Raw genomic sequence first — 71,527 nt, forward strand, 5'->3', positions numbered from 1 at the left:
ATCACGACTTTATATATGTTTTGTACAGAAGAGAAAATGATAATGGAGCCGAAGACGTTAGCGGGTGAAACAAAAGTTTGCGATTATTATCATTTTAATACATATGATAAAAAAGGTAAAGTATAATTCTCTTACATTTGATCATATGAAATGATCGATATTATCTTAAAGAGTGTTATTGAAGGACCGTTACGTTTAAAAAGATAATAAATAAACTACATGAAGTCAATCTTAGTGATATAGAGGAACACTTAAATCCTTATTGTATGTATATAAGCATGTGTTGTGGACATTCATACCTAAATGTAGAAAGACAAACTTGTATGCTTACTTTACGTGTGGGGAAAATGTATCTATATCATGCGACGGGCATGAACATGTCATAAACAGGTTAGTGCCAATCTGTTTTGTTAAACATGTTGGTGAGTCGATATGTTTAATTAAGCTAAGATAAGCTAGAACACAACCTTTTTAGACTGATTATATATAACAGCCCAAAACCTGATTATTTTAGTTTTGTGTACGTCTTGACGCGCGTGTCAGAAATTGTTACCCTTATAAAAAAACCAAAACATTAATAAGGCGAGGTTGGGTAAAAAGATTAATCATAATGCTTACACGGGTTTGCAGTAGGTATGTTATCATCACCCCAAGGCCCAGTGGTAAAGACAAAATCTCTTAAACACCCAAAGGTTCTGGGTTCGAGTCACACGGACTACAAAGAAATTTGCCTTTCAAAAACATCTGTCTTTAGCACAACTATAAAACTGATTTCAAGCAAAAGTTTTCCCTAAAGATCATAAATATTGATGCTAGGTATACGCAACATGTATAGAACATGATTTTATAAACAAGTATATAAAACACAACTTTACAATCAAATATAGGAATGACATTACCAAAACTCGTCACTTTGTAGCCTTAGTTGCCTCATAAAACCGGCAACTTGGAAACCATAACTGTCACATACAGCCGACGACTTCCACGACTTTTGTTATCCGGACCATAAACCATACAGATAAAATACTAAAAACAACATTTATTTATATTACATATCATAATCAAATCAGCCCTGAAATAAAATAATCATATTATAATTTACATAGCTCCTTTTAACACTTTTGACTAAAATACAAAAACAGTACTTCAAAAAAGACTAAAATGCCCTCATTTGTAGTGCACATGAGGTGATTTAGTTGAAAAAGTTAATATTCGTCAGTGCAAAGGTCTAACAACGAGACACTTTACCATTTAAAGGACAATAAGCGAAAGTGAACTTTTTGAAGGACCCGTCTCATAAATTGACTATGTTTAAACTTTAAAGGACAAAAAATTGTAATCCGTCCATATACAAATCTTTGTTTATAGTAGCCACTCTGGTATAGAAGTTGTTTGCCTGGGGGGGGGGGTCTACCACTGGGTTGGTTCATATTGTACTGTGCCGGTTGGTAATAAGGTGTTTGATACGTGGGCCCGGGCTGCGAAGCATATTTGTGAGTGCTCGAGTTTCTATCACCACCTTGTAAACCAAGACCCGGGCTGTGAAGGTGCTCGATTTTCCACCACCACCTTGTAAACCAAGATCCGATATTTGTCTTTGAACGTCGTCAATCATCTCACGACATTGTATGCTCCGGGTCCTCACAAATTCACTAGACTGTTGTTTTATATTTGTGATCGCTTCCTGATGAATGATGTTTATGAATTATTATATATTTCGTCTTACGGGAATGACTAATTCATCGGTAAAAATAGTTTGATCACCTGAAGTGTAACATAAAACTTTAATCCTTCGTTAATGCGCTCTTTGATTTCTCGGTACTTTGGTTATAGCAGCCTCAATCTAGTTACAGTATTTCTCACAAGAAGCTGCAGACCAAAAGTACTACCATGTTAAAAAAAAAAACAAAACAAAACAAAAAAAAACTTATTTTACACAAAAAAAGTTTCTCAACCTAATTTTAGTATATTAAAGTCCCTGAAATTGTCTAAAATGCACGTACTTGAAAAAATGATTGTTTTCTTGCGGTACACTTTGTGCAAAAATGTTTTAAGGCATAACAAGACATTTTCTGTTAAAATTCGCAAGTACGTGCATTCTAGACAAGTTTATAAGCTCTAATATACATATACCAAAATTAGGTTGAGAACGTTTCCGTGTGTTTTTATAAAGTTTAGGGGCTTTAATGTTTAACATACTAAATTCGGTAACGATATTTTGGGCAAAACTAGTAAGTATGTCGTGTTTTTATGGTATTAACTAGTTTGGGCAAAACAAGGACCTTTAAGTTGAATATGTGACACCCGTGTTTTATCAAAGTGCTGTCTGAGAGGTGTGACAGTTAGTGCAGCTGCAGCTGCAGCTTCTTCATAGTAAAGGTCCGCCTACCATTATAAAAAAATGTATAAAATAAATGTAGCGTTGTTCAAAACTCGGTTCAAAGCTTGCTCGAAATCAACATGGTTTCATAAAATAAAATAAAAACCACAACTTAATTATACACATATGTATATTTTTATTTAATCTCGATTTACATAATGTATACATATGTACATTATCATTTATCTTAATTGTACATATGTGTATAAAGAATAACTTGTATAAAATTAAAAAAATACGTATTATATATATATATATATGTATAATTTTGCTAAATCAATATTTTTTTTATTTTTTTTATGAAACCGGTTGAAAAATAATTTTTTTTGGTTTTTTTTACTTTTTTTATTTTCGCGTTCTTTTTTTGTTTTATATTTTTTTTAAAGAATTTTTTTTGGACCAAAATGGTTCTCAAAAATCTCAATTTCAAAAGAATTCCCACATGATCCTAATCCTATACACACACACACATATTTGTTTTATATATATCAATATGTGTAATAAACACAAAACTTTGAAAATAAACGAGTTAGATTGAGCTTTTGACAAACCGAGCTAAAGCTCAACATTTCAGCTCGTTAAGATAAATAAAGCAAGGTAGACAGTAATGTAAATATTGTTTCCATCTTCATATGGTGTTAAGCAATCTAGTGCATGTTATAGACATCAATAATTGCTTACAAGCATAACTGTGATGATATACAACTATACATGACAAAGAGATGTAGAAACAAAGAGAGATTTCATTAATCAAATGTGTATTACAATGTGGTACAATAAGATATGTATATATTATGAGCAGATAACTTAGAGAAAAAAAACATAATCTATATTATCTATTGATAACCATAATAATATATATTTATAACACCCCCCGTGGTTATCAACTTAAGATGCTTGGAGATGCTGCCTCAACAAAAACCTTGCCTGAAAAACCAGTATGATAAAACCATAGTTAAGGGAAAGATAGTGCAACGCGTATTGTCTTTCTAGTTTATATATCCGTTAAAACTGTAAATATCGACATTCTATGAAAGGTACCCCTGATTTATATATCCGTTAAAACTAATCTCAACAATCAAAATCCAAAATCAATGAACTTAAATCCTTCTTATCTCTCCTACTAAAATTAGACTTTGTATTTTAACCCGACCCGGATAATTTATATCAAGTCACATTGGGCCGGGCCGGGCCGGGCCAGACTAGAAAGTTGAAACACGGATTTAAAAGTCCACACGGCTTTCTTGTATAATAAATAATAATATTAAATAATAACAGGAAGCTTCCAGATATACATAAAACGTGGGTGAAGCTTACGAAGAACAAATTGAATCTGCCTTTATAAACCTCAATTCGTCTGATCCAAAGTTTCCAACTTTCTTCTTCAAAATTCTTTCACGGTACGTCAATTTCAATCTTTTTATGTTTTCCCTCTTTTTGGATCATAATTTATGCATCTAGAGTTTGTTATTTATTAATTTGTTCGCGTTAACTAATTAGGGGTTTGTTAATTAGACAAAAAAAATGATGTGTTCTTGATTTTAGGACTTGATTTGATGTGTGTGTTGGTCAATTTGTGTTTTGGGGTTTGATTTGATGTGGGTGTTGGTCAATTTGGGTTTTTAGGGTTTGATTTGATGTGGGTTTTGTTAATTGGATGTGGGTGTTGGTGAATTTGGGTTTTAGGGTTTGAATTTTGTAAAAGATGATTGGGTTTGTTTTGTTATTTGAATCTAAGGGTTGTAATAAGTGATTAGGGTTTTATTTGGTGTATTTGTTAATGGGTCAAGGTTTATTGGATATGTTTTTTGATGGATCTAGTTATAAATTTTTTTTTTATTTTTTAAAAGAGGGCAATATTTTTTTTATATTTATTTGGGATTTAATTTTATGTTTAATTTGGATTTAGGGTTTGTCTTTGTGTTGGTATTACATCTGTTTAAAGTAAAGATTTGTACTTTTAACTGCTCAGAGGGATGGGCATTTTTTTTTCATGTATCGGTATGTACTGGTACTTGTTTTTCATGTTTTTGGTATCGGTTCTATATGGTTTTGGTATTCTTTTTGGTATTTTCATTGTGGTACCGAAGCAAAAAAATTGGTACGGTATTTGGTATATAGTTTCGCTTGTTTTTTGTATGGGTATTTTTCAGAATACTACTGGTACTGTAATGATCTCATTCCTAATTGTTGTACTAGGTGTTATTCACTTTTTTAGTTTTGTCTTAGCAATATTAAGTTTTTTCAGTTCTTGTAGCATATTTTATTATTAATTATTGTAGACTAAAAGTGATGAAATTTTTGCAGATTCTTCATAGATTTGACATTTACAAGTTTGGGATTTTGCGTTCACAAGTAATCTCAAACTTTGGTTTTACGGCTGTTCATATAAGGTAAGAGTCCCAAACCAATACTTGTTATTCTGTTATATAACTTTGCATATTCTTGAAGTGGACTTGTCGCATGTTTAAAATTTTTATCGACTTTTATAAAGATTGGATTTTTATGATGAAGTAACTAACATTGTATCATATTCTCTTTTTGAGATGCACTTCTGGTCATCATCATACCAAAATGCAGATATTGAGTTGGTTTTTACATCTGAATGGACGGCAAGTCGTTTATCCAGCTGGTCGAGGAGAAAAAGAAGCGCGTGTTGGCAAAACAAGAAGCCCCTTTGAAATGGCAGCAGAAACTCGAAGCTGCCATTGAAGCCAATGAAAAGAAACAGAAAAAGCATAAGCGAAGATCCGTGTTGTACGATAGCGACAGTGAAAGCGATAGCAGCCGGGAAGTCAAAAAGTCAAAGAGGAAGAGTCATAAGAAACATAGGAAAGAAAAGAGGCCGAAACGTAGAACGAAGAGGAGATCGTCGAGTGATGAGAGTGAGAGTTCGGATGAAAGTGAAGTTGAGAGACGGAGACACTCGAGGCATCATAGGCATCATGATAGGCGAGCGAGGTCTCGGGATTTGGATTATTCGAGTGAGGAATCTGATGATGAAAGGATGAGAAAGAGAAGGCATTCGAGGCATCATCATCGTCACCATCATCATCATAAACGTCATAGACGTTCAGACTCGAGTGATTCAGATGATTCTAGCTTTGAAGACGGTGTTGAAAGGCATAAGCATCATCGTAGGTCTCGTAGCCATGACTCTGATAACAAAGAACATCGTCACCGTGATCATTATAATGATGAGCAACCGAATGGATCTGAGCTGAATGGAGGTCTTCCTGATGAACCTGAAGAGGGTCAGATTGTTTAGGTCTAATATTGCCATTGTTTGAAACTTTGAAATGCACTTGTTCTATCACTTACTTGCTTTTACCTATGTGAACTGATCTTTTGTTGGCAATTTGTTCTTGTAACTTACTGACCGCGAATTGATTATCAGTTTCTTACTTTCTGTATGTTATGATGTATTGAGCTTGAATCTTTTATGTTGATAAGTTGGTAAAAAAAGGTGTTTTGACAACATTGAAGCACATTGGTGGCATACCAACTGTTGTTGACTCGTTCTTGATTGCGTGCTTTAGTTGGTGCGCATGATGTGGCTTCAGTTCATTGATTGAATAGACGGCTTCAAGCATTCAATGTGCTTCAGGCATGGCGTGTCCGCTTTGGAATTAAAACACATCAACGTTGAAACTCAAGGTCAGTGTAACTTGAGACCTTTGGTCACACTGTTGAATGGGTATTCGGATAGGAATGATAAGTGTGTACTGATAAATATAAAATTGTTCGTATGGTTAAATATTTCAACCTGATACAATTCTCACCCCTCAACGTGAACTAGTTTTTACTTTTTACCATCCAACTTGAGGTCATCATCGTAGAACCGGTTGACTTCGGGTGCATAAAATTGTTTAGCTCTAGCAAAAGCTGCCTGCTCAACACATGTACACATTCATAGTCGATTGTACATCACATATGACCAACTTTAAGACATGTTTATGTGTATTCGTTAAGACTTTGGTATCACCTTTTGAAATCGAATACAATCTCCCATTGAATTGGCCATTATATATACGACTAACTTACCCTTAAGCTTTTACGTTATTTTATAAAACCAACTGAAAATAATGTGGTGGAAAGAGAAGTGACCCGAGCAATTTATTAGTCACATGCCGGATGATTTGGATGGCTCAACATGATAAGATTTTTAATTTTAATAATAAACCATTCTCGCCTTCTCGGTAGGCAATTTGGTAGACATTAAGACAACTAACTTCGTCTCTTGGTTTAAGCATATGAGTAAACATGTGGGCTTGAAGTGGGAAAAATGATGCGCATGTTTAATTTCGTTAATTTTCCGATTTAATCGGTTGTAAAAGCCTTTTTGCTTTATCATATTTCATTTCCTTGTATGTTTTAGACCTCTTGCGACTTACAAGTGTTTTTTTACCTTATAATATTGAGCGTTTAAAAAAAACTGAAAGTAACAAATTTTTAACGAACATTTTGTTAACTTAAAATATAAACTACATGTAATCCACTACTTGAGGCCTAGTGGTATGAAGGCTTGGGTTATTCAGTGGAGACCTTCGTTCGATCTTACTTGTCACTTTTGGTGAATATGATAGTGAATGATTTGAGCTAGGCTTTACGGGATTGTTAGCTCGAATCTCGAGCCCACACTGGCTTTTATCCCACCGTGTGTTACGCAAGAGAGTTCTACACTTGTTGTGCAACAACGATTGTCAAGTGACAATGAAACAATACAAATAAAATAAGTGCAGTGGCTTAACATAAGAAGTTGTCATTCCAAAATATTAAGTGAACAAATGATCATACCATTCATACGTTGCAATTTATGACACAAATTATAAAATTAAGAAAGAATATTAATGAAAATGATGATTACACAAATTTATGTAATCTTTAAACATTAACTCGTACAAGTTAAGTATTAAATATTATCATCCCAAATATCAAAATTAATAAAAGAAAGAAGTCAATGAGCTGGTGGTGGAGTAGTAAGGAGGAGACTTGATGTTTCATGTGACTCGGGTTCGATTTTGTCATCGTCATTTAGTTTCAGTAGCAGTAATGATGATAAGAGACTATGCGAGTAGGTGACGTTCACTAGATGGATCCTCATCACATTTTGATGCCTTTGAGCGAGTGTTCACATGTGTTGGCCTTAGACCATCTGTAGTTGGTTAATATTAGCAACATTTTGGAGTCGAAACGCGGGGAATACCGCCCTGACCTGGAGTTTTTGGCGGCGTTTCGAAGCAAGCGTTTTGTACATAACATGAGGTTGGCTCGAATTTTGAGGGTCCTGTGAGAGTGAGGTAGAAAGGGGGGGGGGGGGGGAGAAAGAGATGTTTTTGGACCTTTTCCTACTACACCCACACTTTACAAGATGTCCAAAAGTTGACTAGGCGTCACATGACACAAAATGTCCGAAGATGTCTAATTTTAACTACGCATAGTCTTAGGTAGAGGTGGGCAAATAAACCGGTTAATCGACATGAAAATCAAATTGAAACCGAACCGCTTTGAAACTGGTTATATAGAAACCGGTTTGAAACCGATTGAAACCTTAGGTTCGGAATCGGTTTGTAATTATATCCACCAAAACCGGTTCTAAACCGGTTAACCGAACCGAAACCGGACATAAACTGGTCAAAACCCGAACCGAAACCGATCATAAACCGGTTTTGACTTTTATTGACAAAACCGAACTGATTTCAACTTAAACCGGTTTTAAGTTTTAAATCAGTTTATACACCCATAGTCTTAGGTGTAGGGTTTTCCTAAATTAAAAAAATAAATGTATCCGCTGGTCCTATAAAAAACAAGAGAAAAATTAATGACCCAAATAATAAAATAATAAAACAAGAGAAATAATAAGAAAGAACAATATAAAAATTGAATGTGATTTAACGGACGAGCACTTACTTTACAAGTGAGAGATAGAAGTTTCAAACCTCAATATCACTAATTTATTTGACAGGTATGAGGGATGACCCTAACTTGTCAGAGTTTGAGTCATGATCTCACCCGGTTTTACCGACCTCTTGCTGTCGTGCCGTTTGACGGGTGTGAGAATCGGGTTTTATCCGGGAAATCCCTCAATAGGTGGACCACTTAAGGGCTCTATCCGTCCGGATTCATGACCGGCTTGGGCTACCTTTAGCCAGTGAGGACCGTGTACTAAGTACCCGACATTAATTAGTTGCTCGTTAAAAAAATAAAAATAAGAAAGAACATTAATGAAAATGATCTTTTCACTCACACAAAACGCCACAATATAAACGCACACCACCACCCCACTCACACTCCATCCGACTGAGTCAACTCAGTTTCCTCAAAACCCTAATCCCATTTCATTTCATCTCTCTCATTTCCTCCGTCATGGCTTCACGGCGGCTCGCCGCCACCCTCCTCCGCTCATCCCTACACCGATCCCGATCACCCATCCCACGCGCCACCAGATCCGCACGTGCCTTAACCCAACCAAACCCTAACTACTACTTCACCCGTACGGTCAACCACTCCACCTCCGCCGCCGCATCAAAACCACCGCCGACCACATCCGGCGTAGGATCTGCTGCAGCCGGAAAGATAACCGATGAGTTTACTGGAGCTGGTGCGATTGGACAGGTGTGCCAGGTGATTGGTGCGGTGGTGGATGTGAGGTTTAGTGAAGGTCTGCCGCCGATACTGACGGCTTTAGAGGTGTTGGATAACTCGATAAGGCTGGTGCTTGAAGTGGCTCAGCATTTGGGTGAGAATATGGTTAGGACCATTGCTATGGATGGAACTGAAGGATTAGTTAGAGGTCAACGCGTTCTCAACACCGGGTCTCCGATCACTGTAAGTTTTATTTCGGTTCGATTCATTCGGATTATTTGATTCGATTAATAAGAAATGATTTAAATGATCTAGATTCATCTGTTATGGAATTTGGCTAGTCGGTCAACATCGGTCAAAGTGGTTGAAATCGGGCAAAAATTGTCTTAAGCTGGACCTAATAGGTCAATTTTAGGTCAAAATTGGATAAGAAATGGTCAAAGTTAGATATAGATTTGGGCCAGAATGGGTAAAAATGTAAAATCGAATTGAATTTGAGGCCGTGGTTGCGCGTATGAGATGAACGGAAATGAAATTGAAGAAAGAAAAGGATATTTTAAATTAGGGAATATCTCATAGAATAGTAACCAACTTTTAAAAGTGTTCCTGTTAGGTCACTCATGCATATTTTTCTCAAATTGGGACACTAAATCTTCAAATCGAGTCTCACTGATTTTTGTGTGCGTCAAGAAAGAAATGGAGGATAAGTTGTGGGAGTCGGAATTTGCAATGTATGTAGTTATATTTAAAAAAAAATAAAAAACGTTAATTTTTTTTAAAATTCATAAATAAAAAATAAAATCCATGTCGCCACTCATCGTCAACATAGAAAAATAGATACAAAGATTTCTTATTGAAACAAAAAAGAAAAACGCTAAAAAAACATGTTAAAACCTTTAATTTAATAAAATATGAAAATTGAGTGACTTAATTGGAACAGTTTTTAAAGTTGAGTGACTTAATTGGAACACTTTTGAAACTTGGTTACTATTCTATGAAGTTGCTTTAAATTAAGGGTACAAATAATTGTGAATTTACATTAAGCCACTTGAAGTTTTATGAATTTGTTTTATTAAAGTTTGGGTATCTTACAATGAACCCCCTCCAAAAGTACTAGTTTATATATAAAAGTAAGGCTGTAAATGAACCGAACGAACACGGACAAGGCCTTGTTCGTGTTTGTTTGTTAAGGAAATAATGTGTTCACGAACGCAAACGAACATAAATAAAATTGGCTGGTTGAGCCTAGTGATTGAGACCGATGTATTCATCAATGTGAATAATGAAAGCCTGCAAAAGAAACGAACAGATGTTCATGTTCGTTCAATTAACTTTAAACAAGCACAGACACTTAATCGAACAAATGATTATGTTCACGTTCGTTTATTTAAAAAATGAACGTTTGTGTTTGTTTATGTTCGTTTGTTTAAAATCTAAACGAACATATATGAACAAATATAAAATATTTAAATAGATAACCCATCCAAATAATATTTAATTATTTTCTATTAATACATAAACAAAAATAAACAGACATAAACGAACATAAATAAACAAATGTTCATGAACATAAATTAACGAAACATGTGTTCATGTTCGTTTGTTTAATTAAACGAACACAAGTTTTTTGTTCATATTCATTCGTTTATTAAATAAACGAACATAAACAAACTTCCGCCGAACGGTTCACGAATAGTTCACTGACGTTCGGTTTGTTTACAGGCAGGCCTATATAAAAGATATAAACTTAACTATATATATAAAGAAATTGTAAAAATATACATAAAAAGTTGGATCCGACTAATCCCAGTCGGTACCCTACTGCCCGACTAGCACCTAACGATTTTACAACCATGATTATTGTTAGCGTTCTTGAATCGGTTGCTGTATAATGACTATAGTTAAGTTGATAACAAATAGCTGTCAATGGTGACAGGGTACTTGTATGCTACGTAGCGATAGTAGTGAAATAATTCATTATGGCATGTTTAGTGATATAAAGAAACGCGAAACCCGTGATCAAGTTCATACTTCATAAAACAAACACCAAACCTTGAATTGAGGTCCTTATTGGTGGGGAAAAGGCCTAAAAATGCTATTTATATTTTAAGTAAATGCTGATGGGACACTGTTTTCACTCTTTGTGGTCGCTAAACCTGTGGCATTTCTACATAGCGTGCTATAGCGACCACCGTAATTCCCATTGACAACTATGGTGTATTCATTTGTTTTTTTAAACGCTTTTTAACATAAGGTAAACTGTTTAACTGTACCATGCAAAGTTTCTTGAACCTGATTTGGACCTTTTCTTTCTGATAGGTACCTGTGGGTAGGGCAACTCTTGGCCGTATTATTAATGTGATTGGAGAGCCTATCGATCACAGAGGTGAAATCAGTAAGTTCTCTATTTTACATTGCATAACATGCTGTTTTATATCAGTTTGGGATTGTATCTCAACATATCTGTTCTCTTTTGACAGAAACCGACCACTACTTGCCAATTCATAGAGAAGCTCCTGCTTTCGTTGAGCAAGCAACAGAGCAACAGATCCTTGTCACTGGAATCAAGGTAGAGCCATCATTTGAAATGCTTAACTTTTAAACATTTTTTGTAATATGTGATTAGTATTTGAATCGTATTTCTGGATTTATAGGTTGTTGATCTTCTAGCTCCGTATCAAAGGGGAGGAAAGATTGGTTTGTTTGGTGGTGCTGGTGTAGGAAAAACTGTGCTTATTATGGAACTTATCAACAATGTTGCTAAAGCCCATGGTTAGTAGATGAAATATTATAGTTTTAAGCTTTTAATTTGATTAACATGCATATGAAGTTAATTTTTTTGTTTTTTGATAGGTGGTTTCTCTGTTTTTGCTGGTGTTGGTGAGCGTACCCGAGAGGGTAATGATTTATACAGGGAAATGATGGAAAGTGGTGTCATTAAGCTAGGTGATAAGCAGGTTTGTATATCAAAGTTTAATTTTTTATGAGATTTGCTTTCACATCTTTTCATTTTATATACTGTAAAAATGATGTTTTTACTTTTATGTTTGTAGAGTGAGAGCAAGTGTGCGCTTGTGTACGGTCAAATGAACGAGCCCCCAGGTGCTCGTGCTCGTGTTGGATTGACTGGTTTGACTGTGGCTGAACACTTCAGAGATGCTGAAGGACAGGATGTGCTTCTTTTCATTGACAACATTTTCCGTTTCACCCAGGTAGTAAATTTTTTTTACTTTTGTGAAAGTTTACAAATTTACTGGTTACCGAGTGTGAGGTTAAGAGGTATGTGTTATGTTTTTAATTTGCAGGCTAACTCTGAGGTGTCTGCTTTACTTGGTCGTATTCCATCTGCTGTCGGTTACCAACCAACTTTGGCTACTGATCTTGGAGGGCTTCAAGAACGTATCACCACAACTAAAAAGGGTTCGATTACATCCGTTCAAGCTATTTATGTGCCTGCTGATGATTTGACGGATCCTGCTCCCGCCACAACTTTTGCTCACTTGGATGCCACAACTGTGCTTTCCCGACAGGTAATCCATTTTTATCATTGGGTTGAATCTAGAAGTCAGATTTTTGGCTCAAACTGAATTAAAATCCGAAAATTCAATTTTTTTAGATTTTGCAAACTATTTGATATTTACAAGGTGTTTGCTTTCGGTTTTGACATTTGGGCACAAATTTTTTTGGGCCAAATAATTAGATTTTAGCCTTTTTAATAACCGTTTGATTTAGATTTTTTAGTTTTGACAATGGGTTTGGCTATAGTTTTTTTTGGTTTTGTCATTTGCGCTTCAAAGTTTTTATAATTATTTAATATTCAAAAATGAAAGTTATTAGCCTTGTATTTTGGCTGGTTCATGGGTTTGGGTTGACAGTTATTGTGTTTGATACCGGTCAATGCGGGTTTTGTTGAGTTGTTCGTTTCATGCTACTACCCTTTTGGCCTGTTGTGATACTTCACAACCCAAAATGATACTTTTATGATTAATAATTTAACATGTTATCGGATTGTATCGGCTACCTTTAATTTTGTGTTTAGCTCATACCGATTATGCAAATGACAGATCTCTGAGCTTGGTATCTACCCTGCTGTGGACCCACTCGATTCCACATCCCGTATGCTCTCACCACACATTTTGGGAGAAGACCACTACAACACTGCTCGTGGTGTACAAAAGGTTCTCCAAAATTACAAAAATCTCCAAGATATTATCGCCATTCTCGGAATGGACGAGCTCAGTGAAGACGACAAGTTGACCGTCGCACGTGCCCGTAAAATTCAAAGGTTCTTGAGTCAACCTTTCCATGTTGCTGAAGTCTTCACCGGTGCCCCCGGTAAATATGTCGAACTCAAAGAAAGCATTGGCAGTTTCCAGGTCAGCATTGGCATCTATATATTACATACTCAGTTTTTATAAATTAAAAATGTTATTAAATAGTTGCTAATTGCGTGAGTTGATCGTGCAGGGAGTGTTGGATGGCAAGTATGATGATTTACCGGAGCAGTCGTTTTATATGGTTGGAGGAATCGACGAGGTTATCGCAAAGGCTGAGAAGATTGCTAAGGAAAATGCTGCTTAGATGTTTGTTTGTTTATTCACTGATAGTTGCGAAAAAGAATTGAAATAATTTTTACTGATGTGGCGCTGAATGCGCCTGGAGTTTAATTTCAAAAAAACTTGTGATTTTTTGCGGATCCATGTTTTTTGAGTTTTATTGCAATGAAATGGAGACGAGGTTGAACCTCTGCAAAAACTGGTTTTCGGCTTTTTAATGTCATACATAAGATGCTGTTTTCTTGTTTTTCTAGAGCAATAAGTACATGAGGTCAAACTGAAAGTCAACTCCGTGAAGTTATTCTGTGGTAATGCATGTTTGAACTCTGTTAATCGCCTTCAACGCCTGAAACAATATAACCATAACCATGAGCGCGTAAGGTTTTGTAGGTTTTTGATTAAGAGGAAATTGAAACTGAGTTAACGTACCTCGTCGGTCCAATTAGTCGACAGGTTAATGGCAATGAGTGCTACAACCTGTACAGAAAGTGCACAGATGATACCCATCCATAGCCCCTGAAACACATTGGATATCGTCCTATGAGTTCACACCTGACGAAGTTACACGTAAGGAAGCAAATCTTACCATGCCTCCGACGTGGAGGATAAAAGCGAAGAGCACTGCACAAGGGATTCCAACAATGTAGTAAGCTCCCAGATTTATAATTGCGCAAACATTTTGCCACCCACATCCTCTAGCAGCACCTATGTTTCAAGAAAACATAAAACAAATTTTTTAAGTACTTTGAAATGAAACATTTTACACAAAAAAAAACCCGACCCAAAACTCATTCAAGAGCTAGCAGACTCATACTTAAACAAACCCGATAGAGGCAAATGGGCTAGAAAATGGTCTGACTTGAAAATGACGCAACTTGCGCTATGGCTGAAAATTCAAGTGGCCATGGCAATGGATGGGAATGTCAGTGGGCCGGACCAGGTGGCAAATCGCTAGGGTGTTCTTCGGGTTCATTTTTTGGGTCGGATTCTTCGGGTTTCAAAGTTTTAAATCTTGACCCAAAACCCAACCCGAATCTCTTATGGGTTTTTCGGGTTTCGAGTTACCTATAAAGCAAAACAAAAATCAAAAAACAAAAATAAAAAACTACAATGCTAAAATTAAAACAACATATTAGTCTTTGCTCGTAAGCAAATAATCAAACAATAAACCAACATAACTTGATATAACAATCCGAAAGAAGAGTAAAACTAATTCGAACCATAATCGTCTTATATCGGACGTGATTTGGTTGTTCGATTACGGTTGCTATTGGTAATAAACGGAAAACATAAACTAACAATAAACAATCGGTATATAATAGTTGTAATGACAACAATCGATTAGGACCAAATACTGATAACGTTAGTGGCTGACTAAGCCTAGTATACCTAAAAATATATTTAATTTCAAAACTAAAACGTTTATTCGGGTTATTCGGGTTGACCCGAAACTTATAAATCAAACCCGAGAACCAACCCGAATTACTTTGGTTCGGGTTAGTCTTTTCTTGGGTTCGGGTTTTTCGGGTCAGGTTGGTTCGGGTTCGGGTACATGTTTTCTCGGGTTGGGTTTCAGGTTTCGAGTAAAAGTTACAGCCCTACAAATAGCTATAGGCGGATTGTCCGAGCTATCAAACCAAAATTCCAATATTTTCTGCGCCTATTTTGAAATTCATTGTAAAACAACATGAATCTATTTGAGTAATTTACGCATTTATATCGAATGTTTTTAAAAATTTCTTTTTTTTTTTCCGTACTTTCAATTCAAAATTTCATTTGACTAAAAAATTTCAGATGTAATGGTTTGAGCATTCAGTAACATATCATTTTTCTCTCTCTGAGAATACCTCGTTATTATTTCTTATTCCGCTTTATGCGGGTTGGTATATCAAGTACCTGAAAGAACGCACTGAAATCCATCCAAGAAATCCGACAATGCAAGCAATGGCATCATTTTCGCCACGTATTTGATAACTTCTTCGTCATTGCTATATAACCTTCCCCAAACATTGCGTACAAGAAGAGTAACGCTTCCAACTATCACACCTTCCAAAATCGCAATTACCACCACTACACAAAGAGCCATACGGGCAGCTTCCGGTCTTGCAGCCCCTAATTCATTCGAAACTCGTGTACTATAACGGATAAATACGTGTTATATATATAGAACATATGCGCGTTAACTAAATGGTCATAAGTTTTACTAACCTTATTGCTCCACCAAGCCCCACAGAGATCATGTAGACCATCCAACATGTGCTAAGGCTGTTAAAATGTAAGCAACAACAAACCAAACATTAAACTCGAGATTTTTTTATTATTTTTTTTTACTACAAATCATTTTTTAACGTACAAATATGAGAAAATCAACCTGATCGATAATACAGACGTCTCTAGTTTTGGATTTGGAAGAAGACCGGATAACAAAACAACCATATCGAATGACCAAAATTCAAGGCTGCAGCACAACATTGTCAAAGTACTTTAGATATACAACGTCGTTATGTTTTATCTCAAACAGGTTGACTGGTCAAGTAAAAAATGTAAGCTAAAAAGGGAACGAGCCAAAACATGTCGAAATCACCCAAAGTCCGATTATTGCATACAACCACCTAAATCGTTTTATCCAAATTGTCTGGTTATACAAGAGCTTAAGGGCATGTTTGGAATTGAGTTTGAGAAGTGCTTATTGGCTTTTTCAAAAAGCCAGGATTTAGGGCTTTTAGAAAACTGCTTTTTAACCGTCTCAAAAAGCTAAAATGAAAAAAAAAATTATGATTGCCAAACACATTTTAACTTATTGGCTTTTTGAAAACACCAATAAGCAAATAAACATTTTTCAAACTCAATCCCAAACATGATCTAAGTTCCCAAATTTTTTTTTTTTAAGTTTTGAAGTAACTAAGTAAGCATACCAAATCATAAATGCTGACGGAACCGCAAGTTTAAGGAAACTAAGAACATCATTCAAAGCTTCTTTTGAAAAACCGGTCCACGTGTGTTTACAAGCCGGAGACAGTTTCACATAAGCTCCCAACAAAACAACATTTATCCAATTCGATATAGTATTCGCCAATGCAGCCCCTTTGATTCCTAGCCCGAGTTTAAACACTAACACCCAACATAAAAGTATGTGTAACAAAGCTGTCACACTAGAACTAATCATCATAGGAACCACAATGTTTTGTGTTTGAAGAAATCTGTTTAGACATTGAAGTAAACCGTAGGCGAACACACTTGGAATCATCCAACGCATAAACATTCCCGCCCCGGTTGATATTTCGTGATCTTGACCAAGAGCTATGAAGATTGTGGTAGTGTAGAACCATATGATTGCTAGAGGAATGCTTAGCGCGGTTAGAGTATTCCTCTTTGGATTTGAATCCCGAGCATGTGGTATTGTTTAGCTCCATACGCTTGTCCGCATAATGTTTCCAATGCGCTTCCCAGTCCCAACTATAAAAGAAAAAAAATTGATACAAAGTTGATCCAAGAGTTAGCAGACTGACAATCGGGCTAGAAAGAAGCTCAACTTTAAAAAGACATAACATGTGTTATGTTTGGAGGACCATAAAGTAATAGACGAAAATGTCTCAACAAGCCAGAGTATGTGACAAACCGCATAACTAACAGATCTAAATTCCATCATCTGGATCCTTGATTTTTAAATTCAACCAATTTTTCTCAGCTTTAGAAAGTCGACATGACAAATTTAGATTTATAATATAAAAAGGGCTAGATGGTAAGATTTATTAACTTTTTCTCAATAGTATTCACTTTCTTAGTTATGTAATTTTTTAAAAATTATTTCGGGTACCCTTTTCATGCATCACAAGGGAGGAAAAACCTGCTATTGCAACACAAAGGATGCTCGTCAATTGAAATGACGACCTCTCCAGACAACTCTAGCTTTGTTAGCCGAGGTTGGGACATGTCACAGGTTGTCATTCCCATTGACGACCTCTATGTTTCCATGTCAAATCAAAGATTTGATTATGTAAATAGAAAAAAGAAAAATGAAGCCACTCTAAGACTATGTGTAATGGGCGATAAGTTAGTGGTTTTTTGGGCGACAAGGGGCTATAACACCTTCCCCAAAAGATATTCGGGCAATAAGTAGGGGGGGGGGGTTATATTTTTGTCTCCCTGATGTGTTATGAAAATAATAATAACAAATTTAAAAAAGGGACGACAAAGGGCTACAACACCACTACAACTCTTAAATAAAAATCGTCACTCTGCTAACGTGACCTCTACGTGTCAACCCCCTGTTTTATAACCCTCAAAGACAAAACCTAAGTGGTGTCACTTGGTATGATGTCAGGTTAACAACTTAAACTTGAAAAGTGGAAAGTGTGTCTGGGATTCTGAAAAAGTAAAGGGAGAGGTGACTATTCCCAATTTGACCACTTTTTTTTTCAATATTTTTTTTACAGTAACAAGTTTTTTTTATTCTCCTTGTGGGCACCCAAAATATAATATTCTATTTATGTTTGTCCACTAATGTACCATTAGTTACAAAGTTCAAACATATCATTGTCTACTTTAAAGTTTCACAAGCTGACACTAACACATTACATGTGGTAAAAAGTCAAAGTGAACTAAAGGACAAAACATGAAAACATGCAATTTGATATGAAAGAGAAAACAATATAACTGACCAAGACACTAAAACCAGTCATTGAAGCAAAAGCAGTGGCCATTGAAGCACTTGATAGAGGAAGTTGACCAAGATGACCAACAAACATGATTGATATAACTTCCAAACTGTATTGCAACAAGCTTACTGCTACCAATGGTACTGCTAATCCTATTTGTTTTTTCACTTCATTAATCACTTGTGTTCTTAGATCACTATCTTCATCTTCTTGATGTAAGTTTTCATCATTAAACTGGCTTTGAATTAGTGGATCTTGAGTAGAGTTTGCTTCTTGATCTTCTTTCATTGTTTGTTGGTCTGATGTAATGTGTTTTATTCTGTCTTGTTCTTGTATATTTAACTGGTTATGATATATAATAGGAAAAAGATGTGTCATATGCTATATTAATTAAAGCACTTAAAAATTGGACATGTGGGGTCTTATTTTCTTTTGTTTTGTTCTGTTTTCTAATTTCATTTTTTTTAAGTGTTTAAAGAACAAATATTTCTGTAAGGGTGAGCAATAACCGAATCGTTAATCGGAGAAATCGAACCGATATAACTGGAAATTGAATTAACCGAAATTAACTGAACCGAGTCGAATTCTTCATTTTTTAATATTTTCAAGCATTTTTTCCTTCTATTTCATGTATTATATGCATTAATAGTTTAATACTATCATTTTTATGTTCTTATATCTCCACTTCATGTATTAATATCTCAATTTCATATATTTAAACCTTCATTTCATGTAGTTATGCATTCATTTCATGTATTTAAACATTCATTTCATGTATTTTTAAACAAAATCTTAGCCCGAGTTTGATACTGGTTATTAACCGAAATTAACCGAACCGAACCGATAACTGATCAGTTAGGTTGGATTAATGCTAATAACCGAACCGAATCGTGCACACCCCTAAATTTCTGATCATATACCAAGTGTAAAATGGGATCTTGGTCATTGATTTCATTTAAAACAAATATAATGTGACATAATTGAAATTACATAACCTTGATCACACATGACTTCTTTTTTTTTTTTTTTACCTTTTTCAAGTTTTCACAATTTTTAAAACGTTGATAAATTTTTTTATACAACATTATTAAAAAAACTACACTATAAAATTGAGCATTGTAAATTATTATGCAGTTTCGTTTAAGTTTTATAACTCGATGCTCGAATGGGACGGGTTGGATGAATTTGTTAAAGACTCATGGCAATCGGAGATAAATGATATGGGTATGAATAATCTCAAGAAAGTTTTTTAACGTTTAAGAAATGCCTGAAGATCCGGACAAAGCATTGGTTGGTTTAACTATTGGGTTTGTGAAACATTTATGGGAGGTTATGAAAAATAAAATGTTTTTAGGTGATTATTTCTTTTTGTTGTATGTTCTCTCTATAGCATGTAATATTCTTCCTTTGTTACTCTAATGTCTAAAGTTCATAGCTCACTTATCATAAATGATTTTAGACCGATTAGTTTTTTTATCATTATGAATAAAATGATTGCTAAAGTTCTAGCTATCTGGCTGAGTAAAGTGATAGATATGTTGGCAAGTGGGTACAATATGCAGGTGAGGGCTCGGAGGGTGTGCGGGGCACACCATCGGTCGTGGTATATAAGTTTTGAAGTCTTCGAGGCTCTCGTGCATAGGGGTAGGGTCGGCCTTGAGAATTCGCGTATTCAGGTTGAGCCGGAAAAATATGCTCTTTAAGTCTTAATGAACTAAATAATGTAAACTATTTTTTTAAACGACGATTAAAGTTATAGTAAAAACCTAACAATTAACAATATCATGATATTAGAATGAGTTTATGACATACCAAATAGAGTATAGAGTGTTTAGGACTTTGGGTATTATAAAATAATGGGCTTATAAAAAATTCAGGTATTCTAATTATATAATATAGAATATCAGATTTTTTTTATAATTTTCGTGCCCCTAGAAAACACATGCCCCGGCCGAACGCCCACATTGCACACCCTCATAGTCTCCCATGCATAAGGGTTTGACATAGTTAAACCCTAGTACAATGCACATCAAGAGATAAAAACAAAGGGGGGAAACAACAAATACATATATACAAAAACAAAAGTAAAAAAAAAATCAGCCGTACAAAATCAGGGGTGGACTCACTTCTTGGTTAGCTCTCGTATTACCCGTCGCAACCGTAACCGTTGAAAATTAATTTTCGGCGATAAAGTATGTGAAGTCCACCCCTGATTTTGTATGGCTGATTTTTTTAAATTTTAAATACATATATAATTTTAAATTTTATGAATATTAGAAAAGAATGGATAACTATTAATCTTGCCTTGTCATCATGAATAAAAAGCGAGTCGGCAAAATACATATTGAAATAAGTAAAGCAAGCTTTTAAAGTAAATTTTAATTTTTGGCTTTCAAAAACTAAATGATATTATGAACTTAACATGATACATATAAAAACCTTAAACTTAAATCTACTACCAACAAACACAATTTATAATATTTCCTTAACCAATAAATTAATAAAACATTCTCTCCATAAGTTATATACAAATAATTAATTAATCAATTCATCGATGAGCTTGTGATAGATTGAGTAGAAAGAGATTTTGTGTTGCATATGACGTGACCCATGTTCGTTCATGTTTCCATCATTTAGTTTTGACAACAAGTGATGATGACAGACTAGATGAGTAGGCGACACTCACTAGTTCGATTATTGAACTGAACAGGTTTATCTCACCACACCGTCGTGCCTTCAGACAAGTGTTCACAGGTGTTGACCTTAGGCAGTGTTGCAAAAATCCCGACTAGACACCGATTAATCCCCGATCAAATGCTAGTCCCCACTTAACTAATTAACTTTGAGCTAGTCGGCTAATTAATCTATCAAATATGACCAAAATCAGGGGTTTCCCGCGAGATTTTGATCAAAGTCAGGGATTTCCGGCGAGATTCCATAAAAAACCAACCGTTTCCAGCGAGATTCCAGCAAATTTCCGGCCAAAAAATGTTTGTATACGTATAAAACTGAAAATTACATATAAAAATGTGTGTGTATATATAAAGCTTAAATATATACATTAAAGTCCGATCCAGTTACTCTCGATTAATCCCGATTAATTGCTTGTCCCCAACCCACCGTCTGAATACCAACTAGCGACTTTTACAACACTAACATCAGGTGAGACATTTCTCCTAATCAGAAAATAAGTGTATCTCAATATAATGAGTTTAGCCAGTAACCCGTAGGAAAGATACGCTATCCGCTAAAAATAATTTTAATCAATTAATACGAAAGGAGCCGTAGTCGAACACACTTACTTACACACACATGGTGAAATTACCAAAACAACCTTACTATTCCACTATAAAAGGAAAAATATTCTCTCTGTAACAAACAAATATCTTCTTCTACATATTCCACCATAATAATAATAATAATAACACGTACAACGAACTATCACCGCCGTAACAAACTAAAACTCAGTTAGTTAGTTAGTTTCCGTTATGGCGATGGAAGAAGGATTATTAATACTGAAACCAGAAGAAGATAATAATAATAATAACAACAGGCTGACGTGGCGAGTGTTGACGGTTGAGATGAAGAAGCTCGGGTTTATTGCTGGACCGATGGTGGCGGTGACGCTGTCGCAGTATTTGTTGCAGGTTATCTCCGTTATGATGGTCGGTCATCTCGGTGAGCTTTCGCTCTCGAGCACGTCCATTGCGATTTCGCTCTCGGGCGTCACTGGTTTTAGTTTAATTGTAAGTTGTTATATTATATATATGAGTGTCTTATGTATTATTAATCAACTATATATGGAGTATATTTTTTTAATTAACTATGTATAGAGTACTGTAAATAGATATGAGTGTATGATGTATTATTAATCAACTATATATATATAGAGAGTATATTTTTTTAATTAACTATGTATATAATACGGTAAATAGATAAAAGAGGTTGGACGACTGTTTTGACCGTAAGTTTTAAATTTTGACTGTCTAGTGTTTAATGACTAGAAATTATATAGGGATATTTGAAAATTGAAATCGATTTATTTGATTGGTTTATTAATAGTGTGTTTGGGTAGAATTGTTTGTTAGCACGGTCTTCTGGGTTCTGACTGATAATTTTCAAAGTTTTAAGTGATGTTTTCTGATCGAGGTTGAACGGCTGATGAAAACTTTCAAAGTTTGACTGTCTAGCCTTTACGGATTAGAAATTATATAGGATATTGAAATTGATTTATTTGATTGGTTCATTAATATAATGTTTGGGTAGAATTGTTTGTTAACACGGCCGTCTGGATTATGACTAATAATTTTCAAAGTTTTAAGTGACGTTTTCTGATAGAGATTGGACTGCTGTTTTGATGAAAACTTTTGAAGTTTGATAGTCTAGTCTTTACGGATTAGAGATTATGTAGGAATTTTTGAAATCTATGTATATGATTGGTTTCATCAATAGTGTCCGGGAAGAATTGTTCGTTCGGATTCTGACTAATAATTTTCAAAGTTTGACACATGCGGGGATTTGAGATTATTAATAAACTTATATATATACCTATAGTACAATAGAGGTATGGGGATATCTATACACGCTGTATGATGTCTAATCACAAAGAGTTTTAAGTGACAGTTTTGATAGAGCTTGGACGGATGTTTTGATGAAAGCTTTCGAAGTTTGACCGTCTAGTCTTTCCTGATTAGAAATTATATAGGAGTTTTTGACATCTATTATTAATATTGTTCGGTCAAAACAGCCGTTCGGATTCCGACTCATAGTTTTTAAAGTTTGACAGGGTATTGTTTAAACGGCTGTTTTCAATTTTTGAAACGGCTATTTTGTGAACAACATTGTAACCAATAAAATTCTAAGGTTTGTAACATCTATGGTCAAAACGGCCGTTCGAATATTGTTCAAACGACTGCTTTAACTAATAATTTACCAAGTTTGACTTTTTTTGGTCAACACGGTTGTTTGTGTTTTGTGGACGGGTGTTTTATGATGTGAAATTAGATTGGGGTGGTGTAGCTATAATATGACCGTATAGATAATTACAAAGGAAAGACAATTAAATAGTATATTACTATTATAGTTATGGTTGTAATATAATATTCAAACTTTACATCCTGCTAATTGCTTTTTATAAAACTGTACGCCTATTGAGTGTCAGGATTTGAACTGCTCAATAATTTTTAGATCTAGAAGAACATAGTGTGGAAATATTAAAATTAATTAAATAAAAGTTGTCATCTGTTGATCTAATATTGTGATTTTTTGTTCTGTTTTCCCTCCATTAATGTCTTTAAACTTCTGTAGTTGGTATGTTGATTTCTCTTAACTTACTGATTATATTCAGTTTTTAATGCTCATGCCATATATACAATATATTCATTTATGTCCAAATGAAAAGCTAATAAGTTGAAAATCTTGTTTTATATGTGTGAATGGTTTTGTATGCCATTTCACATCTTGAAAAGAAAAGCCTATTTTTTCTTTAGTCAATATCAATAGATGTGTGGTGCTAGACAATTTGCTTTTTTCATTGTCAACTTCTGGTTGTCTTTTATTCACTTGACTGCTATATTTTCCTTTAGTAATACTCTCCAGTAAGATGAGAGGAAGTAGTCAAATTTGGATTGGTCACTTGTTAACATGTTGTTGTTTTATGTTTCTTGGAAATGCATAGTTTTGTCTGCCATGCCAATCTTGTCCTTATTCCAAATATCATATATAGATTTGCATACTAGTCATTGTCTGTTATACAGCTGGTGTATATTAAAATTTTAATACTATATATTCAATTTTTTTGTTTTTAGGAGATAAACATTGTAAGGTCAATCTGGATAAGTTTTTATCCAAATTATTATCTTTATATGTAATAACAGAAAAATTTTCTTTCAAGACTTCTCTTTTTTTAACAGTTTAACCTATTTTTTTGTTTTAATCTTTAATTGTTTAGTTGGTAGTTTTTTAGTCAATAATATGTTGTTTATTTTTTGTTAAACCATGCAGTAACTAAAACTAAAGCTATATGCATATCTATATGTAGAATAAAAAATTAATAAAGAAACCATGAAAAACTTGCAGATGATACCAGAACCGAACGTTAACCATTGATCGACCATTATCGTTAAATTGGTAGTTTTTCAGTCAATTAAATTTTTTTTTTGTTAAACTATGCAGTAACTAAAACTAAAGCTATAAACATACTTAAATGTAGTATGAAAATTTAATAAATGAAAAACTGGCAGATGATCCCCTAACCGAATGTTAACCGAAACCGAACTTTAACCAAAACATAATAATTTTGACCTTAATTGTTTATTATTTGTGTAAATAAGTTGTAAGGCTTCCTTTTGTTAGTCTGGAGGTCATAATTTTACTGTTTTGAGTGTAATTGTTTACATACATTTGTTTGTTTAACTGAATTTATATAATATTATGGTTTTGACAGTTGGGAATGTCTAGTGCTTTGGAAACTTTATGTGGACAAGCTTATGGAGCTCAACAATACAAAAAAGTTGGAGTCTTGACTTACACTGCAATGTTCTCACTTTTGATTGTTTGCATACCTCTTGCTATCTTTTGGCGATACACCGGATCATTACTCCTCCTTATCGGTCAAGACCCTTCGATATCACATGAAGCGGGGAAATTCATCACGTGGCTCATTCCCGCACTTTTTGCCTGCGCGATTCTTCAACCGCTTGTTAGATATTTCCAAATGCAAAGCATGTTAATGCCCATGCTTACCAGCTCAGCAGTTGCTTTATGCATGCACATCCCTCTTTGTTGGACCCTTGTGTATAAAACCGGATTGGGTAACATTGGTGCAGCAATGTCGATGAGCGTTGCCATGTGGTCAAACGCGGTTTTCCTCTTGGTTTACATGATGTACTCTCCTTCGTGTGCAAAAACGCGTTCTCCAATCTCAATTGACGTGTTTCATGGGATTAAACAGTTTTTCAGCTTTGCTATCCCGTCAGCTATCATGATTTGGTAACTAATCTTTTCAAATTAAAATAGTTATCCATGCTAAAAAAATTTATTAATCATTGATTAATGTTTTTGTGAATTTTCAATGTGTGCAGCCTTGAATGGTGGTCCTACGAGTTTCTCATATTGCTTTCCGGGCTTCTGCCAAATCCCGAGCTTGAAACTTCAGTTCTCTCTGTTTGGTATGATATCATCTAGACCGTAAACAATAATATGCACGGGTTGGTTTTGGGCTCAAACCAAACCAAAAACTAAAAATTCGGTTTTTAAATTTGAAAACTGTTTGATTTTGGTTTTTTCAGTTTGTGTTTGGTCCGGTTTTGGTTTCTCAGTAATTACCATTTGGGCTTGAAATTTTTGTGCCGAAAAAGATTGGCCCGAAATAATAATTTGGGCTGAAACCTTTTTGATATTTAATAACTAATTGATTATCATACATTTTGAGCTAAAATATTCGGGTTACAATATTTATTAAATTCTTATAAATTACTTAAAATTCAAAATGAAACACGAAAATCCTTACTTTCGGTTTTCATCACATGCGAAGCTGAAAAATCGTTTTACGAAAACATAGAACCAAGCTGTCGGTTTTTGTTTGGGTTCGGTTATTGGGGTTTTAATAATGATTATAATTTATTAATTTCTTAAACAGTCTCAACACTATTGCTACACTCTATTCTATACCATATGGACTTGCTGCTGGTGTAAGGTTTGTTTAATCTCTCACAATGCAGTTCCTTTTTTTATCCTGCATATATCTATAATTACGATTGACTGATTGTGTTACGTTTATTTTCTCAGCACGAGAGTATCGAATGAACTTGGAGCCGGGAATCCAAGAGGCGCGCGTGTGGCAGTTAAAGCCATCATGATCATTGCAGTTGTCGAGACATCTATAGTCAGCATGATTGTTTTCCTCAACAGACACATTTTCGGATACATTTTCACAAACGAAAAAGAAGTTGTCGATTATGTGACGAAAATCGCACCTCTTCTATGTGTAAACATTATAATGGATAGTATACAAGGAACTCTTTCAGGTAATATATATTACTACTTGTATGTTTTTTGTGTCGTTTTATTAATTAATTTTTGATGAAATAGGTGTTGCGAGGGGTGTGGGATGGCAACATTTAGGGGCGTACGCGAATCTTGCAGCATTTTATCTTGCTGGAATCCCGATCGCTGCTTTATTAGGATTCTGCACCTCACTCAGAGGAGAAGGCTTATGGATTGGAATATTAGTCGGCGCCACCATTCAAGTGATTCTACTTTCAGCTGCAACAATTTGTACCAATTATGAAAAACAGGTATTGCCTTATAATTTTTCTGTTTTACCCATCTGTGCATAATCTAAATGAAGCGATTAATAAGTAAACGAGTCATTAACGCAGGCAACGAAGGCAAGGGAGAGAGTGTTGGAGGAAGAATGTTTAACACAAGATGTACTAATGTGAAGGAAGCCATTTTTTTTGGTTTACCAAACAATATACGAATCACGCGATACCTTTTTGAGATTTTTGGTTCGGCGCCAACAGTTTTACGCGGCTTGGTAAAAAGTTTTAGTCTCTCAAGAAGCTGTTTAGGAGGCAAGATCATGGAGGTTAAATGGACAACAAGGTTTTTGTTATATAAATCATTTGTTTTTGTGGCTCAAAAAGTGTATAATGGTATAAACAAACCATTTTTTTTTTGGTTAAAGAAAGTCTAGAGATAAAAACATCATTTCATTCAACACATGTTTCTCATTTGTTTTTGTATGTCTATTATTTGCTTTTGTTTTAGTTTTATAGATAGTGTTTCCTTCTTATCATAATAAACAAAATAGAGTTATTGTAGCTAACGAATTTAAATGAATCGTGAGGCTTTCATAGCATTCTTTGAAGAAAAGTTCTTGATCGATTCTTCATAATGATGCTCTCTAAATATATCGTTCTCAATAGCTATCATTCTCAATCCATTAAGCTATACTGAAACTTTGCCGATCATTTTCATGATCGACCCAAACATCTTGATTAATTGAAATATGACTCAACTTGATTAAGAATTAACGGAAAATCGATGAGTTGATGAAAATAGCCAATTCCGTTGATTAGTCCTTCGAGTTCCAACCTTGCAACCTTTTCATCGGTTCGAGACTTTGATGGTCGTCGTCGGAACGGGCCCTAAGCAGTCGCCTACCCCACACCTTACATGGGCCGGCCCTAATTATTTACTATAATTTTTTTTTACCATAATGAATATAAAAGAAAAAGAAATAAAACACTAAAATCCTAAATATTCACATTTCCTCGAAAACACACATGACTCTATTAAGTGGCGTGACTAGCTAATTGATCAAAAATCTAGTTAAGTGGTGATTATTAAGTAGACAGGTCGATTGAATTTGAGGTGGACACTTTAAAAAATCCCGTACAAATAGACAAAATGTTTATTTTGATAGTTGACGTTGACATTTTGTTCATTTTCCCATATAAAAATATATATTTCAAAACAAACTTTCAAAACCAAACACAATAATGCCATAAAATGAACCCAACATAACAACATACTCTACTTCCATTACATTCTAACTAACTAACTAACGACCACCAGAAGTCATAACTTCCCTTCCTTCCGTTGCTATTCAGATATGCCCGTGCTCACTGTGACGGCTAGAGACACCATGGAAGAAGGATTGCTAAAGAAACAAAGAGTCGACCGATTAACATGGCGTGTGTTGCTGGAAGAGATGAAGAAACTAGGATTTATTGCAGGACCAATGATGGCAGTGACTTTGTTGCAATACATGTTACAGGTTACCTCGGTCATGATGGTCGGTCATCTAGGCGAACTCGTTCTCTCTAGCACATCCATTGCTATATCACTTTCTGGTGTCACTGGCTTCAGCTTAATTGTTAGTCCTCTAGTCTCCTTAATGTTATATAATTAATTGCTTGCTAAAAGATATAAGTGCATGAAGTGATGCTGATTTTCTTGTTAGATGTTGTTGGAATCTGGTTCGCGTAATGAACAAAGCTAGTTACAAAAATGAATAATGATCAGAATGTCAATGTCGACGTACAAAATGTCCATTTGACCAACCAATTCTCAAGATTTTAGTTGCTCGACGTGATTTTTAGTCAATCAAATTCTGCCACGCGTCATAAAACTGTCGGGTCGCTAGTTTCTTATTTTTTTTTAAGTTGCCGGAGCAGACATGACTATTTAGGCGTTAGGGGCTTCCGATGAGATTTATTTTGGTGTCGGGCGAGATTTATTTTGGTGTCCAATGAGATGAGTTTGGCTTTCAACGAGGTTATATTTTTGGAGAAGTGGCATGATCTGGTTGGTTAAAAATCGCATCGAGTAGTGATTAAAAGGTGACCGAGTCTATGAGTTTCATGGTGAATATTATGAGAATTGGTTGGTCTAATGGACATCTTGTCGGTTAAATTTGAGTATGGTGAATCCAGAGTTGTTTTCAGTTTAGCATTAAGATGAATTTGATATTACTAAATTGTCATTCTTATCTTGTGGTAATAAGAGTTATATTTCAAACCTTGAAGAGTAGTAAAATAGCTTACCAAATATAATAAAATGTAGTCAAGTTTTGATTGATTAGGCATTTGTTGACAAAATCTTGTGATATTTTATGGAAACTCAATTTTGTTGGTTACTTTTTTTGGAACGAACAACTAAGTAACGCTAGGTACTCTGTACGAGGCCACCATTGGCTAAAGGTAGCCCAGGCCGGCCACGAGTCCGGACGGACGGAGCCCCTAGCGGTCCACCTATTGAGGGATTCCCCGGGTAAAACCCGACCCCCACGCCCGCCAAATGGCACGACAGCGAGGGGCCAGTAAAACCGGGTGAGATCAGGACTCGAACCCTGACAAGCCAGGTCATCCCTCATATCTCTCATATAAACTGGTGATAGTGTTGGTTACTTATCCTTCCTCACAATTGTGTGGTCAGCATATAATTACATTATTGGAGCTCATAAAAGATTATAAGAAGTTTAACAAATCTATAGCCCAAATAATACTGTTAAAAAAATAATCTGGTTAAGTTATAACTTATAATCAAACCAAACTCCACCTTAGTTTAACTTAATTTGATTTTTTTTTTAAAATATAACAGTTGGGAATGTCTAGTGCTTTGGAAACATTATGTGGACAAGCTTATGGAGCTCAACAATACAAAACATTTGGAACTCTAATTTACACGGCTATTTTCTCACTTTTAATCGTTTGTGATGCAGCGTACTAATAGAGAATGAAGGTTATCACGTTGATTTTTGGAATACCCGTGAAGATCCTTCCCCAAACCCCCAAATTCGACCCAAAAGTCAAGAATTTGAAAAGATAAAGTTTTTTTATTCAATATTGATCAATGATCAGTCATAATATATTCATAACATATTAATAGAGAAGCCAAAATAAGTTTGGGCCGAAACAAACAACCAAAGGCCCAACAACAGCCCAAAACAAAACACAAAAAGTAGACGAAAAACACAAAAGTGGCCCAAAAGTGTATCTAGAAGCCTTATTCCGGAAAAATAAACGGGATAACCAGCCTATGGCTGGTTACCACAACGTGGCCCATGTTCTAACTGTCGTTTTGATTGGTAACACGCCAGAAACGGAGGCACGTAGCCCAAGTTAAGCCCATTTTCGTGCAGCCCCCTTTGAAGCGCGATCTTGGGCCTCCAGAAACATAATGGCCCGGTCTTCTACACTTGGGCCCACATCAGTTTGCATTCATATTGCAATCTTTTGGAGATATATCGGATCACTACTTGTTCTTGTCGGTCAAAATCCTTTGCTTTCACACGAACCCGGGAAATTCTTCACGTGGCTCATTCCTGCACTTTTTGCATATGCGATTCTTCAACCACTTGTCGGATATTTCCAAACGCAAAGCATGCTATTACCCATGCTTACGAGCTCAACGTTTGCTTTATGCCTACACATTCCTTTTTGTTGGGCGCTCGTGTATAAAACTGCATTAGGGAACATTGGGGCAGCCGTATAAATGGGGGCTTCCATGTGGTCAAACGCTCTTTTCCTCTTATGTTACATGAAGTACTCCCCATCTATGCAAAAACGCGTTCTCCAATCTCACTTGAAGTGTTTCATGTGATGAAACAATTCTTCAGCGTTGCTATCCCATCGGCTGTCATAGTTTGGTAAGTAATGTCGTCTGATCAAATAAATTAGTTAAACATTGATTAATATTTGTGTGAGTATTAAACATTTGCAGCCTTGAATGGTGGTCGTACGAGCTTCTAGTATTGCTTCCCAGGCTTCTCCCAAATCCAAAGCTTGAAACTTCAGTTCTTTCTATATGGTATGGTATTGTATGTAAACATTATTTATGGTATGAGAAAAGGTGTTGCAAGGGGTGTTTAGGGGCGTATGAGAAAAGTTTTAACCTTTCGGCTACCTCTGATTTCTCTTCTTTCCCAAGGATCACTTCTCAAGCCATGTGCGGTCCTATTTGGAAATCAGCCATGGATACTAAAATGTTTGCCATCGTTGATAAAAATGACACATGGGATCTCGTTCCTCACCCCTCTGGTGCCAGCATTGGGTACGGGAACGGGAAACGACAAAACTCAAAATATCAAGAAACGGGTACGGCAAAGGTACGACAATAAATGCATATAAAAAGTAAATATATATTATAAATAACGTACCGAAAAGGCCAAAATATATTCATACGTTGATGTAAACTTTAAAATTCATACATCTTCCAATGATAATCAATCATAAGTTTTTCAAAATCAATCATAATCAATCATAGTAATAATAGAGAGGGTTAAATATTGAAATACACAAACTAATTTTAAACCTGTTAAAACTTATAAGTTTTGGGGACTAGATACAAACAATTAAAAGTTAAAGGGGTAAAATGTTAAAATATTCAAAGTTATTTAAACCTAAATAACCTAATTCTAAGTTTCAGCCGCTATACTCTTCTTCTTCCTTGTTTCCGGACAGCTCCGGCGCAGGAATATGCCGCCGGAAACGTTTAATAATGGTCCTCGAAGTTCCAGAAACGTTTCGAAAAAAGATTCGAATTTTGGAATCGGTCAACGACCGTCCCCATCATACCGGATACGGTCAAGAAACGTTTCTAGCCGTCCCCGACCGCGTTTCCGTCCCCGACGAGTTTCCGGGACGGGATACGGCACCCGAGTGGCTTTTCTGTGCAACATAGTTGACTACACCCCGTCTTAAGCATGTTTACCGGTTTCACAAAGCTCTCTATGGCCTTAATTGTTAGTATTTGATTATATTATGTGATGAGTGTTTAGATTTTGTGTCGATTTTAAAATTTTGATTATTTTAAAATCATTTGAAAAATGAAGAGCATATATATCATTTTGTAAGGTAGTGTGGCATATCTTACTTTTGGGCTAATCAAACCATTTTTAACATCTAAAAGTGAGATTTTTATAAATATAATTGTGTCTCGAAACTTTATTGAACACATCACTATCTTAAGTACAAAATGAATTTGTATTATTATGGTGTACTTTATTCATTTTGTTGTATAGTTTGTTCCATGGAACAAAGTTAATTACATTTCAAGTAACTAGTATCTAATAAACTATTATATATTCTTTTACATCAAAATAGAAGACAAACAGGCAACAAGTTACGTATCTAACTCCTTTTGAATTACAATTAGGGATGGCAGCGAAACCCGAACCCGATGGGAAAACCTGATACCAGACATAATTGGGACGGGTCTGGGATTAGTTTTTAAATTTTTCGCGGGTCTGGGACGGGTCTGGGATTTCTAATACACCCGATTACCCGACCCGATTACCCGATAATATGGACCCGTTTACCCGATTATATACCCAACATAATTATACACACACACACACAGTAACGATAAAAAAATGGTATTTGTGTACAATTGTCCTTACATCCCGCCACTCACTCATCCTCTATAAACTACGTAGATCTTTTGTATATATTTTTTGGTATAATTTTTTCTTTTCGCTGAATTGAGTGTATCATGAAACTAGAAAAATAAATTTTGTTGTGTTGTATTTTCAAAACCCGATAGAAACCCGATGGGATTTGAGTCAGACATACCCGACGGGTATTTTTTAAAAACTAACGGGTATACCCGAAACCCGATGGGTATTTACTCGATAAATACCCGACGGGTCTGGGACGGGTCTAGGACGGGGTTTTATAATCGGGTCCGGATCTGGGAATACCAAGACCCGTCCCAAACCCGACCCATTGCCATCCCTAATTACAATGATTCTCAAATAGAAATGATTCTCAAATAACAAGAATATTGATAAAATTCGGAATGCTTCAAAAACAATACAAAACGGTCCCTTATATAGGGAATTTCTAAATTTTACAGGTTTGCAAACCTTTCAAAATTACAAACGCGAATAAAGAATATTGAAATTAAGAAAATTAGCTTAGTTATTTACGTGTTTATTCAAAATATGAAAATGAATTAAAGGTTGCAAAATTTGGGGTGTTAGATTGACGAAATTGAACCTCTAAATGGTGGAATTTGAGTTAGACAGCTGAGCCAAGACATTTATGTTTAGTATTCATGGGCCCCATAAATCCAATTGTAGTATTTTTTTTTTTGGATTTTACAAGTGTCCTTATTTTTTTTATATATTTTTAATGTTCATTTTCGTATTTCTTAACGTACCTTTTTACAATGAAGTCACTTTTTCGTATTTTCCAAACATACCGTCACGAAGTGTTTTTTTTATCTACGTTTCAATTTTTCGATTTTAAAAAACAACTGGTCACAACACGGGCTATCTTTTGCTAGTTTAATTGTGAGGCACTTCCGGCTTTTTGGGAATTTTGGTTGGGGGGGGGGGGGGGGGGTTTGGTATATACAATCTATGTCATAACCTAATAAACCTATTTAAAAATTTGATTGTTTACACTCAATAAAAAAAACTTTTTACTTGAGCCTTAAATGTTTTCTTGTTTTCGGCCCACAACTTTTTAACGATACTCAGAGACAACCCTATTTTGAGGCGTGAAGAAACAATATTATAAAGAACAATCTCAACGCTATATATAATCCCATTGTACTAACACTCTACTTCCAGTATATGAGTTGCATCAATAACTACCACCAGGAGCTGAACTTCATCTCTTACACAATGGAAGAAGTATTGATTCTGAAACAAAGACATGAGAGATTAACATGTCATATGTTACTGGAAGAGATGAAGAAACTAGGAATTGTAGCAGGACCGATGGTAGCAGTGACGTTGTCACAATACTTGTTGCAAGTTACCTCGGTCATGATGGTCGGTCATCTAGGCGAACTTGCTCTCTCTAGTACTTCCATTGCCATGTCCCTTACGGGCGTCACCGGCTTCAGCTTAATGGTCAGTTCTCTTAATACTCCCCATATAAGATGAATATTCATTTAGTGGTCCTAACAAATATTATATTCTGAGATCTCAGGGAGCAAGTAGAATAACTTACTACCAATTATTATTATTAAAAATATGATGTAAGACAAGAAGTAGTCAAGTTGGGATTGATTAGGCACTTGTTGACAAAATATTTGATATCCTTCCTAGTTTCTTATAAATGTTCAGTCAACTTACTTGAAGTATAGATTCAAGTATCTACATTATTAGAGCTTATCATGATCATAATCATAATCTTTTGTTGCTATAAAAACTAAATATCTAGATTATTATTATCATTATCATTTATTGTGTTTAGCCAATGGATTGCTATAAGTTTGTTTATGGTTTTTGACATGTTTCCTATATAGTTCCCCTCTATTGTAAACATAATTCAAATATATTATAATTTAAGGGGTTGTTTGGTAGCATAGTTCATTAAGAAGCTACATCTCAATCGGTCAACACCAAAGTGTGTTTGGTTAACTAAAAGGAAACATCTGAATTAGTAATGGAGCCTATTACTTTGTCAGATTTATAAACATGATGAATGGAACCTTTGAACGGTCGGTGCTCTTAATGGCTCAGTTTGTGGATTCCAAACAACCCCTAAGTCTTGTTTACATTATAAAATCAGAAGATTAACAACATGCGATCCGAACTGAATTATTTAGCATCTTAACAACTGAACCAATATTTGGGTTATTTAGTGTTTTTGTATGTTTGCTTTAAGAGTATGTGTTTGAGGGATTGGGTTTAAAGCCATAGAACTTAACTCATACCAATAATGATTCTTGACCGCAAACCTAACGCCACCTTAATTCGACTTAAATTGATTTTTGCAATATAATAGATGGGGATGTCTAGTGCTTTGGAAACATTATGTGGACAAGCTTATGGAGCTCAACAATACAAAAAATTTGGAACTCTGATTTACACTGCTATTTTCTCACTATTAATCGTTTGCATTCCTCTCGCAATCTTTTGGAGATACACCGGATCATTACTCATTCTTATCGGTCAAAACGCTTCCATTTCACAAGAAGCTGGGAGATTCATCACCTACCTCATTCCTGCACTTTTTGCTTCCGCAATTCTTCAACCACTTGTTAGATATTTCCAAATGCAAAGCATGTTATTACCCATGCTTGCTAGCTCAACATTCGCATTATGCCTACACATCCCTCTTTGTTGGGCCCTTGTGTATAAAACTGGACTCGGGAGCATTGGAGCCGCAATATCAACAGGGGCCGCCATGTGGTCAAACGCAATCTTTCTCTTAATATACATGAAGTACTCCCCTTCGTGTGCAAAAACACGTTCTCCTATTTCATTTGAAGTGTTTCACGGGATGAAACAATTCTTCAGCTTTGCTATCCCGTCAGCTGTCATGATTTGGTAATTAATCACCCAAGCTCAACACTCTATTAACTACTTGTGAATTTTTTAATTTTTGAAATGTTTTTCATGGTTAATATTTGTGAAATTTTAACATTTGCAGCCTTGAAAGTTGGTCGTACGAGTTTGTCATATTGCTTTCCGGGCTTCTGCCAAATCCAGAGCTTGAATCTTCAGTTCTTTCCATTTGGTATGGTATCATTATCATCATCATCTATAAGCATAATAATAAGTTCCCCGAATTCGAGACTAAACATAATAATAATTATAGTTTGTGGATTTCTTGAACAGTCTAAATACTATTTCTACACTCTATGCTATACCTTATGCATTTGCTGCTGGTGTGAGGTTTGTTCTATATCTCATATATCTATATTTTTACATGCATGATTAATATGCTTATGTCAAGATGATCGCGGTACGATTTATTTTTTCAGCACAAGAGTATCGAATGAACTTGGAGCGGGGAATCCAAGAGGGGCGCGTGTCGCAGTCAACGCCATTATGATCCTTGCCGTTGTTGAGACAACTATAGTTAGCATAATTGTTTTTCTCAGTAGGCATATTTTCGGATACATTTTCACAAATGAAAAAGAAGTTGTTGATTATGTCACAAAAATCGCCCCTCTTATATGTGTAAACATCATAATGGATGGTCTACAAGGAACCCTTTCAGGTAACATTACCTTTATTCATGTTTTTTTGTTTTTAAACATATGAAAGGTGATTGTTGAAATATGGAAAATTGGTTTTAATAGGTCCCAACTATCGTCTTATGGTCACTGTCGGTACCAACTAACGAATTGGCTGCTGGCGGTCCCAAATTTTAACGTATTTGTTCCTAACGGTCCGCGACTAACAGAATTCTAACGTCGTTAGTTTCAGGTCGTCTGGAAAAATGTTTTTGGCCGGAAAACACACATTTTTTCCCGAAAACTCAACAACTTTGTCCCAAACATCATATCATGGTAACTTTGTGTCGTATCTTTAGGAACCTTTTTATAGTAAGGACCCCAATTATTAAGGTCGGCGGAACCCTAGAACCATCGTCGGAATCAATTGATGGTGCTAAAGTGATGGTGGTTGGTTGGCGGTGAGTCAATTGGCAGTGTTCGTGTGGTGTTTTCAAGCAAAAAAATGACTTTCCCGGCCAAAAACGTTTTTCCGGCGACCTGAAACTAACGGCGTTAGGATTCCGTTAGCCGCAGACCGTTAAGAACAAAAACATTAAAAGTTGGGACCATCAGTGACCAATTTGTTAGTTGGGACCGGCAATGACCAAAAGACAATAGTTAGGACCAATAAAAACCAATTTTCCTTTAATTGGTGAAATAGGTGTTGCAAGAGGTGTGGGATGGCAAGATCTTGGGGCGTACGTGAATCTTGTTGCCTTTTATCTTGTTGGAATCCCGGTTGCTGCTTTTTTAGGATTCTGCACCTCACTCAATGGAGAGGGCTTGTGGACTGGACTACTAATTGGTGTCACCATTCAAGTGATTCTACTTTCAGTTGTTACATTTTGTACCAATTATGAAAAACAGGTGTTTCGTTTTCCTCGTTCGCTTTCATTTTCTTTTAATGAACTTTTTTCTTCTAAGGGAGTGGCACAGTAGTGCGCGCGTCTCATGTTCTAATCCTAACTGGTAGTCACATACTTATTTTAGGGCCTAAGGTTCTTTGGCTAGTAAGAAACAACACTTTGATAGGAAAAATGGGTTGCGAACTTGCGATCAAAGCAGTTAATATTGCTTGCGGGTTTAGTTATGTTTGTGTTCATTGACTAGAAATACTTATTGTCCAAAACTTTTCTTTGAACAATTTGTGTTAAATATCAGATTAACTTAGGAAATTTATGTATTAAAAACACAAGTTCTGTTTTCCAAACATACTCTTTGTTATTGTACCCATTTATAGTTATTTATAATTCAGATGTACCAATTAATAAGTAAATAAGAAAATGACCGAACTTGTTCGGTGCAGGCGACAAAGGCAAGGGAGAGATTACTGGAGGAAGAATGTTTAACACAAGATATACTAATGTGAAGCCATGTTTTTGGGTCAACGCCAACGGTTTTACAATGTTTATAACTTGTTGTACTTGTTAAGAGAACAACATATGTTTCTTATTAGTTGGGATTAGGCAATTTCATTTAGTGAAAGGACTTTAGAGAACAACATATGTTTCTTATTTGTTCTTGTCTTAGTTGGGGTTCTTAATGTTCACTTAGTTTCATAAAATAAACTGTTTCTTTTTTAACATAGGTAGTTAAATATTAGTTGACTAGCTACAGACCTTTTGCCAATCAAATCAAGACATTTGGTCAAAAAGCAATTTTTGTTAGATTTTCTTTAACGACAATACACACTCACCAACTTTATTACGAGCCAAAATATAAACGCTCGTAAGCTTTAACGAAAATTTTTTGTTCACTAATGTACATGGATAAAACTTTTCTTGACCGATTTATTATCAGCAGAGACTATTCTGAGCATGTAATTATCTCATAAACCATTGCAAATAAACTTATTTTTAACACCAATATATATATATATATATATATATATATGTATAAAATATGAAATTAGTCTGAATATCGAAATTGACGATTATGTTGTTACTTTGTTAAATTAACAATAGGGCTATCAATACACAAGTCATAACGATCATAATTCAAAAATCAATTACTAGAAACGATGCTCAGATGACGGTGAACGGCTATCACTCTTGTGTCGTTCGGGATGATGGGACATGCCTCATCGAGGACGATGAGTCCAAAGGGGGGTTATTTGTAACACCCTTGGCAAACACAATATCGTCTCACTCTTAGGCTATCCCACATCGGCCGTGGACAAGAGAGATCCTTAGTTCATAAGTAAATGTCCTGCCTCTTCAATCACCAACGCGTTTTGGGCAACCAAAAACAAATCCGTGAGCTCTTCGTGGGCAGAGCGGACAATATTGGTGGTGCGAGGGGCCGGATGTTACACTATTATGGTTTATTCTGTTTTTTAGATTGTGAAGCAAAACGATTTTTTTTTTGTAAAATATCGAAGAAGTTAATGGTGGGCTAATATGATTATAACATGTTCGTATCTTCATTTGGTTTTTTAATTTATGTGTATAGTAAGTTTGTGTAAGTATTAACTTTTTATGTATACAGTCTAAATGTTTAATATTTTGGTTACAAACTTATGTTAAATATTTTTGTTAGTTTAATATGTTAGTTATGAAATTTTATGGTTGTCTATATGTATATGGTTGTTTATATGTTTTCAACCTATGTGTAACATGGGTTACTATTCTAGAAATATATTGGTGGGTTAGATACTTTTACATAAATGAATTTCTGATCATCTATGTGGATTCAAGTTAGCTGATAGTCTTCATATCCAGTAGAGTAAGTTGTGTTATTGTTGGTTCCTGTGTAATATTTCTAATTTTCATGTCTTTAATATATTCATGAACACCAAATATAAATAACCTACAATTGTCATTAAAGTTAATAGTATTTGGTTTCCTGGTTTTCTAATTTTTTTTGTTTTATGTTTTAAAATCATTCATTATGTAAGAAAAATTAAAACATCATGCTCCATAAAATTTTTTTATTATATTTATGTTGTTCATCTTTTTCATATGCTAACCATATTATATTCTATTACAGATGTCTTCAAAATTAAAGAAAATGTAATTTTTGGTCAATCAACGCCTTCCAATAAGAAGATTTCAAACGGTTAGTTAAAACAATTTTCATATATTTTTAGTTACCCTTTAAAATTTTTAAGTATGCATTTTTTTTGTAAATGCGCAGCTTCAACGCCAATAGAGCTACTTATTAACATTTTGAACGGTTACATTTTATTTTAAACGCGTTAATACACTATATTGTATTAAAGTATAATTTTTTTATTAACTAAAATATAGTAAATAAAAATTAATATGTTATTACCTAAAAATTAGGCACTTGTAACAGAAAATTATAAACGATTCTTAATATTTTTATTGTTAACTACATTATACCTTTTTGATAAACAAATCTTTAATAACATTGAATGTATGTTTACATATTTCTTTTTTCTATTTTCATTTTAGAATTGATATGAAACATAATTTTCAGTTATCCATACTATTTTATTTTCTTAAAACCAATTAAAATATATTTTTTAATTAAGATGCGTATACGAATAAATTATTTTAATTAGAAGCGCAAAGATATTTCTCCTTATTTTTTACTTATATCTGGTTTACTCAATTTATATTGTTTCCATACTTGGCAACAAAATTAATAAATTAAGTTGTGCTCCATATAAAAAAATCAGTTTTTTGGTTTTTAATTAAGATCATACCAATAATTTTTTTAGATTTTAATTTGAAATAAATTTTCAAAAACACATTATGCTAAATAAAATCAAAAAGACCAAAATTATTTTGACTCATAGATTGGTTCTAAAAGTCGATGTGCCAATAATGTTACTAAGGAAAATGAATCAGAAGAACGGTTTGTGTAATGGAACTAGATTGCGAGTAATTAAGTTGGGAAATGTGTTTTGTTGAAGTAAAAGTTATTTCAGGTACTAATACTGATTATTGCACTTATATAATTCGTTGTGGTGTAACACTTTCAGATATGAAACTTTCGTTTAAATTGGAGAGAATGTAGTTTTTTTTTTCCAGTTGTAGTCTGTTTTGTGTAAGGCCCCGTTATCGGTAGCCCTACTTTCGTGTTGGATTTACTCATAAACGCAGTTCTAAATATCAGAGTTAATTAAAACATTCGCGGAATATAAAACTTTCGTAAAACATTTCATAGCAAAACACATCTTGTCTTAAAACAACATCTTGTCTTTCAAAATAAACAAAACGTTAAACTTAAACGTCTTGAGTCTTCCGATGCCAGCCTCTTATTCAGTGCCACGTGTCTCCTCAAGCGAGCTGTCTCATCCTACTCACCTGCGTGCATACTAAAAGTCAGCTACGCTGAGTGAGTTCTAGTTAATCATACATTATACAATACACACAAACTTATATTCATTCATTCATACTTTCATACTTTCATACTTCCATACTTTCATACTTTCTTTTGTACTAACTTACTTTCATATCTTACGTTATAAAGAGCATTACGCCCAACATTCCTCGAGTATTATTAAGGCTCGGTACCCTCCTTCCTCGAGTATTATTAGGGCTCGGTACCCTCATTCCTCGAGTATTATTAGGGCTCGGTACCCTCTTTTCTCGAGTATTATTAGGGCTCGGTACCCTCTTTCCTCGAATATTAGTAGGGTTCGGTTCCCTAGTTCTCGAATATTAGTAGGGTTCGATTCCCTCTTCGTTACCATACAACCATACATCATACCTCGAGTATTATTAGGGCTCGATACCCTTTTCGTAACCGTACAACCATACAACCATCCTTTCCTTCCTTTATTAACTTTATCACGTTCATACACATAAGCATACATATCATACTTACCTTATACATAGCGTTACAACCTGACAGTACGTGCAATATCCGAAGATCGTTCACGTACCATCAAGCCATCATTCATACATATCACATCATTCACATAAGGCATACACTTATCTCTTAGGATAAGCGTATTAACAAACATATTGAGTATGCACACAGCCCCGAAAACATAACACATAAATGGGGCTAGAAACTCACCTGAATCCTGTTACGCTCTCCGTTAATCGTTATTCCCTTCTTGAGCTGTGCACGACTAACTGTATAATATTTACATGTATCAATTAACTACTACTACTCATGTTGTATTTCTATCTTTATATAACCCCAACAAACGGGGGTCCGGGGGCAGCGCCCCTGGCTGGGGTCGAGCTGCCAGGTCAGCTTGGAAAAATTTTATTTCCATTAACTGTCTTAACACATTTTTCATTAGGTTTTTCATTTATTTTCTACTTTGCTAACTCAAGCGAACTTATCATTAAGCGAACTTAACATTAAGCGAACTTACTGTAAGCGAACTTAGTGTTAAGCGAACTTATCATTAAGCGAACTTATCATTAAGCGAACTTAACAATAAGCGAACTTAACACCAGGCGAAGTTAACTTGGCGAAGTTACACCTTAAGCGAACTTATGCCAGGCGAAGTTGTCAAGGGCGAACTTATGCCAGACGAAGTTGTCAAGGGCGAACTTATGCCAGGCGAAGTTAACTTGGCGAAGTTATGGCTTTGCAGGCGAAGTTGCCCAGTTCAGCTACGGGTTTGGTTTTTATCAAGCATTTTGGCGATTTTAATACCCTTGTTATGGTTCGACATCACCCACTACGTTCCCTAACCGTTTTCGTTCGTATATATATCCCGTATATACTATAAAGCTTGGACCTTTAAGGTAAAAACGTTCAATACTACGTAAACTTTAAAGGTCAAGAACATACCTTTAGCGCTCGTTCGATCTTGGTTAGCTTGTTTATGCACTCTAGATCTCGTGTAATAAGATCTAATACCAACTAACGTTTACTCTATCTCGGATCTTGCTCGTTTCTCCCTCTAGGCCGGCCGTATATGGTGTGTGTGTGTGTTTGGAGTGTGTAGAGATTAAGATGGAATGAAATGAGGTTTAGGGTTTTATGGTGGTTTAGGGGATATTTATATCTCTTAAAGCCCATGGACCTAAGGCCCATTCTCATTTAACCCATCTTAATTAATCTAAGTCTATGATCTTTTCCATATTAGACGTTAGTTAATATTATTAAACACACGGCAATTTAACGCAACTTTCTTTATTTATTATTAGAATATTTTGGATGTTACATTTTGCAATGACCATTAATAGAAGTCAAGGTCAATCTCTAGCAAAAGTTGACATATATCTCAGAGACCCGGTGTTTACACATGGACAACTCTATGTAGCTTTATCAAAAGCGAAGAGTGGTGTTAAAATTTTTATTAAAACAAGAAGATAAAGTTACAAATAAAGAATCAATATGGTTCATAAGGAAGTCTTTTTAATAGCTTATGAATTTTACATTTTTAACTTTTGATTATGTTTTCAAATACTGTAATTTGAATGTTATTTAGGTTTATCTTTGTATTTCACAATCATTTGTTTCCGTACAAATATTATTTACAACTTAAAGTATGTTGTTGTCCTGAATAACATATAACAACTTATGCTGCCCTTTCAAATGACATGTATTTGTTCAAAAATTTCAATATTTCCACCCGTGTCGTACACGGGTTAATAACCTAGTTAATAATTAAATCAATGAAGATTGACCAATTAATACGGTATGTTAAATTTATATTCAATACTATATTTAGAACCAAGATTTTTTTTTATCAATAGAAGAGAAATGATTTTGACGGGAATTTGATAGTAAAAATTAACCTAGAATTCCATGTGTTAAGAATTATTTTCTTTTATTAGTATAGGTAGATAAAGGTTTATTAAGTTTACACATGTGTATATTAAGAAAAAATGTATGTAAGAATTATTCGTTTGCTCAAATCTTAATTCAAATCCACATTACAAACGCCGAAGATACAGATGTTTACACATGTATCTTTTCAAACAAAAGAAAATTACATTAAATGGATTTTCTATCATGTGCATATGCATTTTCACTCGTCCTTTGTTTTGTTAATTTTCTAGCGGTTCCAATACAACACGAATGTCTTAAATGGGTCAGAACCTGAAACAAAAATTGATAAAAAAAAAATTGTTTTCAATGCAAAAATGAAAATTATGAAATAATATACATAATCAGATGGTAAAGATATACCGATTAATATGAATAATTTAGAAATAAAGCATCTTCAATTGATAAATAATAGATGAAATTGAAATCTTAAAATTGTTAGAACAACATGAGCTAAAAACAAACTTAAGTTATTTGTTTATGTAAATTAATATACAACTCTTGATTTTATTGATATTTAAAGATCATATAAGAGTGACAACTCAACTGTGTATAAACTTCTCAGAACTAAAAATGTTAGATTCTCAAAAATAGCAAAATGATTATTAAGCATACGCCTAAGTATATTGAATCGAATGGAGTCTGAGATGCACGTATAACATATAAATTAAATTAATAAATAGGAATCAAAAGTGATATTGTGAATTATTATTTTCATAAATCTATTAGACACTAATCTTTGGTTTCGTAGTTTTTTAAAGATGGAAAGAAATAGAAAGAAAAAAAAATAAGAAAGAAAATGAAGGTATTTGATTTCTTTCCAAATCGGACGGAATAGGAGAGAAAGGAAAAGAAAAAAGTTCCAATTACCATGTTGCCCTCATCTCCTTCATTCATAGTGGGTCACTTGTTTCATTCTCATCATCAAAGTACTCGACCCCCAAACATACCCGTATGAAACTCTGTAACAACGGCAGTGAATATTGACCACTACTAAGTTTTGTAGCAGCTAATTATGGAAAACAAATTGGACATTTAAATGGCGGATGTCAATTTATAGACCCTGTCAGATTTTGTTTGCTGAGTTAGACGATTACCAGGGCATCGGCCATTTCAAAGTTTATTTTTTATAATTACATATATTAGTGTTCTTAATAAAAAATATTTCTTAATATTCAACTTTATATTTTTTTTTAAATAATGATATTTCAAAAAACAATAAATAATAAAAAGAAAAATAATTTATTTTTAAATTTACATATATTAGTGTTTTTATAAGAAAATCATTCTTAATATTAAACTTTTTAATTTTTTAAATAATGTTATTAGGAAAATAATAAATAATAAAAAGAAAATGTAGTGGTGTTGTCAACTTAGTTACTCAATTACACTTTCACATCTGGCATTTTAATTCACTCAATTACAAATAGCGGATGTCAATTAATATACATTTTGACATATAGGGGTAGCCTAAGTTGGTAATTGTTATTTGCCAGCCAAAACGTGGTTGCGGATCACATAAATTGACATCCGCCATTTTAAATGGTGGAACACAAATAAAATATATCAGATCCGTCATTTGAAATGACGGAACCCCTGGTAATCGTCCAACTCAGCAGACAAAATCTGACAGGGTCTACATACACCGCCGCTTCAAAAAACAAATCTTCTAATTACCATCAACAACTTTTCTCTCTTCTAGAAATCATTTCACACTTAAAGTTTTTCCTATTTTAAACTTTTTTTCGTAAATTATACATTAATTGTGAAATGTGAACAAACATGTTTGTTGCAAGTTACCTCGGTCATGATGGTTGGTCATCTAGGCGAACTCACTCTCTCTAGCACCTCCATTGCTATCTCGCTTTCTGGCGTCACTGGCTTCAGCCTCGTTGTCAGTTCTCTAATCTCTATAATTATATAACTGATTACTTGCAATCTTTCTTTAAGAAACTTGATTAAAAGTGTGAAAGTAATTAACACATGAACTTATTCACATTTAAAATGGTTTGAGAAACTTGATTAAAAGTGTTGACATAATCTTTGTTACAGTTATCCTTCTTTCCACATTTTTTTATCTATACCCCTAATCTAGTACTCAGGTTTAAGTTTCTTTATTTAATTTATTGTTAATTTAGTATGTTACTATGGTTTGTTATTTGATTTCAAGAGTAATTTGTCAACTATGGTGTTCACTGTTCAATGTTCGAATTAGATTTGAAAAACTCGAAATTTTATTTGAGTTCAGTCATCAAATTTCGAATCTAGCTTCAAAATATTTGAATTGAATTCGAATCCGGCTTCAAATTTTCAAAATTTGAATGATTCGGGTGGGCAAAAGTGAAATTGCACTAATTTTGACGTTATTTTACTAATCTCGTGAAAATAACGTTAAAAGTGACGGAAGGTTAATCAGGCATCATGTGGTGGCGTTGATAGCCGAAAAACAAGGGTACATGCACCAATCGGCGGTGTCCCGATGGTTGAGTGTTATGTGCCTTATGTCCAAGGCTTGATGCAAAACTACTATCGAGCCGGGGGTCTCATCGGAAGCAGCCTCTCTATTCCTAAAGGGTAGAGGTAAGGCTGTCTACATCTTACCCTCCTCAGACCTTACCATAGCTTTGCTATTGGTGGGATATACTGGGTACGATGATGATGATGATGATGATGATGATGATGATGATGATGATGATGATGAATGATTCGATTAATTCAAGTATTCGTTGAACAATGCTAATTAAAGCTCATCAACATAATAAGAAGTCAACATCAAATTGGAAGATTAACAACCATGGTTCACCTTAAATTGACCTAATATGATTCTTTTCTTGTTCTTCCTTTTTAATTTTTTATGAATATAACAGTTGGGAATGTCTAGTGCTTTGGAAACATTATGTGGACAAGCTTATGGAGCTCAACAATACAAAACTTTTGGAACTCTAATAATCACTGCTATTTTCTCACTTTTAATCGTTTGCATTCCCCTCACAATCTTATGGAGATACACTGGATCAATACTCGTTCTTGTCGGTCAAAATGCTTCGATTTCAAATGAAGCCGGCAAATTCGTCACCTGGCTCATTCCTTCACTTTTAGCTTATGCGGTTCTTCAACCGCTTGTCAGATATTTCCAAATGCAAAGCATGTTATTACCCATGCTTGCCAGCTCAACAGTTGCTTTGTGCCTACACATTCCTCTTTGTTGGGCACTTGTGTATAAAACCGCGTTGGGAAATATTGGGGCTGCAGTGTCGATGGGGGCTGCCATGTGGTCAAACATTGTTTTCCTCTTATTTTACATGAGATACTCGCCTTCGTGTGAAAGAACGCGTCCTCCAATCTCACTTGAAGTGTTTCATGGGATGAAAGAGTTTTTCAGCTTTGCTATCCCGTCAGCTGTCATGATTTGGTAAATCTTGTCTATTATTATATTGAAAGTTATTCGGTTAATTGGATCGCTTTTCTATTTGTAATATTTGCAGCCTTGAATGGTGGTCTTACGAGCTTCTGATATTGTTGTCTGGGTTTCTACCACATCCCGAGCTTGAAATGTCGGTTCTTGCTATATGGTATGGTATCTATCTATCTATCTATCTATCTATCTATCTATCTATCTATCTATCTATCTATCTATCTATCTATCTATCTATCAAAACCACATCTGTCTCATGAAACATAGCAAATGACTATTTTGTTTGTCATATGTTGAATTCATGATTTGAAACACAAAAAAATAATGATTATTTATTTATTTCTTGAACAATCTTAACACAATTTCTACACTCTATGCCATACCTTATGGATTTGCTGCTGGCGTTAGGTTCGTTTATAATTATCTTTATAATGGGGGTATCTTAGGGGAGTAAGTGAGCCAAGCCGAGTCCGAGCTCGACTAGAATCGAGTTTGGCTCATTTAACTTAAGAGAGTTCGAGCTCATCTCATTTTGAGCTTTATTTATAAAGCTCGAGCTCGGTTCGTGAGTAATTTTCAAGCTTGAGCTCGGCCTATTTGTTATTTAATTTACATACATTCAAAATTAGTGTTTATATAATTTAATTATAATATGCATATAGCGTAATATATATTATTTTATAATTTTTTATAAATATATTTCAAATAAAAAATAATATAAATAACAGACTCTAGTGGCTCACGAGCTAGGCTCGAGCTTGATTAACCTTGGCTACATTCGAGCTAATAGATCTCAAGTAAGTCATGAGTAGCTTAGTTAGCTTAGTTCGTTTACACCATATTCCTTTTGTATCTATATATATGTACGCTATTGTATGTATAACACTAATATGTTGAAATTTTTTTTTGTTGCGGCTGCATTTCTTGTCCAGCACTAGTCTCGAATGAACTAGGAGCCGGGAATCCAAAAGGGGCCCGTGTGGCTGTCAAAGCCATTATGATACTAACGATTGCCGAGACAACTATAGTTAGCACAACTGTTTTTGCTAGTAGGCGTGTTTTTGGATACATTTTCACAAGTGATAAGGAAGTTGTTGATTATGTCACAAAAATTGCTCCTTTTTTGTGTTTAAACATTATAATTGATAGTATACAAGGAATCCTTTCAGGTAATATTACTTCCATTCATTTTTTTTTGGTTTATAACTAGACATATATGTGTATGAAAGGTTATTTGAGTATTGATGAAATAGGTGTTGCAAGGGGTGTGGGGTGGCAACATTTAGGGGCGTACGCAAATCTTGCTGCCTATTATCTTGTTGGAATCCCGGTTGCTGCATTATTAGGATTCTACACCTCACTCAAAGGAGAGGGCTTGTGGATTGGACTATTAGTTGGGGCGTTTATTCAAGTTATTCTACTTTCGGTTATAACAATATTTACGTGTTATGAAAAACAGGTAAAATGTGTTATCTTCATCGGCATTCATTTCCTTTTATCTATATTTATGAATAGCATATTATTATGATTTAAGGATAGAGTTTTAAGGTTTAAAAAGTGTATTTAACATTCAGTTGGTCACACATGATATATGTTCAACTAATTAGTAGTTATGGTTAATGGATACAGGCGTTGAAGGCGAGGGCGAGGCTATTAGAGGGAGAATGTTCAACATGAGATATATAGATTAGTTTGAGTCGACTTAAAACTCGGATTTTTTTCACTAGTGTGTTTTCGGATGAAATGATATTATTACTTATTAGTTAAACATGTAGTTTCTTATAAAACGAATGCCAGAAAGCAACCCCCCCCCCCTGACGTATCTCAAAGAGAGGTAAGTGAGTTAAATAAGAGAAAATCGAGGCTAACTACATAAGTAATAGATCTTTCAATCATACCCAGTAGAATCTCACTCATAAAATCGGTAGACTACAACATTAAATGTCAGTAACACGCACTTTTAATGCTAAACCGTTAGTGAAGAACGTCATAAACCACCAAAAAAAGAGACCTTCAAACAGATTTAGAAGTGAGCATTATGGGTGGGCTAACATAAAGAATGGTTTGCTCCTTGAACAACCATAGCAAAATTATAACCCGAACAGAATCCACCTTTTTCGATCCACTAGTCGCATAAGTCGAAGACGACTTTCCAACAATTTTAGGCAATTCTTTAGGTGAAAACATCTGAGTGTTAACCGGGATAGTATCAAACTATCAACATTTAACAAATATTATTACACCGGAAGGTTGGGTTTCATATTAAAAAATAAAATGATAATAATCAAGAGGTTGTAGGTACCATTTGAACCCTTAAGTTGATTGTTGTGGAGGAACTTTAAAGACCAAGTTAAAACGTCATGCCACGTTAATGTTGGTATAATCATCGATCTTGTTAAAGTTTTGTTAAATATTTCTTTAGTTTATTATTGAATAGATAAACTCTGTTAGAAAGTTATGTTAGTGTAGTTAGGGTGCAAAGTGTAATTAGTAGATAGTTTGTGTAAATATTGTCATTAGTTAGAAATAAACTGTTATGTTGTGTTGTTGTGACGGTAGGAACAGATTTCCGGCAGCCTATAAATAGGGCCGACCACCATGTAATCACCTGTTTCAATACAAAAAGTCAATAATACAAATTCTTTATTGATCAATTGTTGTTATTTACGTTTTAATCGTTTTAAAAAGTATTGATAATGAGACCTTCCGTTAAAGCTCCATCTCTTTAGCATTTAGACCCCACCATGCGTTGAAGATTTATTGTTGTTACCCAATAATGTCTTGAACCCCTTCTCTTATCACCTCAGCGATGTGTGTCAGGGTTTAAAGCCATGCCTATTCACTTTTCGATTTGCAACCCATAACGACACGCCTAATCAAAAGTTTATTATCAAGTTGCTTGTCTTCTTTGTAGTTGGATCTCCAAGTTTTTGGAATGCTTCAAGTTCTACTTGAGCAACCAAATGTGAGCTAGTACCAGCGAAAACATCTCTAAACAAGGTTTGAGCACCATGCCAAATGTGTCTGATGAAGAAGATCAAAGCAAATGAAGCATGTCCACAAGTAAACCAACCCCTTAGACGGCTATGAAAAACACCATCAGACTTCAAAGTAGCACGGTCTAATTCAAAATTTCCCTTAATTGAGCGTGTCTAGCATATTTTTATTTGTTTTTATAGATAAGTACTAAAATGAACTTGAAATTGATAAATCATCATACAAATTTATATATTTACAATTCTCATATTTGATTTCTCTATACTCTTTATTATTCACTTCATTTCTTTATAGTATTGTGCACGTTGCAAGGTTTTTGGAACCCTCCTTTCTGCTTAATGACTTGTACGCGTTGCTAATGAATTTGTACATTTGTTAATCATTGCTTCTTCCACGATTGTACCATCAGACATGTTTCCCTTAGTTTGTCGAAGATATTTTCCCTTAATAATCACACTTGCTCCCCTTCTTCTTCTTACCTCTATTTTCACTTATTGTGCCATTGTATTTACGTAATTCTAATTTAAGTTAGCATCATCATGTTAGATGGTTATTCAATTTGTGTTCTTTGTTTTGCGGACATAGGAACCATGGTTATTGCTCGCGTTTGTGGTATCGTTCAGCTGCCGGTACATACTGCCGAGTTACCTTGTGAATTCTTTATTGTATTAATTACCTAATTTTGTTTCTTCCATTTGTTTTTGCTTCTTAATGGAATCTTATATAATACGAAGTGTTGGAAAAGGAGGTGACCTCTCGTAAGCAAGTAGCAACGACCACAAACAATTTAATTTTAAAAGCACAAGAATGAGGCTGATTTCTAGTGGATCACGGTTGAACCTACAATCCTTTAGAGCATTCACGACTCATTATCCTCATCTCTATATTTACACTGCAGAACACTATGTTTCTCTCTTCTATTTAATTAAATAATATTTTTATATATTTATTATTACAGTTTTCTCTCTGCTCTACTCAAAACCAATTCAACAAATATTAAAAAACTAGTTTTTATCTCTCGTATTACGGGGGCTGTTTTACATTACTCGTTTTTAATATTTATATACTTTTTTGGGTTTAATTTTATTTATTGTAATGAAATTTATAATATACTTAGAGTTTGATTATAAAAAGGTTTCACAAATAACTAAGATGTTATAACCTGGTTTAAAAGTTATATGGGTTTGATAAGACCCAATACCCGTTTATTTTATTACTATAAAATTGTTTCTTAATTATAAATAATATTTTTTAATAAAATCATACAATAATTTTTAGTATATCCTATTTTATAGGATTTTCACATCAATAATTTGGTGAGAATAAGTTTTAATTTAATGAGATGTTATAACCCGTTTAAGAAATATCTGGGTTTGGTAAGACTCATACCTGTGAATTCGGGTCAAATGCATGAGAAGCCTCAATTTAAAAATCATGCAAATTTGATGACTCAAAAAAAATGGGAGCGACCACATCATGACATGTAGGATTTTTATATTTTTGTTTATATACTTCATATTATAGATAAATACGGACAAACAAAGTTTCCCCAAATTTACAAAAATCACAACATATTTTCTCTCTACCCTGTAATTTGCGCTTACAACCACTTAAAACTCCGCCCTATAATTTACAAACTGTTCTCACATAAACTTAGAAGATAAATTGGAGTGCGGTGGTGATAAGTCACCCGGTCCAGATGGATTTACCTTGGAGTTTATCAAATTCTATTGGGCTTATTTTCGTCCACTGTTGGTGGATTTTTTTGGCCACTTTTATGCACATGGGTCTATTCCAAGATGCGCAGGGTCATCGTTTTTGACTCTCATTCCAAAGAAGCGTGACCCCCAAAGTTGGGGCGACTTCAGGCCGATTTCTCTCATTGGGGTCGTTCATAAAGTGGTTAGTAAAGTTTTGCTTAACAGATTGAAACCATTCATTAGTGGCTTGGTCTCCCCGGTCCAAATGGCTTTTGTGGATCCTTGGGATTCTTTATTCTTGTAAGGCTTCGGTGTTGTTAAATGGGTCAACCGAGTTCGACATGTGTAGAGGTCTTAGACAAGGCGACCCCATCTCTCCATGCTTATTTCTGTTGGCAATGGAGATTCTTAACAAGCTTATGGAATTGCCACTGGGGTTTTTGAGGGGGTTAAAGTTGCCTTGTAACGGCCCAGTTTTGTCTCATTTTTTCTTCGCGGATGACGCTGTCTTTTTAGGGTGTTGATCAGAACAAAATATTTTAAACCTGAGTAGAATCCTTCGGATTTTTACTCTTTTAACTGGTTTAAAGGTTAACATGGCGAAAAGTCGGGTTTTCGGTATTGGAGTTTCGGATCAGGAATGGCGTCGGTGTTGCGGCCGTTTTCGTATCTTGGTCTTCCGGTCGGAGCCAATATGAATAGGGTTATTCATTGGAAACCGGTGTTGGATAAATTCCAAGCTAAACTTTCCTCTTGGAAGGCTAGAGCTCTCTCTTTTGCAGGAAGACTAACTTTGCTTAAAGCGGTGCTCGGGAGCTTACCGACTTATTTTCTTTCTCTTTTTAAAGCTCCGGAGAAGGTCATCAAAACTATGGAAGGGATCCGAAGACGATTCTTGTGGGGAGGAGCGGGGCTCCAAAATAAAATTAAATGGGTGGCTTGGGATCGTATTTTAGTTGCCAAAAGTAGTGGTGGTTTGGGTGTAGGATCAATCAAAGATCTAAACCTTGCTCTCCTTAGCAAATGGTGGTGGAGGTTGAAAAACGAAGAACATCAGATCTGGATACCGGTAATAGAAGCTTTACATGGCAACGCACGGTGGTACAAGACTGTTCCAGTTAAGAAATCGCTAGTTGGTGTTTGGAAAACTATAGCTTCTTTGGACAAAGAGTTTGCTAAATATGGGCTGGATATTCATTCTTTGTTTCGGTGCCTGGTGGGATCTGGAGTTAAAGTTCAATTTTGGGCAGACAATTGGACGGGGATGGGTCCGTTTTGTGATCTCTTCCCGAACATCTTTAATCTAGTAGTTTCTAAAAATGCTAAAGTTAGTGATTGCTTTGACTCTTCTGGCACGGAGTTGTGTTGGAAATGGAGATGGAGAAGGATTCCTTCTTCGAACGAAGAGAGAACCCAACTACAACAACTCTTAAACACATTGGCAAATTTTTCGATCTCCAACGAACTTGGCAGGTGGGTTTGGAAACAAGAATCGGGAAATCCTTTCGAGGTCAAGACCGTTCGGAAGGATTTGGAGGCTACTAAGGGAGTTTCGTATCCTGATTATTCGTTCGTTTGGTTAAAGACGGTGCCGAGTAAAGTGCCATTTTTTATTTGGAGGGCCATCGAAGGGAAAATTGCGTCCAAATCGGTTTTATTCTCTAGAGGAGTATCGCTTGGCAATCTCTTATGTACCAACTGTGGGCAGGTTGAAGATGCAGATCATATTTTAGTTCGGTGCCCATTTGCGAGGGCAATATGGACCCAATTATGTCTCTGGATAAAAATCCCTGTATGTGGAAGCTTAAATGGAGTTTTAGATATGTTGAAAGCCTTTCGAAACTGGCCTTGTCCGCCGGAAAAGAAAGAAGCAATTTTGGTGACCGTGTTCGCTACGTTTAGGAGGATTTGGGTTTTTAGAAACGACAAACTTTTGGAGGGGAAGGTCAGTTCGATCTACAAAGTGGTGGAAGATATTAAAGACTTAGCTTTCTTGTGGTTATCTAATCGGTCCAGGTGTTCTATGACGGATTGGAGAAGGTGGTCAGAGTTTCAGTTGGGTGGTGTTAATAGTGTAGAATTGTAGTCTTGCTTTTCTGTTGCTTTGTTATTGTTGTTTGGAGTTGTGGCCCAGTCTCTTGCTGGGTTTTGTATTGTCTTGGTGGTTTGGTTTGTTTTTGAATGAAAGTCGTTGCTGGTTAAAAAAAAAAGAAGATAAATCGGAAATGCTTTTAGGAACTAATATATTGTTATGTGGGTGACACAATCATCTAGAAAAGCATGTCAATATAATAAAGTATTGTTACATACTGTATGCATGTCAATATAACAAAATAGCATTATTCGCATGTCTCATGTTAATACAACTCAAACTAAACGATAAAAAAAAATTATATTATTATATAAAGATCATATATATTTTTGCACACCACGAGTGCCCACTGATAAGTTATACATTTATTGTGAAGTGTGAACCAACATTTTTGTAAAACAAGAATACAACAAATAAGCCTATAGATTGCATTCAACAGCGATAGCCAGAGACTTCATGGAAGAAGGATTGCTACTAAAACAAAGCGACCAGATATTAACATGGCGAGCGTTGCTGGAAGAGATGAAGAAACTAGGAGTTGTAGCAGGACCGATGGTCGCAATAACATTGTCGCAAAATTTGTTGCAAGTTACCTCGGTCATGATGGTTGGTCATCTAGGCGAACTCGCTCTCTCTAGCACCTCCATTGCTGTCTCTCTTTCCCTCGTCACCGGCTTCAGCCTTTTGGTAAGTCCTATAATCTCCATAATTACAAATTACTATTACTAATAAGTATAATTGGTAACTTTGGTGCTGCTAAGCCGCCCTTATTGGGTCAAGTGGCGGCATCAAAGTGGTCTCCGTCATTTTTTTTAATTTGATAATTAAACGGCTACTTGTATCGACTCACCGCTAAAACTCTCGGGAAAGACAACGTTTTACCAACGTCTGGTTTCACCGACCGAATAAATGTTGTTTTAAATTTCTTATTTTCTTATGTGTTATAAGCCGACCGATTGGGTTTTGCCAACGTTGCTTATATCCTAACAAACGTATTCAATATTGACCAAATTCGTATCGACTCGTTGTCGTAAAGCCTGGTTTCTACCACCAGGGTATTACCGGCGCCTTACCAGCGCCTGGGTTTCAACGCTCGGGTTTTACCAATGTCCGGATTTTTGACCAAATAATTGTCGTTTTAATTATTTTAATTTTTTATATGTTAATCAACTAAATCCACATTAGTGCATCAATGTAACTCAAGGGAAATAGATCCAAATTACCAACACGTTATCCGACCTGAACGCGCAGGGTAAAATACTAATTTTATGGGTATGTTTGGCAAAATTAGCTGGTAGCTGTAGCTGTAGCTGAAAGCTGGTGGCTGGAAGTTGGTGGCTGGAAGCTGTTAGCTGTAGCTTTTTATAAATATATGGTTGTTTGGCAGAGTAGCTGGAGCTTTTAAAAAAATTAGTTTGGTGCTCGCTCGGTGCACCGTTCTAATCCAAAACCTATTCTGACTTGACCATTTTCGACTCAAAATTGTACCAACGCGAACCGAACTACATTAGCCCTTTTTGCATCGACTCGTTCTGACCCTAAGTTGGTCTTACACATGACATGGGCTTGCCTGACTCGACTGTTGCTGATCCTAACAAGTAATCACATAATATGCTAATTTTTTAAAGTTAAAGAAGTATAACAATATGATACTCAAATTAAAGAGAATAAAATGCGCGTTTTTATGATGCAATTTGTTTAAAGAAATATTAACGTATGAAAAAAGTTATAACCATTTAAAAAGTCATGGGGGTAGTTTGTTTTTGAATATTATATAAATTAACAAAAAAGTGATGAAAGTTCAAGTACCAAAATTGTAAAATTTGAAATGCTAAAAGCTTGTAACTTTTAATAAACGCTACTAGTTGGAGCTTTTAGGTTATGACTTTTAGTTTCAAGCTTTTTCTCATAACCTAAAAGCTTTAAGCTACTCCAACCAACCAAGACTTTTCAATAAATATAAGTTTTTTCTTAAAAGCTTGTTGCTTAAAGCTTCTAAAAGCTCTTTGCCAAACATATCCTATATGTATAGTTGTTTAATTAATTACTTGCAAAAGTTATTACTTGATTAAAAGTTGTTTGAAAAAATTGATTAAAAGTGTTGACATAATCTTTGTTACAGATATCCTTCTTTCCACATGTTTAGTGTAGTCAACGTAATTATAACATAGATTATTGTATTCGTATTATTATAGACTATGTGTTTGAGACATAACTTTGTCATTTGTAGTCAGATTAAAATTGTAGTTGTCTATTGTTAGGTACTCTATTTTGTAAAGTTGATTATTGTTACTTTATTTTAAGATGAAGTCGTATTTCTATCCAGTCGATTTATAAGTTTTTATTTTTAATTTAGTTGTATCCTTTTTTGAAGTAACTTATAATTTATTTAAGTTTAGGCTGATTTTTTTTTTATTAAACTAGTGTTAGTTTTTTTTTAAATAAAAACAATGATTAGCAAATGATTATAAACTTGGTTAGATAAAGTCCCTCCATTACATAAGTTTGATGAGTTAGTAAGTTAATGTCCCATTGTTCTAGCTGGCAATGACGTGACATCACTTTTGGTTAATTAACCATGCTCCATAATAGTCTCATAGCTAGGGATGCTCATGGGTATTTGAATGGGACTCGAAAAACTTGAAATTTTAATTGAATTCAAATTTCGTATTCTAATTGGGTTCTTGAATTTTCACGCAAGTACAAATATGTGATTTTTGATTCGAATTCAAACCATGCATGTTATTTTTAATTTACACACACACACACATTTATACAGGGAGGGATAATTTGAGAACCCAAAAAGTTTTTAAGAACTCGATGCAACAATTTCTTTTATATTATTCTTCAAATATGTCATATGTACGTTGTATATACTTGATTTTTTTAATTTTTGTTTACAAGAGTCGAAAAGTTTAACAGATGTAACAAATTGTTACATTAGACTGTTCCGTTGTAATGAAGCATTTCGTTATATTTGTTTCACTTTTCGATACATGTAAAAAATAATAATAATAAAGCCTAGTAAATATAACATACATATATAATACATTTGATAAAACAGTTTTCAACTACAGGTGTTCAGTGTTCAAATTGGACTCGAAAAACTAGAAAATTCGATTCAAGTGCAGTAATCGAATTTGAATCCGACTTCAAAATTTCAAATTTTGAATGATTCAATTAATTCAAGTACTTCTTGTAGGAACCGAATTCGTGAATTGAGTAAATAAACAAAAAATTAACAAACAGTTTTATTACTCATACAATACAATACAAGAATCTGAAATACAATACAGAATCAAAGAAACAAACCAAATACAATACGAAAAAAAAAATATAAACGGTTTGGCTGAGGATCGTGTTGAACACGGGGCCCTTAAAACAATATTTCGAGTCTCCCAAGAGAACTCGTTGTTTCCCAGGGTACAACAGCCGGAGCAATAGTACTGCCGGAGTTAACCGTAAACCTGAAAAAGGTTTGAATAAAAGAAACCAGAAATGTAGAAGAAAAAGAAGAAGTTGGAAAAACCTTACAACAATGCTTGTGTTGTGTGTAAGGTTTGGTGTGTGTTGCAACTTAGTTTACCTCTCTATTTATAGAGGAAAAACAAGACACAAGTTTTTCATCCCACCAATGTGGGATACACCACTATAGTATTTTCTTTCAAATACACACAATCACACATCGATATCTCATTCATCAATGTCTATTAGTGTGCATTTGTTGTGTCATAACAACCTACTGATGCACACGTAACAAATTTTCCAACACTTGTTCGATTCGTTGAGCACTGTTAATTAAAGCTCATCAAGATAATAAGAAATCAACATCAAATTAAAAGATTAACGTCCATGATTTACCTTGAATGACTTATTATGATTCTTTATTATTATTTTTTTAATATAACAGATGGGGATGTCTGGTGCTTTAGAAACCTTATGTGGACAGGCATACGGAGATCAGCAATACAAAAAATTTGGAACTCTAATTTACACTGCTATTTTCTCACTTTTAATCGTTTGTATTCCTCTTGCCATCTTTTGGAGATATACGGGATCTTTATTGATTCTTGTAGGTCAAAACGCTTCGATTTCACATGAAGCCGGGAAATTCATCACCTGGCTCATTCCTGCGCTTTTTGCTTACGCGGTTCTTCAACCACTTATTAGATACTTCCAAATGCAAAGCATGTTATTACCCATGCTTGCTAGCTCAACAGTTGCTTTGTGCCTACATATTCCTCTTTGTTGGGCCCTTGTGTATAAAACTGCAATGGGGAACATTGGGGCCGCGGTATCAATGGGGGCCGCCATGTGGTTAAATGTTATATTCCTCTTGTTTTACATGAAGCACTCACCTTCGTGTGAAAAAACACGTTCTTCGATCTCACTTGAAGTGTTTCATGGGATTGAAACGGTTTTTCAGCATTGCTATCCCATCAGCTATCATGATTTGGTAAATCTTGTCTATTTATATATTTTATGAACGTTATTCGGCTAATTAGATGGTTTTTTGGTGTATAATATTTGCAGCCTCGAATGGTGGTCATACGAGCTTTTGGTATTGTTGTCCGGACTTTTGCCAAATCCCGAGCTTGAAACTTCGGTTCTTGCTATATGGTATGCCGGTATGGTATCTATCTAAACGACATTTGTCTTATGAAACATAACAAATAATTGTTTTGTTTGTCATATGTTGAATTCATGAACAGCCTTAACACAATTGATACACTTTATGCCATACCATTTGGATTTGCTGCTGGTGTGAGGTTTGTTTATATTTATCTTGATCATAATGGGGTATCTTAGGGTTGTAAACGATTCAAGCTGAGTCCGAGCTCGACTAGACTTGAGTTTGGCTCGCTTAACCTAGGAGAGTTCGAGCTCTATTTCCAGAAATTGAGCTCGCCTGTTTATTATTTATTTATGAAGTTATATACTCTTTAATATGTTTTCTATATAATCTTATCATAATTTTTATTTAGCATAATATATATAAATTAGTTGCGTAAATTCATATAAATATATACTATATAAATAACAGACTTTTAGGCTCGAGCTCAATTAAGCTTGGCTAGATTTTTTTTGAGCTTTTAGAGAGCTCTCGAGTAGCTTGGTTCATATATAACCCTATTGTATCTATACGTATGCAATAGTATGCGAATTACTAATATGTTGATATTGGTGACGTGGTTGTGTTTCTTGTTCAGCACGAGAGTTTCAAATGAACTAGGAGCGTGGAATCCAAACGGGGCACGTGCATCTGTCAAAGCCATTATGATAATAACAGTTGTTGAGACATCTATAGTCAGCACAACTGTTTTTGCCAGTAGGCGTGTTTTTGGATACATTTTCACAAATGATAAGGAAGTTGTTGATTTTGTCACAAAAATCGCCCCTTTTTTGTGTTTAAACATTATAATTGATAGTATACAGGGAACCCTTTCAGGTAATATTACTTACATGCATGTTTTTGTGTGTTATATTGCATATTTTATATGAACGACCGTCGTTTAGTTATTTAATTATCGATGACATAGGTGTTGCAAGGGGTGTGGGGTGGCAACATTTAGGAGCGTACATGAACCTTGCTGCCTATTATCTTGTTGGAATCCCGGTTGCTGCTTTATTAGGATTCTGCACCTCACTCAAAGGAGAGGGCTTGTGGATTGGAATAGTAGCCGGCGCCATCATTCAAGTTATTCTACTTACGGTTGTAACAATTTGTACAAGTTATGAAAAACAGGTTTTGTGTTTTCTTCGTTCGCTTTCTTTTCCTATTTTTAAGAATATATTTATGAAAACCAGATCATTATGAATTTAGGATTATATACTTTTAACTTTTAAGGTTAGAAAGTGTATTTAACATTCTGTTGGTCACATCAACTAACTAGTAGTTATGATTAATGGATACAGGCAATGAAGGCTAGGGAGAGGCTACTTGAGGGACAATGTTCAACAGAAGATAGATTAAGTTTGAGATGAACTCAAAACTCACCATTTTCACGCTTGTACGCTTTTACATGAAATGATCTTATTAGTTTTTTTTTTCAAACGTTAGTTAATCATTTACTTTCCAAAGTATTAGTTTAATTTATTTCGTTTTTTATATTCTTTTAATTATGTATCATTAAAAATGTATTATTTGAATTTTAAATTTTGTAACTTTCATTGAGTTTTATAATGTTTATATGTATTTTGTCTTATTTTTAAATACATATTACAGTACTAATTTGAAATATAAATAGTTTATTATAAAATCTAAATTTTTTTATGAATGGATGAAATAATAATAATGGGAATATAAAATTGTAAGAATGTTGATGTTGATTTTGATTTGGAAGCACAATTATGAATGCTTTTTAAAATATTTTTTAACCTCTCACACTAAAAATGTTGTAAGTAGTAACGTATAATTAAATCATCTATATATTTTCAATTGATCCCATCCCACCCCACCCCACCCATCGTCACATGTTTAGATTATCGCAACACGTGTTTAGTGTAAAATTAGGATATAGTCGTGTAATACATGGGTGGTTAAAAAAATATAACAAGAAGTTAAATTTAATAATACACGTAATAACATACATTATTGATTCATAAGATACAAATAATTATAAATAAAATTTTATAATTTATAAATATTTAAAAAACCTCATTTTATACAACTTTTAAAGTTACATTTGTAACTTTGTTAGTAATTCTATAAATATAAATAGTATTAGTTGGCATCCTAGTTAACTATTATAGTTGAATGACATGTGAAACATGTTTTGCTTTAATAGTATACAGGTAGATGTGAAATCTTTCATGCCAACAACCTACACGTGTATTTTCTTAATCTTTCATGTTTCTCCCTTGCCATAGGCCATGGGATGGTATCGCATCCCGTCGGTGTCTTAGGTAAACCCGTGATAAAATCCATTGAGATGTGTTCCCATTTCCACATTGGAAGTTCCGGTTGTTGCAGCAAACCAGATGGTTTCTGGTATTCTATTTTGACTCTGGCACAAGTCAAGCATTTGCTCACGTAGATGGCAATGTCGGCTTTCATGTTTGGCCACCAGTAAAGCGCCTTTAAGTCATGATACATTTTATCTGAGCCAGGATGGATAGAATATCGGGACTTGTGTGCTTCGTCCATCACCAGAGTTCTCAACTCTCCGTACCATGGAACCCAAATCCGGTTCTCAAAATATCGGACCCCGTCCGATTTGGTTTCAAGTTGCCTGTTCATGCCCCGCATGAGTTCCGATGGAAGATTATCATCTTTCAGAGCTTCAAGTTGTGCATCGCGAATCTGATCGGGTAAGTTGGTATGAATCGTGAGTTGCAATGCTCGCACTCGCCTGGGTTTATCGGTTTCTTTTCTGCTGAGAGCGTCGGCCACTACATTGGCCTTGCCAGGGTGGTACTTGATGGCACAATCATAATCTTTAAGCAGCTCGACCCAACGACGCTGTCGCATGTTCAGCTCCTTCTGATCGTAGATATGTTGGAGACTCTTGTGGTCGGTGTAAATGGTAAACTTGGTACCGTACAAGTAATGCCTCCATATCTTAAGGGCAAACACCACAGCTCCGAGTTCCAAATCATGGGTCGTGTAGTTCTTCTCGTGAACCCGTAGTTGCCGAGAGGCATAGGCTATAACCTTCTCGAGTTGCATCAGCACACAACCGAGACCTTGTATCGATGCGTCATAGTGTACCTCAAAATTCTCCGTTCCCTCGGGTAGGGCTAGAATAGGGGCGCTGCAGAGTTTGGTTTTCAACAGTTGAAAAGCGGATTCTTATGCGTCACCCCAATTGTACTTAGTACCCTTGTGAGTCAAAGCGGTGAGAGGTTGAGCAATCTTTAAAAATCCTTCGATGAAACGCCGGTAGTAGGCGGCCACTCCTAGGAATTGCCGCACCTCAGTCGGAGTCTTAGGTGCTTCCCAGTTTTTGATAGCCTCTACCTTACCGGGATCGACATGGATACCATTCTCGTTGATCACATGTCCTAAAAAGTGAACCTCGCGAAGCCAAAATTCGCATTTCGAGAGTTTTGCGTACAGTTGTTCCTTCTTCAACAGTTCCAGAATTACCCTTAAGTGTTCCTCACGGTCAGCCTTGTCCTTGGAGTAAACGAGAATATCATCAATAAACACAATCACAAACTTGTCGAGGTACGCCTTGCATACTCGATTCATGAGATCCATAAATACGGCTGGTGCGTTGGTTAGGCCAAAGGGCATAACCGAAAACTCGTAGTGACCATAGCGTGTTCTGAAAGCCGTCTTTGAGATATCTTCTTCGCGCACTCTTAATTGATGGTAACCAGATCGCAGATCGATCTTCGAGTAATAACTCGATCCTTGAAGCTGGTCAAACAGATCATCAATTCGGGGTAAAGGATAACGGTTCTTGACCGTCACCTTGTTCAACTCCCGGTAGTCGATACACATTCGGAAAGTCCCATCCTTCTTTCTGACAAATAAGACAGGGGCTCCCCATGGCGATGAGCTAGGTCGGATAAAACCCTTATCCAACAAATCTTGCAACTGAGTGGACAGTTCCTGAAGCTCTGCCGGTGCGAGCCGATACAGGGCTCGTGCTATGGGTGCTGCACCGGGTGTCAACTCGATTTGGAATTCGACTTGTCGAATAGGAGGGAGTCCAGGAAAATCCTCCGGGAATACTTCCGGAAAATCTCGCACGATCGGTATATCTTCAATTCATTTCTCCTCCACTGGTTTCTCGACAATATGCGCTAAAATTGCCGGATGACCCTTTCGTAGATACTTCTGCGCCTTCATGAGGGTGATGACGCTAGTTGTCATGCCGCTTCTCTCGCCCCGGATTGAAAAGATCTCGCTGGAAGGGGTAGTAATGTGGACTATCTTGTCGTGACATATAATCTCCGCTCGGTTCTCGGATAACCAGTCCATACCGACAACGACATCGAAACTACCAAGCGTAAAAGGTATGAGGTCGATATCAAAAATATGACCTGACAGTTTTAACTTACATCCCGCAAGTACATGGGTCGTTACTATAGTCTTACCGTCAGCTAATTCAACAGGAAATTTAGCATCTAACGGGGTTGGAGTTAAGTCTAAGAGTTGACTAAAGGCTTTCGACATAAAACTCCTATCAGCTCCAGTGTCAAACAAAACAGAAGCAAAACAATCGTTCACAGGGAACTTACCAGTCACCACGTACGGATCATTGCGGGCTTGACCCGACCAAATAACAAAAGCTCTTCCTTTACCATTGTTTCCACCACCACTGCCACTTCCATTACCTCCATTGTTGTCGTTCTGTTTCAGCTTGGGGCAGTCTTTCTTAAAATGTCCCTCTTGTCCACACTCAAAACATCCCTTGGTTATCATGGGTGGTTTAGGAGCACCCTTTGCCGCGAGGTCTCCTCTACATTCCTTTGCCTGGTGACCCATCTTTCCGCATCTCTGACACTTGACACGGTCACACGGGCTAGCATGATGATAGTTGCACCTGTTGCACTTCGGATATTTCCTAGCATATCCGCTCGAACCCTGCCCGCTACCGTTTTTATTGTTGTTGTGACCCTGTTGTTGAAGCTCCGAGTGAATTCGGGCTTGCGGTAGTGTTGTTGTTGCTGTGGGGGATTCGAGGATGAGGATCTGGTGTTGTCAAACTTTCTTTTTCCGCTGCTCGGGTTGCTGTGGCTGTTGTTGTCAGTGCTTGGGTTGTCACGGGCTTTGATGGTTGAACCCCTAGGTGGTAGCGCACCTTGGGTCACTGCTTGATCCGTCAGTTTGTGAGCTAACCGGATCGCTTGTTGAATCGTGGCTGGTCTGGAAGACGTCACCATGCCCTGAATTTGCGGTGCTAACCCATCAATATACATTTCAATCCTCTTACTCGGCAGTTCTACCATCCGTGGACACATCACGGCCAACTCGTGAGAACGGGTAGTGTAGGCTTCGATTTCTGAACCCACCATCTTCAATGACCAAAACTCTGATTCCAACTTTGCAATCTCCTCTCTCGGACAGTACTCTTCTCGCATCATGTTCTTGAACTCCTCCCAGTTCATAGCATTAGCCAGTTCCAACCCAAGGATCTGCACGTTTGAATTCCACCAAGTGATGGCAGAATCTTCAAGTGTTCCAGTGGCAAATTTGACCCTACTGGCAGGGGAGCAATTACACATCTCAAACGCCGATTCGGCCTTCTCAGCCCAACGCAGGAAGCCTATAGCTCCCTCAGTGCCCTTAAACGAATTGGGCTTGCAATCCAGGTAGTTCTTGAAAGTCACGTTCCGGTCGGACCTCCAGCTTGATTCTGAACATGTGCAGCTAGAGCTGCCGCCGCATGGTCATTCAATAAGGTCTGAAGTTCTGCTGCGGTTAAGTTGATGTTACCGCGCCCATGACCAGCGTTTCTTCCAGACATCTAGGTGTTATCATCCTTAGATGTCATCGTCTGAGGATACCTCTGAGTGTGCCTTGGCTCAGCCGGTTCTTCCTCCGGTTCTTCTTCAGGTTCCTCCTCGGGATCTTCCTCGCGATCCTCCTCAGGCTCTTCTTCGGGATCTTCTTCGGGTTCCTCTTCAGGCTCTGCCTCAGGCTCTGCCTCAGGTTCGGCTGCGTTCTGAGCAATTTGCATTTGTAAGACATCGCAACGTTCTAAAGCTATCTCGGTTCGGGTCCTTGCTACTTGGAGTTGCTCTTGCAAGTCTATCATCTCGGCTTGCATCTTTCTCATAATCTTCATCTGTTGATCACTAGCCTCTTGCATTTCCTTCATTGCCGCTGTCATGCTGGAAATTTCCTCTTTAGTCTCGATTCCATCTTTTAACAGTCCGGATACGTTCGCTCTCGTATAGCGCATGTAACCAACATCACGCTCTAAGCAAGAAACAACAGCTGCAAGTACACGCTCTACAGGTTCGGTTATGGGTGGTAGGGTGTTGGGGTAAGCAGGATGGTTCGGGTGAGGTAATGGGGGAACTTGTTCACGATAGACCATACGTCTAATCATATTAGGGTACCAATCCCAGCTAACTTCGTTTTCGTACATGCCTCCGGATAAGCGGTACCTCTTCGGTGCAGGACCTTCGAGTTCCGGGACTACTCGGGGTGGCGATGCGGTAGGTAACTGCGGTTCCTTCCCATGAGCATGAGTCATCGGATCAGATGATGATGAGGGTGGCGTCGACATCCCTACAGATAAGCCGTGTATGCGCGCGTATGAGTGAATGAGGTAAAGAGATGAGATAACAAAGATTACACATATATATGCAGTGCGTATCATTATAACTAATGGGTCGTTGCGGTTATAGTCTAGTATGCATGCAATTTCTAGTTCGCTATAACCAATGGCTCTGATACCAATCTGTCACACCCTCAAAATCCACTAACGGAGTTTTACCGTCAGAGGGTGTGAACTAACAGGATCGGATTCATTAGTTATAATCAAACCATAAAACAAAGTTTCAAAACCATGAAAACGTTTACGAGTATTTAAATGCGGAAGCGTAAAAACCATAAAAAAATGTTGCGTCACGCAGGACGACTTAAACCCAATGATAACAGTTTTAAAATAGTTTGCATAACAAAAGCGTTTTCAAGCAATGCATGACCCTATACCGCGCGCCCGCCTCGGCTACCTGAGAATAACATACTAAAAGTGTCAACACGGGGTTGGTGAGTTCACAAGCTTATATCAATAAAGCGTTACGTTTGCGTTCAGCGTTTTGCGTTTAGCGTTCAGCGTTTTGCGTTTAGCGTTCAGCGTTTTGCGTTACCAGATAGTGTTATGTCAATTATATATCTATAGATAGCTAGCCTATAAAACAAGTATTACTAAGTGTTCGACACCGAAGCTGACTGTTTATCATTTGCCTTGCCACCAGGTCTATCCCGACCATGGTATGTGTTTACCCAAGATTACACCCACTCGACCTCCAGTCGAGTTTAGCGTTGGGTGGGGTTTGTCAAACCCAGTAGTACTACTCAACAATGAATCGCTATTATCCAATATTAAACGGTTCGATGTGAATGAAGGACTTTAGTTATTGCGTTTGCCACTTATTCTTTACAAGTGATATATAATTTATATTAACAAAATCTTAAATGCGTTTTCGGAGTATGTTATCTCCCCAAGTGAAAAGCGTTTGAAAAAAGTTTAGAGGGGTAAGTGAACTCACTGTTTACGAAGAATTCCCAAAATAAATCACCAAAGGATGCGCGTCATAGAAAAACTCTCTCTAGCGTTCTAAAACAACAAATAGATTTTTCTAAGTGTCGGAACTATTATCGAGTCTCTAGACTCGGCACATAATACCTATGCACACAATGTGTTTCGTGTTTCGTTTGTGAATAGCGTGTGACTTTAACAAGTACATTCGTGATACATTACATGTGTGAGCAATTATTTACGTGTCATGTATTAATAATGTACATCACTAGCAATTACTCCCCGTAAGGGCAATTTGGTCACACATAACAATTAACTAGCAATTATTCCCCGCAAGGGCAATTTGGTCAAAACACGACAACTATTTAGCAAGTATTCCCCACAGGGGCAATTTAATCAAAACATAACAATTATATTGCAAGTATTCCCCACAGGGGCAATTTGGTCAAAACATAAAAATTATATAGCAAGTATTCCCCACAGGGGCAATTTGGTCAAAACATAGCAATTAACTAGCAATTATCATGTTTCATGCATTTTCACAAAATTCAGCAGCTAGTTTCACCGAGACAGAAATTCTACTTGAAAGATTGTACTATTCCACCAATCATAGCATCTCAATTAATTTACCAAAAATCATCACAAAAGAATATATGTGTTAGGTTTCCAGAACATATTTTGTTGTATTTTTATTCCATATATATTTCTCATAATGATCAATTTACCACAGCAAACTCATAACAGTCAAATTTATGCGCAACAGAAAGTTATTTGCAATTCCAGTTAAATGAAAAATTCAACAAATGCAAGACCACTTGGGTTAGTTTCCTAACTCAACAAGTCAACTTCCAGAAGTGGAACCAACCCAATTGGTCTCGTAGTTCATGAGATATAACATTTACAAAACAACCTAACAGCAGGTCTAACAACTCAGCTTTGCACAACGTTTTTGTAAAATCATAAAGGTTAACTTTTACACGTCCAAAAATTGCAAATTTACATTCTTTAGAAACTAGACTCATCCTAGTTTACTGTAGTGTCAATAATCTCAACCAATTTTCACATTTACACCCTGTTACAATCAATTGAACATCAGCAACACAATCTGTCCAGAAACTGTTTGCATCCAAACTCAATATATTAACTATCTATGGACCATAATCCGTTAATATAACATTCTAGACACCATAACCATCATCCATGCATATCAATTACACCATACATACATGGTTAGGGTTTTATTTGATCTCAAAATCAAAGACACAACAATTAACATGTAATAATATCAATTCAAGTTATCAAATCATCATCAATACATCATCAAATCAAACAAAGATCATATGAACACGATATATGAAATTTCCAGATTTTAGGGTTTATAATTATACCTTCAAAAGCACAAAAATAAGCAAGAGGAAGGTAGAAGATGACTAGAATCGGGTGTAGGGGGCTTCAATTGTGAAAAACAAAATCAAAAACCAAAAGATATGTGTGTGTGTGTGTGAGCCGATCGTGAGGAGGGGGGAGGGGGGCTGGTCTTCGGTTTTGGGAAGAGGGAGAGGGAGGAGAGGTTAGGGTTTATATTTATTAATAATAATAACATGTTACACTTTAGTCCCTCAACTTCTAGTTTGTACTTTTCTAGCTTAAATAACTAGTTCTAGCACATTGAGTTAACGTTTATAACAATGTTATCACATAACACATAAGTCTAACACATAATTATCACATAATTATTATTTTGACGTTTTTCGTTTATTCACCAATTGTTTGCGTCAACTCGTTTGCGTTTCGGTGCAATTCCCGAAAGACTACACATGTAGTAAGTGTCAAGCGTCATTTAAACCCTAGTTTAAATGTAATGAGGTGTGCGTTATAGATTCAGTGATCTTTAAGTTTAAATTGACGGAGTTGAGTTAACGGAGTTAACCTAAAATTGACGATTGTCACAGTATGTTCACCGAGCAGTTGAAAAAACCGAGCATGGGTCGAACAACTGAATCAGATCAGAAATTCGGTCTTGGGGACTTCCAAACAATATTTATACAAATACAAAAGAATCGAATCAATAATTATGCCCTGACGCCACCCCGGGGCTCGTTCAAAATTTTGCCAGTATTGCCAAAGGGGTATATTCATCGAGCAGGAGAAAAAACCGAGTTTGGGTTGAAATACTGAATCTGATCAGAAAGTCGGTCTTGAAGACTTCCATACAATATTTTATACACATGCGAAAGAATCAGATCAACAATTATGCCCTGACGCCACCCCGGGGCCCGCTCGAAATTTTGCCAGTATTGCCAAAGGGGTATGTTCACCGAGGAGGAGAAAAAACTGAGTATGGGTCGAACCACTGAATCGGATCAGAAATTTGGTCTTGGAGACTCCCTTACAATATTTTATACACTTACGAAAGAATCAGATCAATAATTATGCCCTGACGCCACCCCGCGGCCTGTTCGTAATTTTTCCAGTATTGCCATAGGGATAACTTCACCGAGCTGGAGAATAAACCGAGTTTGGGTCGAACAACTGAATCGGATCAGAAATTTGGTCTTGAATACTTCCATACAACATTTTATACACATACGAAAGAATCAGATCAATAATTATGCCCTGACGCAACCCCTGGGCCCATTCAAAATTCTGCCAGTATTGCCAAAGGGGTATGTTCACCGAGCAGGATAAAAACCTGAGTATGGGTCGAACCTCTGAGTCGGATCAGTAATTCGGTCTTGGAGACTTCCATACAATATTTTATACATATACGAAAGAATCGGATCAATAATTATGCCCTTACGCCACCCCGGGGCCCGTTCGAAATTTTGCCCGTATTACCAAAGGGGTATGTTCACCGAGCCGGTGAAAAAAACTGGGTATGGGTTGAACCACTTAATCGGATCAAAAATTTGGTCTTCAAGACTTTCATACAATATTTTATACACATACGAAAGAGTCAAATCAATAATTATGTCGTGACACCACCCCGCGGCCCGTTCGAAATTTTGCCAGTATTGCCAAAGGGGTATGTTCACCGAGCTGGTGAAAAAACTGAGTGTGGATCGAACCACTGAATCGGATCAAAAATTCGGTCTTGAAGACTTCCATACGATATTTTATATACATGCGAAAGAATCAGATCAACAATTACGCCCTGACACCACCACGCGGTCCGTTTGAAATTTTGCCAGTATTGCCATAGGGATATGTTCATCGAGCCGGAGAAAAAACCGAGTATGGGTCGAACCACTGAATAGGGTCAGAATTTCGGTCTTGGAGACTTCCATACAATATTTTATACATATACGAAAGAATAGGTTCAATAATTATGCCCTAACGCCACCCGTGGGCCCGTTCGAAATTTTGCCAGTATTGCCAATAAGATATGTCCATCGAGTCGGAGAAAAAACTGAGTATGGGTCGAACCACTGAATCGGATCAGAAATTCGGTCTTGGAGACAACCATAGAATATTTTATACATATATGAAAGAATTTGATCGATAATTATGCCCTGACGCCACCACGGGGCCCGTTCGAAATTTTGCCCGTATTACCAAAGGGGTATGTTCACCGAGCCGGTGAAAAAACTGAGAATGGGTCGAACCACTGAATCGGATCAAAAATTTTGGTCTTCAAGACTTCCATACAATATTTTATAAACATGCGAAAGAATCAAATCAATAATTATGCCGTGACACCACCCCGCGGCCTGTTCGAAATTTTCCATTATTGCCAAAAGGTTATGTTCACCGAGCTGGTGAAAAAACTGAGTGTGGATCGAACCACTGAATCGGATCAAAAATTCAGTCTTGAAGACTTCCATACGATATTTTATACACATGCGAAAGAATCAGATTAACAATTATGCCCTGACACCACCCCGCGGTCCGTTCGTAATTTTGCCAGTATTGCCATAGGGATATGTTCACCGAGCCGGAGAAAAAACCGAGTATGGGTCGAACCACTGAATCGGATTCGAAATTCGGTCTTGGAGACTTCCATACAATATTTTACACACACACAAAAGTATCGGATCAATAATTATGCCCGGACGCCACCACTGGGCCCGTTCGAAATTTTTCCAGAATTGCAAATGGGGTATGTTTACCGAGCAGTTGAAAAAACCGAGAATGGGTCGAACAACTGAATCAGATCAGAAATTCAGTCTTGGAGACTTCCATACAATATTTATACACATACAAAAGAATCGAATCAATAATTATGCCCTGAAGACATCCCGGGGCTCGTTCGAAATTTTGCCAGTATTGCCAAAGGGGTATATTCATCGAGAAGGAGAAAAAACCGAGTTAGGGTTGAAATACTGAATCTGATCAGAAAGTCGGTCTTGAAGACTTCCATACAATATTTTATACACATGCGAAAGAATCAGATCAACAATTATGCCCTGACGCCACCCCGGGGCCAGCTCGAAATGTTTCCAGTTTTGCCAAAGGGGTATGTTCACCGAGGAGGAGAAAAAACTGAGTATGGGTCGAACCACTGAATCGGATCAGAAATTTGGTCTTGGAGACTCCCATACAATATTTTATACATTTACGAAAGAATCAGATCAATAATTATGCCCTGACGCCACCCCGCGGCCTGTTCGTAATTTTTCCAGTATTGCCATAGGGATAAGTTCACCGAGCTGGAGAATAAACCGAGTATGGGTCGACAACTGAATCGGATCAGAAATTTGGTCTTGGAGACTTCCGTACAACATTTTATACACATACGAAAGAATCAGATCAATAATTATGCCCTGACGCAACCCCTGGGCCCATTCAAAATTCTGCCAGTATTGCCAAAGGGGTATGTTCACCGAGCCGGAGAAAAACCTGAGTATGGGTCGAACCTCTGAGTCGGATCAGTAATTCGGTCTTGGAGACTTCCATACAATATTTTATACTTATACGAAAGAATCGGATCAATAATTATGCTCTGACGCCACCCCGGGGCACGTTCGAAATTTTGCCCGTATTACCAAAGGGGTATGTTCACCGAGCCGGTGAAAAAACCGAGTATGGGTCGAACCACTTAATCGGATCAAAAATTTGGTCTTCAAGACTTCCATACAATATTTTATACACATGCGAAAGAATCAAATCAATAATTATGCCGTGACACCACCCTGCGGCCCGTTCGAAATTTGCCAGTATTGCCAAAGGGGTATGTTCACCGAGCTGGTGAAAAAATTGAGTGTGGATCGAACCACTGAATCGGATCAAAAATTCGGTCTTGAAGACTTCCATACGATATTTTATACACATGCGAAAGAATCAGATCAACAATTATGCCCTGACACCACCCCGCGGCCCGTTAGTAATTTTGCCAGTATTGTCATAGGGATATGTTCATCGAGCCGGAGAAAAAACCGAGTATGGGTCGAACCACTGAATAGGGTCAGAAATTCGGTTTTGGAGACTTTCATACAATATTTTATACACATACGAAAGAATAGGTTCAATAATTATGCCCTGACGCCACCACTGGGCCCGTTCGAAATTTTGCCAGAATTGCCAATGGGGTATGTTCACCGAGCAGTTGAAAAAACCGAGCATGGGTTGAACAACTGAATCAGATCAGGAATTCGGTCTTTGAGACTTCTATACAATATTTATACACATACAAAATAATCGAATCAATAATTATGCCCTGACGCCACCACGGGGCTCGTTCAAAATTGTTCCAGTATTGCCAAAGGGGTATATTCATCGAGCAGGAGAAAAAACCGAGTTTGGGTTGAAATACTGAATCTGATCAGAAAGTCGGTATTAAAGACTTCCATACAATATTTTATACACATGCGAAAGAATCAGATCAACAATTATGCCCTGACGCCACCTCGGGGCCCGCTCGAAATTTTGCCAGTATTGCCAAAGGGGTATGTTCACCGAGGAGGAGAAAAAACTGAGTATGGGTCGAACCACAGAATCGGATCAGAAATTTGGTCTTGTAGACTCCCATACAGTATTTTATACACTTACGAAAGAATCAAATCAATAATTATGCCCTGACGCCACCCCGCGGCCTGTTCGTAATTTTTCCAGTATTGCCATAGGGATAAGTTCACCGAGCTGGAGAATAAACCGAGTATTTGTCGAACAACTGAATCGGATCAGAAATTTGGTCTTGAAGACTTCCATACAACATTTTATACACATACGAAAGAATCAGATCAATAATTATGCCCTGACGCCACCCCGGGGCTCGCTCGAAATTTTGCTAGTATTGTCAAAGGGGTTTGTTCACCGAGCCGGAGAAAAAACTGAGTATGGGTCGAACCACTGAATCGGATCAGAAATTCGGTCTTGGAGACTTCCGTACAATATTTTATACACATGCGAAAGAATCAGATCAATAATTATGCCCTGACACCACCCCGCGGCCGGTTCGACATTTTGCAAATATTCCCAACGTGGTATGTTCACCGAGGGGAGAAAAACCCGAGTATGGTTCGTACCACTAAATCGGATCAAAAATTCGGTCTTTGAGACTTCCATACAATATTATATACAAATTCGAAATAAGCGTATCAATAATTAAGCCCTGACGTCACCACAGGGCCCGTTAAAAATTTTGCCAGTATTGCCAAAGAGGTATGTTCATCGAGTCGGAGAAAAAACTGAGCTTGGGTCGAACCACTTAATCGCATCAAAAATTCGGTCTTGGAGACTTCCACACAATATTTTATACACATACGAAATAATCGGATCAATAATTATGCCCTGACGCCACCTCGGGTCCCATTTGAAATTTTGCCAGTATTGACAAAGGGGTATGTTCATCGAGCCGGAGA

The 71,527-nt window shown here is 36.0% G+C and overlaps 5 protein-coding genes, 1 long non-coding RNA gene and 3 pseudogenes across 9 annotated transcripts; 7 read left to right on the forward strand and 2 right to left on the reverse strand.

Annotated features, from left to right (window-relative positions):
• Positions 1-1,412: 1,412 nt before the first annotated feature.
• On the reverse strand, positions 1,413-1,885 carry LOC143547428 (uncharacterized). The gene is made up of 3 exons (XR_013137766.1): positions 1,765-1,885; positions 1,570-1,684; positions 1,413-1,519 (listed from the first exon to the last, which is right to left on the reverse strand). It is a non-coding gene; the product is annotated as an uncharacterized LOC143547428 (long non-coding RNA).
• A 2,806-nt stretch (positions 1,886-4,691) lies between these two features.
• On the forward strand, positions 4,692-5,648 carry LOC143547439 (uncharacterized). The gene is made up of 2 exons (XM_077038864.1): positions 4,692-4,773; positions 4,961-5,648. Exon 2 carries the CDS (start codon positions 4,986-4,988, stop codon positions 5,646-5,648), a length of 663 nt encoding a protein of 220 aa, XP_076894979.1. The 5' UTR covers positions 4,692-4,773; positions 4,961-4,985.
• Positions 5,649-8,715: 3,067 nt separating this feature from the next.
• LOC143547449 (ATP synthase subunit beta, mitochondrial-like) lies at positions 8,716-13,691 on the forward strand. The gene is made up of 9 exons (XM_077038872.1): positions 8,716-9,208; positions 11,285-11,360; positions 11,446-11,534; positions 11,620-11,737; positions 11,819-11,922; positions 12,019-12,177; positions 12,271-12,495; positions 13,030-13,341; positions 13,433-13,691. Exons 1-9 carry the CDS (start codon positions 8,747-8,749, stop codon positions 13,544-13,546), a joined length of 1,659 nt encoding a protein of 552 aa, XP_076894987.1. The 5' UTR covers positions 8,716-8,746; the 3' UTR covers positions 13,547-13,691.
• A 37-nt stretch (positions 13,692-13,728) lies between these two features.
• LOC143547450 (protein DETOXIFICATION 16-like) lies at positions 13,729-18,482 on the reverse strand (annotated as a pseudogene). Its single transcript, XR_013137770.1, has 8 exons — positions 18,183-18,482; positions 16,437-16,977; positions 15,893-15,979; positions 15,730-15,786; positions 15,418-15,656; positions 14,108-14,226; positions 13,951-14,037; positions 13,729-13,867 (listed from the first exon to the last, which is right to left on the reverse strand). The product of XR_013137770.1 is annotated as a protein DETOXIFICATION 16-like (transcript).
• Positions 18,483-21,621: 3,139 nt separating this feature from the next.
• LOC143547452 (protein DETOXIFICATION 12-like) lies at positions 21,622-26,842 on the forward strand. 2 transcript variants are annotated; one of them, XM_077038873.1, is made up of 7 exons: positions 21,622-21,925; positions 24,625-25,169; positions 25,262-25,348; positions 25,819-25,875; positions 25,968-26,206; positions 26,271-26,476; positions 26,561-26,842. In XM_077038873.1, the coding sequence occupies exons 1-7, from the start codon at positions 21,668-21,670 to the stop codon at positions 26,621-26,623; spliced, it is 1,455 nt and encodes a 484-aa protein (XP_076894988.1). In that variant the 5' UTR covers positions 21,622-21,667; the 3' UTR covers positions 26,624-26,842. The 2 variants fall into 2 exon arrangements, with proteins under 2 accessions (XP_076894988.1, XP_076894989.1); XM_077038874.1 differs by having other exon boundaries at positions 21,736-21,857.
• Positions 26,843-27,825: 983 nt separating this feature from the next.
• Positions 27,826-31,370, forward strand: LOC143547440 (protein DETOXIFICATION 14-like; annotated as a pseudogene).
• A 1,916-nt stretch (positions 31,371-33,286) lies between these two features.
• Positions 33,287-37,082, forward strand: LOC143547453 (protein DETOXIFICATION 14-like). The gene is made up of 7 exons (XM_077038875.1): positions 33,287-33,549; positions 34,430-34,974; positions 35,078-35,164; positions 35,266-35,322; positions 35,412-35,650; positions 36,310-36,515; positions 36,955-37,082. The coding sequence occupies exons 1-7, from the start codon at positions 33,319-33,321 to the stop codon at positions 37,015-37,017; spliced, it is 1,428 nt and encodes a 475-aa protein (XP_076894990.1). The 5' UTR covers positions 33,287-33,318; the 3' UTR covers positions 37,018-37,082.
• Positions 37,083-43,940: 6,858 nt separating this feature from the next.
• Positions 43,941-46,225, forward strand: LOC143547441 (protein DETOXIFICATION 14-like). Its single transcript, XM_077038866.1, has 5 exons — positions 43,941-43,990; positions 44,079-44,250; positions 45,224-45,768; positions 45,842-45,933; positions 46,218-46,225. Exons 1-5 carry the CDS (start codon positions 43,941-43,943, stop codon positions 46,223-46,225), a joined length of 867 nt encoding a protein of 288 aa, XP_076894981.1.
• Positions 46,226-49,245: 3,020 nt separating this feature from the next.
• Positions 49,246-58,565, forward strand: LOC143547451 (protein DETOXIFICATION 14-like; annotated as a pseudogene). The gene is made up of 7 exons (XR_013137771.1): positions 49,246-49,411; positions 53,010-53,247; positions 56,471-57,180; positions 57,273-57,329; positions 57,771-58,009; positions 58,101-58,306; positions 58,477-58,565. The product of XR_013137771.1 is annotated as a protein DETOXIFICATION 14-like (transcript).
• Positions 58,566-71,527: the final 12,962 nt, after the last annotated feature.

Source organism: Bidens hawaiensis, unplaced genomic scaffold (assembly GCF_021521415.1).
Source record: "Bidens hawaiensis isolate Kalapana, Puna unplaced genomic scaffold, B.hawaiensis_p1.1 tig00014720_1, whole genome shotgun sequence".
NCBI classification, from domain to species: domain Eukaryota; kingdom Viridiplantae; phylum Streptophyta; class Magnoliopsida; order Asterales; family Asteraceae; genus Bidens; species Bidens hawaiensis.

What these genes read in the sequence shown, in the direction of transcription:
- LOC143547453 (XM_077038875.1), top strand. Translation starts at nt 33,319, where the DNA reads ATGGAAGAAGTATTGATTCTGAAACAAAGACATGAGAGATTAACATGT. An exon ending in GCATTTGCTGCTGGTGTGAG is followed by an intron (nt 35,323 to 35,411) that starts GTTTGTTCTATA and finishes TTATTTTTTCAG; the next exon opens with CACAAGAGTATCGAATGAAC. An exon ending in GTACCAATTATGAAAAACAG is followed by an intron (nt 36,516 to 36,954) that starts GTGTTTCGTTTT and finishes TGTTCGGTGCAG; the next exon opens with GCGACAAAGGCAAGGGAGAG.
- LOC143547439 (XM_077038864.1), top strand. Translation starts at nt 4,986, where the DNA reads ATGGACGGCAAGTCGTTTATCCAGCTGGTCGAGGAGAAAAAGAAGCGC.
- LOC143547449 (XM_077038872.1), top strand. Translation starts at nt 8,747, where the DNA reads ATGGCTTCACGGCGGCTCGCCGCCACCCTCCTCCGCTCATCCCTACAC. An exon ending in ACACCGGGTCTCCGATCACT is followed by an intron (nt 9,209 to 11,284) that starts GTAAGTTTTATT and finishes TCTTTCTGATAG; the next exon opens with GTACCTGTGGGTAGGGCAAC. An exon ending in CAATGTTGCTAAAGCCCATG is followed by an intron (nt 11,738 to 11,818) that starts GTTAGTAGATGA and finishes GTTTTTTGATAG; the next exon opens with GTGGTTTCTCTGTTTTTGCT.
- LOC143547441 (XM_077038866.1), top strand. Translation starts at nt 43,941, where the DNA reads ATGACGGAACCCCTGGTAATCGTCCAACTCAGCAGACAAAATCTGACA. An exon ending in AGCAGACAAAATCTGACAGG is followed by an intron (nt 43,991 to 44,078) that starts GTCTACATACAC and finishes TCACACTTAAAG; the next exon opens with TTTTTCCTATTTTAAACTTT. An exon ending in CCGTCAGCTGTCATGATTTG is followed by an intron (nt 45,769 to 45,841) that starts GTAAATCTTGTC and finishes TAATATTTGCAG; the next exon opens with CCTTGAATGGTGGTCTTACG.
- LOC143547452 (XM_077038873.1), top strand. Translation starts at nt 21,668, where the DNA reads ATGGCGATGGAAGAAGGATTATTAATACTGAAACCAGAAGAAGATAAT. An exon ending in ACTTCAGTTCTCTCTGTTTG is followed by an intron (nt 25,349 to 25,818) that starts GTATGATATCAT and finishes TTTCTTAAACAG; the next exon opens with TCTCAACACTATTGCTACAC. An exon ending in GGACTTGCTGCTGGTGTAAG is followed by an intron (nt 25,876 to 25,967) that starts GTTTGTTTAATC and finishes TTATTTTCTCAG; the next exon opens with CACGAGAGTATCGAATGAAC.